General features: G+C 36.8%; 1 long non-coding RNA gene across 1 annotated transcript; it reads left to right on the top strand.

Moving 5' to 3' along the window:
• Positions 1 to 40,766: 40,766 nt before the first annotated feature.
• On the top strand, positions 40,767 to 67,306 carry LOC310883355. The gene is made up of 4 exons (XR_014573486.1): positions 40,767 to 40,887; positions 61,560 to 61,660; positions 63,639 to 63,803; positions 63,967 to 67,306. It is a non-coding gene; the product is annotated as an uncharacterized lncRNA (long non-coding RNA).
• The last annotated feature ends 4,783 nt before the right edge of the window (positions 67,307 to 72,089 follow it).

The following is a 72,089-nucleotide window of genomic DNA, read 5'->3' as shown; positions in this document are numbered from 1 at the left end:
TCGTATTCTGTTACCTTCTGAAAGGTCATCTCCTAACCACCGTATTTCTTCTTTCAGAAGAAAGTAACAGATTTTGATGTCTGTTTCAGAAAAGTCTGCTTGTCTGCTGCCTTTATTGGTCAATAGCTTTATACTGTCTGGGTGCAAAACACAAGTAAATTAAACATGATGTCAGTGAACAGATACACAGTCTGTCCTTTGAAGCAAAAAGAGAAAAATTCTCTCATTGAATGTTATTTATAAAAAAGGCTATATTAACAAAAGTCATGAAATTTCTTAATTTTTTACTAAGGCTCTCAATACTTTTAGCTGAATCCAGTTAATTTTTTTTTTTCATTTGCCCTTTAACTTAATGTCACATAATTATGTGTAAAAGGCCTCAGTCTTGCACTGTCAGTTTGAATGAATATTCTCAAATTCTGCCTTTTTGACTTAGCTCCTCTTTGGAAAATCAAACTCAATGAAGATCGTGTTTCCCCCTCCCAAAGATGGAGCAAAGCCAATGAAGCAATTTCACTGTGACAAAAAGTATTAATTTGCTTCTTTTTTTAGATCCAAGATGTCAACTGGCATATGCTCAATAAACATTTTGTGAAATAAATTGACATTATTCTGAGAGGTCTAAAGTTTAGCTGTGCGATGTTGGCAGCATAACTTTTTTTTTTTTTGATCCGAATATACAATATTCATTTTTGAAAGGGATTTATTGTTTGTTTTCTTTTTAACGTTCCATTTTCTCTCTCTCTCTCTCTCTCTCTCTCTCTTTTTAATTACAGTTGGCCAAAAAATTCGGCCTTGATGATGTACCTTAAGATGTGTTGGAGAAGTGTTGATTTTAAACTGGAAAGGTGGCTCCAAGGAACACAGTAAGAGGGAGTTAAACAGGGATGGACTCTGTAGCTACTCAGTCAGGATACTAACCTGAGACACAAAAGAGCCCCATAACAGTTCTTGGTTTTCTGGATTTGGAGTGAACCAGGTGGAAAACATTACTCTCAGTTTGTCAGAGACTGATTGGCATTAAAAAGTTCAAAAGGTTTTCTTTTCATGCCAAGGTGGAACAAAAACAAAATTCTGGAACCATGCAGATGACTATGGAAGAGAACTGTCATCCCTAGGTCAGCTGTCCCTGATTAGGACTGCTTCCTGACAACTTGTAATGGAGGGTTTTAGCCAATAGCTGTATCTTCCCCACAGGCTGCCAAACATTTTCTCATGGAATAGTCTTCACAGTGGACTGATTTGCCCCACCGCTGTCAACTGAATATCAAATTCTAAATTCAGAGTGAAAAGAGTGACCCTACAACAGAAATATGATCCAAAGTGTCACATCCACAAGACATTAACATTGAAATAGTTCTAAAAAAAGGAGGAAAAAAAAATATTTGATCGAAAAATCTCTTGGTTACTTAATGATTACAAGTTGCTACTGCCAGAGAGAGAGAGAGAGAGAGAAAGTAAAGAAAGTAGAGAAAGGAAAGGAAAGGAAAGGAAAGGAAAGGAAAGGAAAGGAAAGGAAAGGAAAGGAAAGGAAAGGAAAGGAAAGGAAAGGAAAGGAAAGGAAAGGAAAGGAAAGGAAAGGAAAGGAAAGGAAAGGAAAGGAAAGGAAAGGAAAGGAAAGGAAAGGAAAGGAAAGGAAAGGAAAGGAAAGGAAAGGAAAGGAAAGGAAAGGAAAGGAAAGGAAAGGAAAGGAAAGGAAAGGAAAGGAAAGGAAAGGAAAGGAAAGGAAAGGAAAGGAAGGGAAGGGAAGGGAAGGGAAGGGAAGGGAAGGGAAGGAAGGAAGGAAGGAAGGAAGGAAGGAAGGAAGGAAGAGAAAGAAAGAAAGAAGAAAGAAAGACAGAAAGAGAAAGAGAGGGAAAGAAAGAAAGAGAGGGAGAGAAAGAAAGAGGGAGAGAAAGAAAGAGAGAAAGAGAGAGAGAAAGAGAGACAGAGAGAGAAAGAGAGAAAGGGAGAAAGACAGAAAGAGGAAGAAAGAGAAAAAGGAGAGAGAAAGAGAGAAAGAGAAAAAGAAAGAAAGAGAGGAAGAAAGAAAGGAGGGAAGGAGGGAAGGAAGGAGGGAAGGAAGGAAAGAAGGAAGGAAGGAAGGGAGAAAGAAAGAGAGAGAGAAAGAGAGAGAGAAAGAAAGAGATAGAGAGAAAGAGAGAGAAAGAGAGAAGGAAGGAAGGAAGGAAGGAAGGGAGGGAGAAAGAGAAAGAAAGAGAAAGAAAAAGAAAGAGAGAGAGAGAAGGAAGGAAGGAAGGAAGAAAAAGAAAAAGAAAAAGAAAAAGAAAAAGAAAAAGAAAAAGAAAAAGAAAAAGAAAAAGAAAAAGAAAAAGAAAAAGAAAAAGAAAAAGAAAAAGAAAAAGAAAAAGAAAAGAAAAAGAAAAAGAAAAAGGGAAAGAAAAAGGGAAAGAAAAAGAAAAAGAAAAAGAAAAAGAAAAAGAAAAAGAAAAAGAAAAAGAAAAAGAAAAAGAAAAAGAAAAAGAAAAAGAAAAAGAAAAAGAAAAAGAAAAAGAAAGAAAAAGAAAAAGAAAAAGAAAAAGAAAAAGAAAAAGAAAAAGGGAAAGAAAAAGGGAAAGAAAAAGAAAAAGAAAAAGAAAAAGAAAAAGAAAAAGAAAAAGAAAAAGGGAAAGAAAAAGAAAAAGGAAAAGAAAAAGAAAAAGAAAAAGGGAAAGAAAAAGAAAAAGGGAAAGAAAAAGGGAAAGAAAAAGAAAAAGAAAAAGAAAAAGAAAAAGAAAAAGAAAAAGAAAAAGAAAAAGAAAAAGAAAAAGAAAAAGAAAAAGAAAAAGAAAAAGAAAAAGGAAGGAAGGAAGGAAGGAAGGAAGAAAGAAAGAAAGAAAGAAAGAAAGAAAGAAAGAAAGAAAGAAAAAGAAAAAGAAAGAAGGAAGAAAAAGTATTTGGATTCATCAGCTATTAATATGAGGTTCTGAGGGGTATAAAAGGATGGAAAGTAAATCAAAATAGGTCAAGGTAGCCAAATGGCCTAGTTTCAAATGAATACAGGCTCATGCTATTCTGATTACTCTCAGACAGTTACTGCTGCATAGAACTCTATATGAATGCCAGAAAATGGCATTTTTACTGTCTGGATTTATAAATGCAAAGATCTATTCACTTATTGCAGAGCTAAACTGTACTACACCTGAAAAACAGTTACATTTCTTCTATACACTGCCTCTCAGTAACTGTAAGACAAAGAGTTATTTCACAGATATTTCCCATACTGAGCAATCACACCCCAAAATACTGTATTGTACAGTTGCTTAATGGTATTTTCACAATTAATATCCTTTACAGTAGTTAAGAAGAACTCATGGATGTAGATATCTGAGCTGCATTTGTCAGCTTGTACTATGTTTGCTGTGTTTCCAGTGCTCAGAAAACTCAAAATCTCAGCTTGATCTGTGTCTGAAACACAGGCTCTTAATTCTATCTGTCCTTAGCATGTATTTGTTACATTAGACAAACTGTGGTGGTCAGGCTGGGAACCATCACAGAAACATCTTGCTATAGAAGCTGGGCAAATACCCTCATATTTTATGTATTTGCCATGTTCATCAGTACAAATCTAGCTACTGAAAAAGCTAACACAGTGTAGCACAGGAAGAATGGTTCTGACTGCACACTGTTTTAATCTGCATTGTTCCTTACAAGCTTTTGAGACATTTAGCTTATATTTTTATTATGCACCCACACCATTTACAAAATACAAAAAGAACTTTTTGCACTGTACTTTTTGGCCTTGTTCATTGCACATACTCAGACTTCTGTTCAAGAGTGTATTAGAAAGACATCATACACACTTAAAGTACATATGCAGATGGTACAGAGTACTAACAATGTTCTAGCTTGCTGTGCTGTCCCAGGAAGTTTAGACATTTCTCTGTGTCAGACTATGTATGACACTACAGTCAGTATACTGACTGTGCATCCACCTAGGTCTAAGCAACACCAATTACATATTGCTTTCAGTCCTGAGTTAGAGTGACACTGAAGTATTTCTACCCACTTGGAATCCCAGGTCTCAAAATACTTCTTATAGGAAAATATTTCAAAATTTTATTATTATTATTATCTAGGGACTGCATGAATGATCTTCATTCAATACTTTTCCCTACTAAAGGGATTTAGATCCTGTATTTTGTTGAAGAGTGTCCTAATCTGATGGTACTACTTCCTTGGAGGAAAGAGAAAGAAAAAGTAGGAGACAAAAGGCTTTCACAGAGCATTGCAGGATCTCAAATTGAAGCTCCATTCGATTCCCATTGCAGATATCTATTCCACCCCATCTATTCTGGCTTACTAGTTTGACAATGAATCTCAGTCACGCAGTGCTATAAATTCTGAAACAAAAACTGGAATATGTCTATGTTGTACAGTGCAGGGTTTCCGAGTGGCACTAGCTTATATCCCAAGAGTGGTATATCACACCAGTGTCACTGTGCAGCCTCAGTGATATGTCCTGTTTCTCAACACACCTAGTCGTTGCAGGGTGTGTGCAAGACTTGACACAGCTGCTCTGCTTCATGGGCAAAGGAATCCTGCACAAGTTCAGCGTTTGCTGTGCAATGTAGAGATGCACTAAGAGTCTCAATAACAAGTAGGATTGCTCAAATTAAATACCTTTGTGTTGATGCATTTGATGAATGAGGCCTTCAACAAAAGGCTTTGTCTGTGTATTGAAGACTGCAATCTCAGGTACGGATTTCCATGTAGTAGGATCACAGCAAAAATAAAATTATGAGAGAAGAAAGAGTCATTGCTCATTTATAACAAAATTTCCTAACAAATCTGGGTGAATATCTTCCAGTAGGAAAATCTGTTCCATGATAGGTCCCAAGATTCTTGTTGGCTTTGTAAACTAGATTTAGTCATAGTTTTCTAACTTGTGATGAAAATCTGAAGCCTCTACTGCATTAAATATCCTGTAGGAAATAAAAATTAGCAGCAGGTAGAATGGGTACATATGCATTTCAAAGCCTCTGATATTAGCTATTAAGCTCTCCCTTATTGTTTCAGTCAGCTCTCCTCTCTATCTTCTGTTTGCTGTAGCTTGCAGGAAGGAGGCACATAGAGCAAGAGGGATTACTACATACACCCCATCTGAGCTCTTTTTTCAAGTTTACCTCAGCTACAGTCTCCCTGTTGGGCTATACTCTCTCCTGATTAATTATTTCAATTTTTCTTCTTCCTTCCTTCCTTCCTTCCTTCCTTCCTTCCTTCCTTCCTTCCTTCCTTCCTTCCTTCCTTCCTTCCTTCCTTCCTTCCTTCCTTCCTTCCTTCCTTCCTTCCTTCCTTCCTTCCTTCCTTCCTTCCTTCCTTCCTCCCTTCCTCCCTTCCCTTCCCTTCCCTTCCTTTCTTATTTCAAACAAATAAACAGACAGTACCAAAAGAAAAGAAATCCCAGTCACCTGAAACAAGATAGGGTCTTTTATGCATCCGGTTTTGCTTGGCAGAGGGCCTTTTAAATATTTAAACAACTTTAAACAATCATAAACCACAGTAATCTCAGGTTTAACATATACATTTAGAGTCATAATTTTCTGGAGCCAATCTGAGAACAAAGGTTTACCTTTCCTCAGCCTACATCATTACCACTGACAGCATCAGTCCTCTTCTCCTTTACAAGTGTAAATCTTCAGCTTTGCTGAAATTAATCTCTCACCCCAGCACATTGTTAACCTGCAGGGAAAATCAGATTCTGGATACATACAGTAACAAATCTTGCACAGCTATGTTGAGTTTAATTACCACTTCAGATTCCTGCCTTCTAGAATGCAAATCAAAGAATTCACTGACACATGGTATGTCAGCTAAGGTAGTCTGTAAGAGAGCAGATAGTAACAGCAGATTCTGGTCAGCCTTGTAACTTGCAACTTGGCCACATTTTAGTTCATATCATTTAAGGGAATTCAGATGTTACAGGTCTATTTTTTTTTATTATTAAAGACAAAAAGGACATAAACGACGGGCAGTAAGAAGTGTATGTTTTCTTAGTTATACTGTGAGTTTTCTTTCTAATGGTATCCTGCCAGTAAATGCCATGCAAAGCTGATGACATGTGATCCAAGATGATGTACAGATGCACTTTTATAGAACAGTGGTACATGTGTAGCTTTACATATATAGAACACATGCATTTGATTTTGTAAGTGCTGTACTGCCAGAGGCAATCACTATTTAAAATAAAAAATAAAAATAAAAAATTACAGAATCATAGAAGTACTATCTATACTATTCTGGCATTCCTGTTCAGAGCTAACCTACAATTAATGTGCTAGATGCTACATGCAAGTTTGCAGCCAGTGTTGTTTAGGCTTTCATACTACCTCTGAAACTGTCTTTGCACTCAGCAAGGCTAACCACTACATTCTCTGCTATCCATAAATCTACTTCTCTTCAGTGCAAGTCTAGACAGCAAACAAGGGCTTAGAACTGGATTTATTCACAAGATTGTCCTCTTGATCTCCCAGCAGATATTCTGCTTTAAGGACATGAGTTAGTCTACTTCAAATTGTTCAAACATTGTCCCAGAAGAAAACAGGAATATAGACAGGAATATACTAAGAAAGTCTGCTTCCTTCCGTTTCCCTTCTCCTCAACAATAAACAAGAGGCATCAAAGGACCCCTCCTGACCAACTTCAAAAGACCGACCTTTTACTGTAGAGAACCCAAAATTAAAACAGTTTCCATTTGTGGTCAGTGGGAAAAGCCTTTTTTTAAAGCATTTAATGTTTTCTTTACTTTCAAAAAAAAAAATATTTTACACAATAGCAAGGGTTTTAATTTAGTGTTGCAGCCATCTCTATTCATCTTTAAAAAGGGGAAAATAACATAGAGTTATAATAACCACAGTAAAGAAAAAGAAAGAGAAAACTATTCTCAGGCCTGACACTGGCTCCAGCCCCTGGTCTCTGCTTTTTGTAGGTCTTTAGTTGCAGATAAGACATAGAATTATTTCTTGGCTACCAGCTACTAAGAATAAAAGATTTTTAGAAATCAGGTATAGAGCATGTTAAGCATGTTTTTTTATCATAATCTACATGCCAGGAAGGAGCAAGCCAGTAGAAAGAAAAAAAGGAAATGAAAACAAACAAACAAAAAGACAGAAAAGACTGATCTTTAAAGACAAAGCACAGAAGAACTCTAAGAATTAGATCCCAGTCCTGCAAGTTTCAGTGAGTGCAGTAATTGTCCATTCTTCAGCTGGTAAACACCCAATAACTCGTGCTTACAGGGCTACTTTTAGTGGAAAAAGACTCTGCTAGGAACCAAGCAAGAGGACTTTAGCCCTGGAAGATTCTCTGTTCACCATAAGAGAGACCTGTTTGCTACGATATTAAAGTCAAAAGAGATTTAAAAAGGTGGGGAGGTATCCCCTCTTTCCAGGCAGCATTTATTGAAACAATACATTGTTCATGGCATTACTTTTCAGGTGCCTAAGCTCCCTAGGGACCCTTTAGCTCTCCAAGCCATGATATTGCAGGCACTGTTGATCTTTCCCTTGCCCCCAGGTGCATGTTACCATCCACAGGTCACCAGAGCCAACAAAGTAGGTGCAAGGGGGTGCCCAGATCCTACTGCCAAGAACTCCTGCAGGCCCACCCTCAGGTCTCACCCTGCCCTGAGGTCTGTCCCTGAATCCTAAAGGGTTACTAAACAGCAGCCCACTAACATTTTTTATTAGTAAAAACCTTGAAACACAATAGTCAAAGAAATATGAAAGGAAAAACTTTGCATGAGAAAGTTTTGGAGGAGCCACATTTTTTTTCTCCACATTGACACCTGGGCATGCCCAAGATCATCCCAGTGCCCCACAAGCTCCTAGAGGGAAGAATACTGCCTGGAGCCTGTCCCTCCATTGTAGGCCAGCAACAGTGCAGTGCAAAAGGCTTTTTCCCTAAAATACAGGCTCAGACCCTTGGCAACACTCCCCAGGGTCTGGTAGGGGAGAGGGATGGGATTACAGGCAAAATAAACAAAGGGGCATTAAATAACAGAAACAATAAGAGTTTGAAATTATTAAATCTGAAGGTGAGAGTGGGTGGAAGAGGAAAGTCAGTGAAACTGCCAAGAAAGCCGGCATGATTGCATGGAGCTTCAAGGGTCTCCTGGATCCAAACGAGCAACACGTACTGGCCCCAGAACCAGCTGCAAGGTGTCTGTGAGTCCACATCCCAGTTGGCAAGCTTGCTGGTAGCAGAGGGCAAGCTAGCACAAAGCAAGTTGGCAGGGGAAAAAAAAATAAAACCACCTTTGCATCTTTTGTAAGATCTTGCTGCAATACTGTGTGCCAAAAAAGTGCAGCACTGCTCTGTTTTGCAGTCATCTCTTGGAAGGAATATCGTAAGAATCTTTACACAAAGACTAGTGTCTTCTAGATGGAAATGAAACTTCTTAGGACGTCATAGGCACATTTTTAAGTAGCTTGTTGTGAGCTTTCAAGGCAGCTAATCTGAAATCAGAAATTACTGTGTCTTCCTTGTTTCACCAGGTTTCTGTCTGGATGTCAAAGTCAACTCACATAGTTCTACATCTTGGACTCTTAAGGAGGTAGTAGCTATATGGTGAGGATGTCACCTATGAAACAGCAGCTGGTTTTGTGTCGCCAGTGCTTTCAGAGTTAGAATTGCTGTTGTTGGTATTGAAGCAGAAAGCTGTTCTCTGCAGCTGAATTTAAACTGCCTTCAAATACTTCACTGAACTGTGTTTTCTTATAGATTTGCAAGTAATTCCATACAGTAACTGACCTGGGTGGGTGGGGAGTGGAGGGGGAGTGGGGGGGGGGGGGGGCTGAGGAGTAGCTGCTTTTTCTGTGACATGGACTATGAAAAACAAAAACAAAAAGCTATATTTGCAATGTATTGCAGTTGCTGTGCCAAAGTGTTATTAAACACAGAAATGCTGCACTTGCAAACAAGGTAACTTGTAGCTATGCAGTCCTGTGCACGCGTACACCCCCAGTTGTGTAAATAAAGCCAGAAGTTTTCTTACATGCAAGTAGCTATCTGCTACTGCCACCTCAGCTCTTGAGCAACAACTGCTATTTTAACATCTTCCTACAACATTCAAATCCCAGTTTTCTAACATAAAACATTCCAAGTGTTTCTTTAAGTGATGGTTGCGTGAGGCAAGAAAGGAAGGTGTGCAAACTGAGGTAAAAAGGAAAGCAATAGGTGAATAGGTAAAAAGAAGCAACAGACCCCCAATCTACCACCATGCACCTGGCAAAGCTAGAAATAGAATAAATAGTTCTGGAGTGACAATATAGCACTCTGTTCATTAAAGAGTCAGTCTACTTTGCCAGCAGGCATCTCATGATTACCCTCCAACTACTGCTTGGTTTTCACTCCTCCTTTGGATAGGTCACGAGGACAAGTGACTTTGGTTGTGCCAAGACCTGAAATGGGAGACTGGTGTAAATGGCAGATAGCCAGCAGTGAGGAGACATCTGGGATAAGACAAGGCACTAAGGTGTGTTGTACATAGTTATGAAACTATTCTACCTTTGTTTTCTGTGTAACGTTATATTTTTAAGAACTGTGCCTGCCTGAGGAGACAGTAGTTGTTTTGTTCTCTGAATTGCTGTAGCCTCAGGGTGTCAAAGTCATTTAGTACAGAGGGTTGAATTCCATGTTAAATTATGGTTCATGGGTCACAGTATAAATATACGAATTGCATACTTTCCAGCACAACCGTATCCCAGTGATGTCAGTGGAAGTTCACAGAGAGATCAGCATCACTCAGCTGAACAATTTGCTCCCTTTCAAGATCACAGCTGTCCCATCTCTGTATTTCCTTTCTGCCAACTGCCAATTCCTGTTCCTTGAGGAACATTGAAGAGACATTTCTGTCTCTTCCCCATTTCTTGCTGAAAACAACCAGTAGTGCCACAGAAATGTGTTCAGGGATTAGTCTCTGAGCAGTTCAGGTTGTTAGTGAATGTGGGTATGTATCCCTTATGAGCTATGTAGAGTCATGTCTGGAAGCTTCTCTTTGTAACGAGGAAGTCTAAAAAATGAAAGCAGGATTTCATATTCTTTTTCTCTGGATAAGGCTTACAGGTTATGTTTTCATCTCAGTCAGCATGAGCAGAAACAAACTTAATGCTCTTAGTAACTGGATTTTTTTTGTCCTCTAGCGCTAGGTCTATTTGAACGAAACATACATACATGACAGAAAAGTACTTCCGTAAACACCAAAATCTACTTCCCTGCAGATTTGTGTTTTTGGATGGTCTCACTGTTATATAAGAAAATTCAGTCTTTGCCTTCTCCTTTCTGACTGAAACTTTCCTCAGTCCCTCCCATGTGGATTCCCTGGTGTCTAATAGTGTGATCATACTCAGAATTATCCTTTATCTCTCTGGCTGTGTATTTCCACAAAACTGGACATAATTATTTTGAGTCCTTTGCCCCACTTTGTTTGAAGTCATTCAACACATGTAATGGAAGACAGCTAGTTTGTTCAGAGGGGAAATAGGAATGAGAGGAGGGAGGGAGGAAACAAAAATGAGGATGTAACTTTGTGATATGACTGTTTAATGTTCTTGCTGCTTTTAAGACATTTTAAACATTAACATTAAAGTTGGGCTGCTGCTCCCCAGCACAGAGCATAAGTTGCCTTGCATACAGAAGAATGGCTAACTCCACATGGCAATGTGTACTTGCATCAATCTCCGTATATTTATGTTCTTAAATCTCAGCTTCAGCCTTCTTGTCTTGTCTGCTCATCCCATCACCTCCTCCCTTTCTTCATGTGGATGTTGTGAGCAGATGTTGAGATTGGAACATCGATTTTCCATTCTCCCTCACAAATGAACAGGAGATTGCTTTTAAAGGTATTAAATGGACACAGGTGGGACTGTAAACTTAAGTGCCTCCACATGCAACATCTGCTGCATGTTCTCCAGTTCCTGTTATCTTTATAGCAGAACTTGATCTTTTAACCCCTTCACAACTGCCCCCTCAGTATTTGTGCAAAGAAGATGTGCAATGGCTTTTCTTTGATGTTCGGAGAAGTCACAATGGATCTCTGTGATGTGACTGGCATAGTGCTTTGAGAAGCAACGCGCTTAGCAATTTGCACAGGTGGGTGGGGGAAATAAACAAGTGTCGTCCAGGTGTTCCCAGTCTTGCTGCAGATAAGAGGATTCCAGACGTACCACAATACATTGAATATCCTTATTCTCCCTCCTTCTCCCCTCCCTTCTGCACTCCCCCTGTCCAGGAAATGTCTGTCTTGAGGGAAGAGCATATTTGTGAGGCTATTCCATTTGGAATTTAAAATTAATGATTTTTAAATATTTGCTCTGGATACAAAGCAAGTGACTTTTCCTTTCACCTTCCAAATCCATCCTTCCTCTTCTTCCTCTTTCTTCCAAGATTTCTTGCTTTCAAGTTTAAGAAAGAAATAGAAACTTGGCCCATGTTAACATATATTTAACCTCTTCACTGCTGCCTCTCATCACTCCCCAGCATTTGTTCAACAGAGCAGTGTGGCGTTTTCCTTTGAAGTCCTAATGAAGTCACAGTGGATCCTTGTGCTTGGGCTGCAAGCTGGCTACCAGGTGAAGCATTCACATAACTTTTCCACATGCTCAGATTGAAAATAAAAGGAAAAGTTGGCTGAAGGCACACAAAACATGTAGGTCCAAGCTGATTTCAATGTAGAATGAAGTTGGAAGCTGTATACTCAAGATGAGTTTTAAAACTAATTTCTGAGTGTACCTGAAAGTTAAAGCTGTTGATGTTCTGTGTGTGAGTTCATTCACAGCTGGGGTGGTTAAGAGAGACAACATGACACAGCCATATCCATGGAAATCACAATTCCTTTTAAAACTTGTAGTCATACTGTATGGGAGGAAGCCCAACAAGACAACCTCATGCAGAGCCCAGCATCCAGCCATGGGAGCAATGGAAAGTGGACCTAATTCTCAGCTATCTACATGTATGTTAAGTGCATGTAAAATACTACTGTGCTCATGAGCAGTCTTACACCCAGTTGTGCAGTCTTCCATGCTGCAGCATCTGGACAAGGAAGTGAACAAATATGACCCAATAAGTATTCCCAAGTGAAAAAAAGAAAGACCTCAATTGTCTTTTGTAATTTGAAAACCCTTGCCAGTGCCCCCCATTCTGCTCTTTCTTTGCCTGGAATTAATATCATATGTTGCACTGTTTCGGTACATACAATACTGTGGCAAGCACCTGTCCTATTCTTGCAGTTTTTAGGAAGGGATTGATTTTCTGGGATACTGATTGGAAAAGTAATACGTTCATACATTTCCCCAAAAATGTCTCTTGGCGTATATGTTCCTTCTGCATGTGATTTGAACAAGGATCAGTGAAACTCTCCCAGAAAGTGGTGGCAGTTTCGGTACATTAGCCATGCAAATTCTACCTGATCTGCCAGTTTCCCTCAACATCTGATGGTGATCTTTTTGAGACGAGTTGTTCCAACAAAAGCCATGAAATAAAAAATCTGTATGTGCAAGTTTTAAGACATTATTGCCATTTAAAAAAAAAAAAAAATCATTGGGATGGGTTCAGGGTCTGACATCAAAACTGCCCGCTCCATCTTCTCACAGCTCTTGGACTGCTACTAGATCTTTTTAACCACACCTTAAACTTCTTGACTTACTTTGCAATGCTGTTCAGGATGTGCAGGAGCCTTCTACAGTCTCTTCCTGTGCACTTTCTTTGCTTTGGATTTATTCCACTTCTGTTCCAGTATTCTTCCTCTTGTGCCATTTCCCTTCTATACTTTGTCTTTCATTATAGTAAAACACCATCTAATAAACCCCTCTCCAGTAGTTTAAGAAAGTACTGCTTCCTCTTAGAGAAAAATGAACAAACAAAAAAACAAATACCCTTAAACGAAGAAGACTGCAGTTTAAGAAGATGCAAGTCATCACTGCTCAGTATGTATTCCATCGTTTCTCTCCAGCCCATTGTCCAACTTGTTTACTTAGATCACAGTTCTCTTTTGGATAATAAATCTTTTACTATGGCTGTGCTTACCAGTAAGCATACATTGTGGCACTCTTAGGGTCGCTGCAAAAACCATGCCTGATGCCTTTTATAGTAGTCCCAGATTTCACCTGGATCTTCCTGGGACGGGGTCCACTGGGGAGTGAGGACACAGATAGTGCCTGCTTCCAGCGATGGGATTTGGAGGAGCTCCTGAGTTTTGCAGACTTGATGTTTCCTCTGCTACTCTTTGTGTGTGGTGCCCAGAACAATGACATTTTTCTTAATTGTTCTCACTCGGCCCCTTGGCAATCTTCTAATTTAAATAAATAATTCTCTAACAACATATTCCTGGCTATCATTCACAGGATAAACACTGTTCATGAACACGTTTGATTTTTAACATGTATGTCTGTGTTTTTGGTTTGGTATTAGGAAAAAAAATGTAATCGTTGCTTATGGGACGGTTACATCTGAAAACAATTGCTGTTTCTGGGTTAATAAATTGGACAGTATTTTCAGAATTATATTTCAGTCATCAAGAAATGACTGTGGCTATTGTGAGAGAGAGCATTTTCAGAGAGATTTAATTCAGCGTAATTTTAAGTGATATCTTGTAATGAAACAAGTCTTAGTGGGAAGTAGAAAAGTACCTCTCTTACTGTAAACCCTGTGAGAGATGGCAAAGCCTCCTGTGCTTTGTAGTAAATGCCTTAGGTCAAAAAAGGCTTAGTATGTACAGAGAGGCATAATTTCTGTTATCCTCCTGTCCTGAATCTGGCCCTTTTAGCTGTAACAAAAATTCTAAGCCAACCCATACTTTTTGGATTACTTTAAACCCCATCACAGTGCTTTTCTTAAAGCACTTTATTTTGAATAGGAATAGCTCCATGAAAGGACTCTGATATGGGCTGAAACTAAATCAGTTTCAAGGAAATGCAGCTGGAAGCACACTAATCTAAAAGCTTCCCAAGAAAAGCAGCACAGGCGTCTATTCTGCAGGGTGTCTCCGCCCCTAGCTAAAGTGCACCAGGACTTTCTGAGCTCCTTTAACCCTTGCACTACAGCATTGCTTCACATGCAATATTCAGGAGGAAAAAAAATGTTAATACTGTGTTTTCTTTCAACAGTTTCTCTGTATAGCACACAGTTTCCATCAGTTTTCATTTGGTCAGCTGGGTAGAGGATGCATAGTTTTGTTTCAGCTTTCCCAGACCTTATGACTTGAACTTTAATACTGGTTCAGTCCCTGGGATGCAAGTTAGGGCTCTTTCTGTCATAAGAAATCCCTTTCATTCCCAGTAAACATGGCAAAGTTCACAAGACATATTGCAACACTTCTCATTCCCATGTCTTCTGTACGTGGGATCCTTGTTCCTGTAAGTATGCAGCCTGCACTCATAAGTGTCAGGTCAAAGAGTGGCTAAAGGAGTTGGACTTGATGATCCTTATGGGTCCCTTCTAACTCGGGATATTCTATGATTCTATGATTCTAAATTTTTAAGAAATATTTCAGGTGTTTACTGAAACATTAGAAAAACTGTAATTGACACCGTGAAAGTCTAAATGGGAAACAAAGCCAGTTCATGGTGTGGGGCCTGGGAGATGGGAAAACATCGGTAAGCCTGTAGAGTAGATTTCATCCTTCCTTTTACATAGAAATTCATTTTTTATAACAAAGGAGGCAAGCAAGGTGATTTTGTAGACCGCTCTGGGCCTATCCAGGGTGTTGGGTAGCAGGGTTTTGTTTTGCTTTTCCCATTTTATTATCACATGTGCTCTGTATACATCAAATATTTCACTCTCTCTTTTCATCACCTTCAAGCAAGTTATAACCTACATAGCTATCAAGACTACTGCTCCCCTTGGACTGTTTCAGGATCCAAGCTATTGGCATGTCTGTGTGGAAGATCACAGTTTCTTTTTGGTCTCTTGAGTCTAAGGTTTTAAAATTGCAGGCGCGTTTAGCTGCCGCAGCCAAGGCACTTCCCACATCCCACATCCAGCCAGCCAGAATATCTTTTAACCACAGTGCACTGAAAGTGCATCACTTTTGCCCCTGAAAGTCACAGTTTACACTAATGAGTTCACTGAATCATTGGTATGATTCAAAGCTCTTTTAAAAGGCACTAAAGTCTGTTTTGCCCTGAAGACAGCAAAAGTACAATAGCTGTTCAGGTGATTTGATTATATTTACTTCCAGAAGTATTTGTATGTTTGACTTTTAGCTAGCAAAGTAGAGATAAGTCCACCTTGACAGTAAGGTGCTAATGAACTTTTTCACAGTGTTGTAATTAATAGCTACACCAAAGACAGCAGTGATGAGAACGAGGTGGACTTCAAAAACTACCACTGTTACATGATCTGTTTTGGATCTGCTTTTATACTTACATATTTTCATTTATATTTCTACATCTATATAGATGTAGAAAATATAGAAAGGGATTCACTGATATGAAGTACGTACACATGAATAAACAGCAGACTACTGCCTCAAACGCAGCTTGTCTGATTTTCTCTATTATAGCACTTTTTAGGTTTTCTTTACATTCTGAAACAAGAACAAGACTATAGGTCTCTATAATCTGCAAATGCTTTTCACAAGCTTAGACAGAAGCATGTGGAGATTAAAGTCAATGTGTGCATAATTAGTGTATTATGAATAGCATAGTAAATAAGAGTCATGTTAGGCCTGAAAAAAAACAAAAGAGAAAAAATAAATTTTGTTACTGATACCCATCAGGACTTCTTGCTGTTTAGTCAGAGGCAGAAAATGGATTTATTTGGTGGTGTGAATGGGTTTCTTGCACTCTTACAGTGAGGTCACATACTCTTATTATCGAAAAAATTTGTAGGCTGAGTCAAGCCTACAAATGTCACTACAGGTACACTACCATCAGAAGAATAATCTTGCTGTCCTTCCCCAAGGATCCTTGCGTTGCCATAGGTGGTCGGGCAGATGTGGGATCATGTCTCTTGAGAAGCAGCTGCTAGGAAGCGGGTGGGAGCTCATGGCCTGGGCCCTCCAGCAGCATCCTGTGCTTCCATCAGTGCTAACCTGGTTGTGAAACTGCACCTTAACTCCCAGTGTAGCCTGGGGTATGTTGCAACTCTTTCTGCTTCAGTTCCACTTCTTTTAGCTTCATTTCTCCTGTCTTAGTTGCTAGCCCTTTTGCATAACTTTTGGAAAGAAAGCCTTTTCCTGCTAATGAATGGTGCTATATTTGTGCTCTGCTTGTTTAGATGTTGTGAAAAGGAAAAGCAGTATCTGAGTATCTTCCACGAAGAAGCTGCCCTTAGAAACATATTTTGCTGGGCTTGCCTCAGCCCAGATGCTCCCTAAAGAGTGAGCACTGCAGCTTTAAGGCTATCGTTCCAGATCCACATCACACCCACATATTTGTCCTCTCTTTACACAGCAAGTGCCAAGCGGTGACATCTACTATAGTCTCTAGGACACGCTGGTCTCCTCTGTGGAGGAAAAAAGGGTGAGAGGGGGAGGGGGACGAGCCAGAGAAAGCACAAATCCTGCTGTGTTCCAGAAGGATGAGTCACTTCCTCACAGTAACTCTGAGATGCCTTATTTATGGCTGCTCTGCTGATATGAAGCCCAGCTCGGTTCCTCGGCGGCGTCCCCGGGCTCGGCCTCCCTCCTGGCTGTCCATTAATCATGCGGGACTATTACGAAGTGCACACAGAGTGGGAGTTCTGCCCGCCAGTGGCCTTTAGCTGTCTCCAGTTCAATGAAATTACCTTGTGTGAAGACTTGTTTTATGAGAGATTGGTTTATTTGTAACTAAACTACTTCCTCCGTTATTTGATAAGCTCAAATATTTGCTACTGATAGTCAGAGAGTGTCACATTTATTATCCCGTTTCAGGCATTGCCTAACTCCTTTGTATTAGACCTCTTTAACCCCTTTGAGGACTGCAGGAAAAAAATAATAAAAAAGACTGGAAAAGTCTTATTCCTGTTCCTCATGCTTTGAAAAGAATCAGGTTATATCCTATAAGGGAAGTGGCTTGATGAAAGTAAACTACTCTACAGTGATTTTTTTAATATACATTCAGCATAACATTCAGAATGATTCACTCATGGTGTTTATTAAAAATCAAAATAAAAGGAAAATTGAGCTATACATTTTTCTTCTTTCATTTACTGCAAGACTTCATGGTTTAATCAAATGGCCACATACAAACATGAGGTACCACAGTATCAAGGATGGGGCATATATATCATCTTTGACATTCCTAAGTCCTGATTTCTGTCTTGCCCCTGGTGGTTATATCACCTGTGACCTATTTGTGCCTCAGTTTGTGTGTTATTAACCCTTGCTGAAAAAAATACTTGCTTAGCTTTTTAAGGACATCTGATATCTCTGGAAAACTAAAAACTCTGCAACATTAGAGCTAAGTAATATGTTTATAATAAGCTACTTCCAGACACTCCCAAATTTTCCCTAGAACTTTTTTTTTTTTTTGTGGAAGTCAAGGGATTATTATTAACTATATGCTTCTAAGGGCTCCAGCAATAAATCACCGTCCAAATATAAAAGCTACTTGTGTACGTTAGGAAGAAGAAAAATGCCTAACTGTATCAGAGCAATCTTTAGGAACCTTGTCTACCTACTCTGGCTCCAAGTACTTATTACAAAACTTTCTTGGGCACTTGATGTTCCAGGAACGTACATGCAGTAAGCAGTGCATTTCAGCTCCTATCTGCCAACACCACAGGTTTCTAAATCATTACACCCCAGAAAGAATGATCAAATTAGGATGGGGCAGGGACATTAAGAAAACAATCTTTGTCTAATTAACAGGAGCAGGAGTTCGGGGTCTGGGGCTGTAAGATAGAAAGTGTTTCCAGTTCTGTTTTGTGTTCTCCTAAGCACCAAGACTGTGAGATACCTGAAGCCAGAAAGAAAATCTATAGGACAAAACCTCTGTCTGCCATAACTGGGGTGCATGGGCATATTTCTCTAATGAAGGTTAGGGAATGGTCATTATTCACTATTAGCATATGATCATTATTCTGTAATGAGGATGGTGTCCTGGACTGCTCACATATTTTACGCAGAGACTTTGAGGCATGCAGGCATTTTGTGTTACGGTCAACAGGATCTGGGGAAGGGCTTTGGAACAGTTGTGCCCAGAACTTGCGGTGTGTTTGAACACAGGAACAGCTTGCTGTATAAATGCTTGTCAGAGGCTGCAGTGAGCCAGTCCTGCTGCTCACAATGCAGTACACTAAATCCTGTCTGAAATTAACGGGGCTGCTTTTATTTTTAAAAAGGAAAAGGGATGATCTACTGAGAACAGAATGAGACTGGTTAGAAATCTCCCTCATGTGGAGGAGATATGAGTTTTCTGTAGGAAAATGTAGAAAAAGAAGCTGGATAAAAATTGACCAGTTTCTCATCACAGCTATTATTTTCCTCAATATGTGTATATTATACATACACATATATGTATACATACACATATATATATATTTTGTTTTCTGAAATTATTCTTGAGTACTACCATGAGTGAATTTATAAAAATTTTTAGACATGAATATTCAAGTGGAGCTTTTAATCTTGCTGAAACATTATAGTCCCTCAAAGTTCAGGGAAATTATTTTTTGTTCCTCTCTTAATTAAAAGTGATTCAGGGGAAATACATGTTCACAGTGTTAGGGAGGAAGGAAGTAATGTTTCATTTTTTCTCTCACAGATGTATGTATATATGCAATCATCTGCATGTTTACAATCAGATTATAGCAAGATTGATGCACATGACCAGGTGTCTGGTGTGAAAGGAAATATTAGGCCTGAAACTATAAGGATACTGACACTAACTTATAACTGTTGCCTTCCCTGGGGAAGACTAGGCCTTACGCAGGTGGCTAAGTTGATTTCCAACCAAGATCCTGCTGGGGAGAGTCCAAATTGGCTGTTTCAGCCGAGGTCTGCTCTGGAAGACAGAGACTGCAAACTGAGCATGGGGAGACTGAAGGTTCATTAAGTGTGTGTTTGTCTTGGACTCTGACATGAAGATGCTGCTATTCCAGATGGGGATGAACTCTTAAGTCTGTGGACTTCTTTGGAAATACAGGAGGAGCAAAGCTTCTACTGTGAATTCTGTACAACAACAGGAGCTCACAAGAAGGCAGCATTCTTGTTTGACATGCAAATTTTTAAAAATGAATTGTAAAATCATAATTTTTGTTTGTTTTTTGTTTGTTTTGTTTTATTTTACAAGAGTGTATTGTTTAGCTAAATGCAATTATAAAAACAGGCATGTATTCTGGATTTTACCATGTGTTCACTGAGAGCACAGGCCAACATCACTGAATTTCTTTTTTAATACTGAATTTCTAATTTAATTTAATTTTTAATACTGAATTTCTTTTTAATACAAGTTTGAAGTTACAAACATATAACAGTGTGAATGCACAAGCACTCTATCAGCAATTTCAATCCAAAACTGATATGCACATAGAAGTTCAAAACCTTGTGCAAGAAGTTCATAGAAGTTCAAAACCTTTTGCTATGGATCACAGAAAAGTTGTTACTCTCTTAAAACATCTAGATTCCTTAGGCAGCATCTGCAGTCTGTTCAGATGTTTAATTCAGTTAGAACAGTCACTTGGGAGAGTGTCTGCAAACTGGGTGTCTGAAAATAATTAGTTCTTTACTCATTATTCTCTCAAATAAATTAAACTTTCTTTGACAGCAGCGACAAACTCCATGAAATACTTGATTTTTTTTCATAAGTGTGAACTAGGTATGTTGCTGCAATTATCAAAATAATTCTCTGCAACCTTCTTCCAAATATCTTATATATTCAGAATTTATTGAATGGGAATTGATTTATACCTTCCTTCTATTTCTTGTTGAGTAAAAAGTAGTCAAAACATGAAAATACGTTTTGTTGGGCAGAAGACTTCCATGTTCAGGCCTATGTCCATATGATTAAATCCATTCTCCTCTAAAAAACAAGGTTTCTTATTCTTTATTCGGTACAGCCTTGAGCATATGCTGCTTCTTCATTTTTCTTACGTACTTGGATTTTTTCCTGACATATTAACTATTACTGAAAAGTTATTCAACACCTTACACCTCTGACGATTACAAATCTGATTTCTCTTCTAGCTCAGAAATAGTTTATACCTATTTTTGTTTGTGCCATCATTATCTGTTAGCTTTTAAAAAGCAGTTAACCATCTATAGGATTTATCTGCTTTCCTATTTCTAAATAATGTCTGTATCTACATAGGCTTAACTTTTGTTATGGTAATGCATACAGAGCAAGTTCTCATAGCTGTATCTGATTCTCAGGGAGAAATATATTTCAATGCTTCACTCTGTTCAGCAGACCTGTATCCTTGTAGACATAAATACCTGTTTTCATCTGTGCAGAAGCAAGTATTTTGTTCCCCTGCAGGATGCAACCAGTCAAACTCATTTTGTTGTCTTAGACTCAAGTGCCTTTACTTCCTGCTATTGTACTGCAGTTTTGAATTATGAACTAAACCAATATTTTATGCTGTTGTCAGTTCCTAGCACCCAGGTGCTGCCGCTATTACAGGTTTTCTCTCTTTTATGAAACACAGTGTTTGAGAGGACTTTATTCCTCAGAAAGGTATTATACATTCTGCTTCCTCTTACCCTGATGAGGGTAACTGCTGGAGGGTCATTCATTGTTCCTTACCTCTGTCTAGATCTAAAACTCCTCTGTTTTTAGGATCAAGCAGCATACTAGAGCTTGTTTACAACAGCTCTGTGTCCTATATTTTTAAAATACTATTGTACTATGCTTTTATATTATCAAAATAACTATTCTGGTCACTAAACAGCACAGGTATATATAGTTGATTGCTTAGTCTAGCTACTATCTGAGATTATCTGGATAAAGAACGGACTTGAGAGTCCACACAGTGCCATGTGTTCTGCTGTCATTTATTTTGGTTAAAAATACCTTATATATTATTAAGAGAAATTTTCATCAATCTGATACTGACAGAATCCTACCGAAAGAAGAAGTCACAATCTACAAGCCCTGTGTGACACCAAGTGCACTGGTAGCTCAAGGTAAATGTCATAAACCAAATAGAAAGAAAGAGTATGATGGTCTTGTGATCTGTACCAGGAATCATGAAAGAAAGGATGATAAAAATAGGGTGAAAAAGATGTGACTTGACTTGGGAGCTAAAATAAGTGATATCTAGGTAATTTCTGAATGTAGCTTCATAACCAGAACATCTTTAAAGACTAATTGGATTCACTTGCCTTAGATAAAGTAGTAAAATGAAAGCAGTAGTGAGGTCCAAATTTTTTTGTTAGGATGCAAGGGTAGAGTACTCTAATGTCAATAGAAATCTCATTTACATGTGTTTGTATATATACTAGTGTATATATATATATATTCAAAAGACAACATTTTATCCATGATCTATCCATGCTTTATTTCAGTGGTTTGTTTTTTTTTGCGTGTGAACAGTGTTAAATTCTAAAGAACTTAAACCCTCATACTGAAATTTATTACACATATCATGAGATATTAGAATATGTTTTACTGTCCACTTTCCATAGTGGAAATCCTTCTTGCTCCTTTTAGCACTGCCTAGGGAAAATCTGTTTACACCTTTTAATATGACATTTATCACAGTGAATGTCTTTGTACAATGTCAGTACAATAATGAAATTGATTCTATCTTCATTATTTTAAAATTATGTATGAATATGTGGTTTCTCAACGATTACCTTTGTTGTAAATCACACATGAACTAATCTGCCAGGAATTTAAGGAAAAGAAAAATCACCAGTCCTGTTAGGGCTGGCTTCTTTTTCCATTGGAGTCAATGGGAATTTTGCCATTGACTTAAGTGGGAGTAGGATCAGGCCCTTAAAGCTGTGTATTTATTTTATTTTGGCCAAAAGACACACAGACACAGAGAGGAGACTGTTCAATGGTTGCAGTTTTATTCAGTAAGCTTGCTGCTTGCTGGCAGTATGGCACCTCTAATGGAGCAAAATATTACAGCGTTAGGGATTGCTTTTGGCAGTATGCATATTATAGCATGATTCAAAACAGTTACAGTTATGTTTTCAAAGATGTAATGAAATTTTAGCTGCTAGACTAAGAAGCCAATTGGAAATGTTAGACTGAAAGTTTGCATGAGCCTTGTTGGGAAGTGGCTGTTTCTTAATTATTATTATTTTTTTTTTAATCTTTATAAATTAAAACTGTCTGAGCAACAGACAGGACAGTACACCTTGAGATCTGGATTCAGTTCCAGGGCTCTGCCCTGGATATCCTGTGTAACCTTGAGCCAATCATTTTAGCTCTCTGTATTGCTGTTCTCTGTTTGTAAAATCTGGATAACAATTCTTCCTTTCTTCTGTCCTCAGTCCTGTCTGCTCAGCCTGTAAGCCCTTCAGGGAACAGACTGTCACTTACTGCGTGTGCCCATCCTCCAAGAACAGGGCCTTGGCTTTGGCTATGACCAGAATATTTACAACAACAAAATAATATATAATGAGACTTTCAAGGAAAGATTTCCTTTTACTTGCATATGTTGACCTTTAATACAGTTTAATATAAGCTGATATTTTTTTTTCCTTTAGGTGAAGCTGTTGATGTTTTTTTGACTGACTCATCTACGTACCATGAGAGTCTGCAAGGCTACAAAGCTGTCTCTCACAACTTGTGCGTTCTGCTCTAGACTCCTCTACTTGGGCAGGGTTGCTATCAACCTCGATTACCCTCATATAACAATTTCGTGGTGTGTATAAATAAACTGAGTATATGAAATAGCTCTAGTATGTCTAGAACCCTTGACACCTGCTGTGCATGTGTTAACTGATTTATGAATGTCCATGTTTGTGCTGGATGTTGATGGCACCATATGTGAATATCACAACTGCAAGGTGCATACCTCTGACACTGTCTGCACAGGACTTGCTACTCAGGCACCATTAATTTGTAGAGAAAGGTGACTCCAGTGTATCCAGGATACACTGAATTTCCTGTATCTGCATAATTCAACTGTGAACAGTAAGGCAGACGCTGGTAACTGACAAGTCTATAAAACCGACAACTCTAAATCTGATCTCTGATATATCCTCGTACTTCATATAGGTATATGAAACACCTTATTAAAATCAGTGAGACATATTCATGCATAAAGTTTAGCTTGTAGCTGGGGGTCAGTAGGAGCCTATGGGTATGTTAGTTTTGCTCTGAAAATGCTTCCTGAATAAAGTCTCTAAGGGTTTTTAGGAAGACAAGATGCCTTTTTTTTCTGGATCCTGACCTAGGTTCCTGAGAAGCTGGGTGCTAAGCTCCATTGCCATGCCAAGAATGGTGCTGTTCTGGGCTTGTGCTAAGGCACAGCTCTGCATGCCAAGGGAAGGAATATACAAATTTAAAGTGCTCTTGTTGAATGGTAGTGTTTTAATGACTTAGAGAATTTGGTTTCATTTTACCCTTTTAGGAATCTGAGTTGCTTTTTTGGATCTGGCCTTAAATGGTTTTCTCAGATATACATATAGGAAAAGAAATTGACCTAATGTTACTGAAATAAAAATCTAGTCACTATTAGAGCCTTTTGGGAATATTGAGGTCATACTCAATATCGTACAAGATATGCTTTCACTCATAAAAGAATGTAACAGTCATTTTTACGAACCTCTCCATATCTTTTCCTTCACATCTGTCTACAGAACTGGAAGGTTCCGTTTAATTTCAGGTCACCCATGAACACAGAGAATGAGAACGGGTGTTTTTAGGATTCCATCTGCCAGTGAGCCAGGCATCACAGTCCTTAGGTCAGATGCCAGCTGGGCATAATGGAGAGAGCTCATACAGGTTCCAATTCAACCCAGGAGGTTGGTACCAGAAAGAGAGATAGCACAATAACCACAGGCCGCAACACAATGATTTTATTGATGTCTTTGAGCACTGTTCCTTCCATGGATTACTGACTTGATCTGGTGTAAAAGCCAATTTGCCTAATGTATTTTATAGGAAGAACAGAACCAGTCTTTCTTAAGGAGAAATAAAATGAATTCTTTCTATGTTTGATGGTGTCCTTGCCTCTGCATGCATGCCAAGTGGGGACAAGATGAACACCATTGATTTACATGTCATAGGTAACATTAAACAGAATGGATCCTGTGTTCAGAGATATTTCTACTTGCTGTAAATTAATTCAGAGGGTTGAGAACAGCTTTGTTAGTGCAAACTTATGTTCTGTGATGTCATTTTACGTTGAGGCCATGGATATGGATACATCCAGCAGGGCCCTGCAACTTACATGCTAGATGCCTTAACAACCTTTCTGGTGTCCTCAGATCTATAGAAAAGATAGAAATAGAGAGTACTGATGCTGCTGTATTTTTTTGGCTGAGAAAATAATTGTTCTTCAATCTTAATGCATATGTTAAGTCTTCCTATTTCTCTGTCTCAGAAAGGTGGTTTACTGTAAAAATCGAGGACATGTAGATTCAAAAATGGATGTTTAGGTGAGGTGGTTTTTATTTGCGTAGGTCAAAACAATAAATTGGTTTATTGATGTGTTTTGTACATAAAATTATTTTATACTGATATGATTTGTATTTTTACTTGTGATAAGTACTGAGCTCACAGATTCACTTGCAAAATATATGAGAAATATTATTCTCTCAGTAAATACAAGAAATTGAGCTGCCACTAACACTACAAAGAGAAATTATGTTTCAGATGCTGAGACCTGCTATGTGACTGACTATGTGATCACTAGTACAGAAATTCACTGAAGTCATCAAATAGGCCAAGTCATCACTACCAACAGTTGGCAGGAGTCTTGTGAGCAGTCTTCACTTATTCTAGTCAACCTCACTGAAAATGCAGGCATTGTGCATCACCAAAATTTTACAAGTAATAAAAATACTACCCTTTTGGTGGCTGTTGTAGAGAAAGCATGTTGATGTAAAGTACAGGATGCTAAGCCCATATTCCTTGTCTTTATTTTAATCATCAATATTCAAAGATGCATCTGTATTCCTAAATAATTCTTTTCACTCTACAGTGTTTGCACCTTTCAGACATTTGTATACTTAAGTCTCCATGTTTAAGAGTCCTGGCCCTATAGGCAAGATTTTCTGGTTTTGCTACAGAAATTCAGTGAAGCAAAACCTGGCAGCTTTGCACAGATCTATACATGTACAGTACTGTAGGTCTTCTGTAGTGTAACTGTAGATTATACCTTGTACAATATCATAACTTTCACTGTAACATTCATTGCTTTTGGCATATTCATGTTCAATATTCTTCACAAACTATTTATCTAGCCTACCAAGGAATACTTTGTGTGACAAACTACATTTTAGACTACATTTCTTCCTATAAACATGTCAAATATTTATTTATTTTTTAATACTGGCCCTTTATATAATCATATAATAAATTACAGTTATCAGTTTTCCTGGATTGTTTTTATTCTCTTTAGAGATAAAATTAAGAGTAGAAAAAGCCTACTTTTCTTCCAGTAAAACAAAAATATTCCCCCAAAATTTTATTTACACACTCACTTGCAAAAAAAAATAAAGACATAAAAAATTGTGCTTCTGCAATGGATCTTACAGAGTTTTAGAGCCTTATAGTCCACCCACCTGAGCATGCCTGGATTTGAGTATACAAACCTGGTCTGTATTTCCATTTTTTTATAGCATACTGTGTTTCTGGACTAAGATGAAACACTTAAATGTTCATCAGTGTCATAGTGTTAAAGTGGGCATGTTTCAGCTGTGACAGGTTAATTTTGTACCTACCTAAGTGTTTGTAGAGACTAATGAAAAAAAAAGTACCAAGATCTAATTCTGAAACTATATGCAAAACAAGCTTTACCCAGCCACCATGTGGAATTCTCTTTCCTTATATTTTATTTGTATGAGACTGTTCTTCTCTATGAAAAGCCAGAAAATTAAAACTACTCGCGAAGTTGTATCACATAGAACAAGTCCTTCTCTGATGCCATCTGTGTCTTTCTCACAGAAGAAATATTACCTGGAGTACTGCCTGGAGTCTAGAGCATGGTTCTGAGTATTATCGTTTTCTGAGAGCCTGGGAATTACCTCATCTACTCTCTGAGATGGTGGTAAGACTCCCAAACCAGTAGATACTGCAGCAGAAGTGATGTGAGTTTTCCTAGCTTGGGTGCTGCTCTAGATAAGCACCGTGAGACTGATTCCATTAGTACAAGTTGCTCAGAGACCACCAAACTGCATTTCCAGCAGTCTGAAATTAATTTCCAGGTCTGGAATTAATCCAAGTTAATCCAGAGCTGCACCTCTCTGTTTGTGGTGAATCTCGGTTCCATAGAACATCTCCTCTATTCTTCTTGGGAATTTCCTTAGGAAGGGAACGTAAGAAGGCTTAAGTTCATATTTTGCTATCTTTCAGGTGGTGCTCAGAACTTCTAAGACACAGAGAGAGTTTCACAGGAGGTGGTAATTACTGGTGTATGTTCATGAAAATAAAAGCACGCAACACATTTCCATTCTGTCAGTTCCCACTACACTGTTCCCATTATGCTTAGCCCAACTTTGGTTTAGTAGGGTGCATGTGAAAGATTATTGCTGTTCAGTGAAGGGCTACAGACAGCTGGGCATAGATATGAATTTTGTTTTAAATTGGGTATAAATGCTGGAATCGGTAAGGAACTGTGAGAGATAGGGTTCATTCCCCCTGTTCAGACAATAAGTCCCAAGTCTATCCCTTCTATCCCTACCAAACATAAGGAGTGCACTTGCTGTACGCTTCCTCCATAAGTAGAAATCAAGTCTCCAAGACAGTGATTTAAGTTTCGTATTAATTGAATTACACTCTGAAAAAATAATTTCCCCCCGCTGACTATTTATGTTACCTATGACAAGTGTAATCCTAACTAATGTACTTGAATTATATTGGGTAGGATGAACTGGGATCACAATAAATGATAAAGATATTTCAAGATTTTTCAGGGCAAGGAATGCCAGAATGTCAGCTCAGTAATGTTCTATTTAAAAGCAGAAAGAAAGATATGAAGGAAACACATTATCTATAATGTGAATGCTTTGGGGTCTTTCTCTCTCTCTCTCTCTCTCTCTTTTTTTTTTCTTTGTTTGTTTTTGTTTGTTTGCTTGTGGGTTTTTTTGTTTTGTTTTGTTTTTATATCCAAATCACATCAAGCTTACTGTTTCCTTAAAACACATTGTCTTGTAAATATTGTGATCAATGTGCTTCTTGTTCTCTCATTGTATAAAATAGTTCCATCAGTTGACTTCCTGCAATTGTGAAAATCTTTCTTATTTCTCAGCATAACAAAGAAATAATTCTCCTAACATGACTCATCTCAGCTGTAACTCAGATGGTACGCAGATTACCTTAGGCATCTCTCTGAAGTCCATAAACTTGCTTGCCATGTGTCCATTAAACAGAAGACTATAATTAGAAGAAAAAAAAAAAGTAAAAAAAAAAAAAAGTTTGACGATTTTGATCTTAAGGAAGGCTCTAAAGAAAAAATAAAAAAAAAAATTCTACTTCAGCAGATATTGAAATGTTGTCTTTTAAGAATATACTCCATTTAGATTTAGTAAAAACACTCCAGAATTAATACTTCTGACATACTAAGCCAGTTTGTAACCTTTGCAATCTAATGTTTTATCAGGTTAACATTAAATGTAAATCAATTTAGCATTTGATTTCTTAGAAATTGTCAGGATTACTTAAGGTTATCAGTCTAGTCCAGTATCCTGTTTTAAATTGTACTGTTACCATCCTCAGATGAATATAAGAAACTCCGTAACAGATAGTTATCGAATAACTCTCCTGGAGAAAGATGACACTCCTAAGCCTCCAGTATAGTAGGGGTGTCTTATGTTTTTTAACAAAACAGCTTATATCCCATTCAGACTGGATAATAGGTGCTCTGCTCCCCAGTCCTTTTATGAGCTATGAGAACTTGCTCTTCAGAGTATCTTGTGCCAATAAAGTCAACAGCTTAATTAAGAATTATTTGAAAAAGAATTTTCTTTTCTTAATTTTGTTTTCCATATAATGGCCACTTGCTTTTTTGTTATTAAAAAGAATGAAAATAAGTGGTTTATTATAATTTCACTGTACTGCTTATTTATATGTCTTCATCACGTCACTTCTGCAGACAGCTGGAGGTCAAAATAATTTCTGTGCTTCTCCCCCAGAGTTCTTTAAGCTTTTGAGGTGCTTCATTTTTGAGTGCCTAAGCATGTATAAATCAAGTGTGTATTCATTCTCATTGTGATTATCACATTTAATTATTTATTCATGTAGTCTAAGACACTGGTAAAGAATTCCAAGTTTTACCAGTGTGTGAAACTCATTCATGGTATGGGTAGTGTGTACACAACCACATGTGCACACTTGGATGCAGTTTTAAGGCATAGGAATACTACTGGGTGATACAAAATCAATATTGCTGTAAAACGTTGGAGTTAAAACCACAGCACATTGTCTCTGTGTACCCTCCTTTGGAATATGCTCTATTAGTTGTGATGAGTATTTACACCTAAACTCAAACATTTTTATTTCCTCCAGGCCTAACAGAACTAGTTGCTAATGAGGTCTGTGGCTGTTCTTGACAACTTTTTGTCTATTGTAAAATTTCCTTTTTCCACATTGCTGTAGCTCTCATGTTCAACTTAAATCAAACTTTCTATTTGGTAAATAGCAAGAAGAAAAAGATGTTCAAAATGAACATGGGAAAGAATCATCACTCATCCTGCCATTTTCTATGCTGCAGAAGCAGTCTTTAGTTGGTATGTTTCGTGACTGCACAGGACTTCCTGACCTTTGTTGGGCTGCATGGGGCTGCAGCAGTCCAGTCAAGGAGATGAGGACCTGGAGTCCTCACAGCTTTACAGAGGGCATCCTTACCTAGTCAAAACCAGTTACGGCCTTCCTTACAGCATACATCAGGAGAGAGGGTAAGAGCAAGATCTAAATTTCTTATTAGAAATGGTCTGACTTACAGCATGTTCGTACGTAGGTTACAGCAAAACCTGTACTACCACTTGCATGTGTTTAGCTAAGACAGCTCCAGTCCTTAGTGCTTTACTGGTGCTCTGATTCATCAACCTGAAGCATGAGCATGGGATTTTTCTCCTCTAGTATGGGAAACTGTCAGCTTTGGATCAGACTATTACTCATACACTCTACTTCCTTACTTATCAGGGGATTTTTCTTGGGAAGAGATGTACCATAGATCTGCAAAAGAGTATAGCACGTTCTTCCTGGGATCTTAATATGTGGAAGAAAAAAGTGTGGAAAAGCTTAAGAGAATGTCTATCACTATACTATGATTAGGCTGTCCATAATGTGCAGGGGCACACCATAATTACCCTGGCAAGAGTTTAAATTGCTTCATCCAGACTCCTGTTTATATCTATTTTCTTTGCCTCCACCTGCTTTTTTTGTGGGGTTTGTTTTTCTTGTTTCTTATAGCTAAATTTCCCACTCTGTGTTGGATTTCAGCCAAAGCATGTTTTTATAAGCTGGGAAGAACTTTTCCCATATTACAGACTGGCATCTAGTGGGTACACATTTTTTACCATCCTAGGAGCACAAAGAAAGCATGTCTAAAGAAGGAATGCTACATTATTGGAAATTCTTCATTGCATTCATATAGCTGGTGTTCATAAGACGTTAATTGAGGTAGTTCTAACTAATGCTTCCCCTCCCTCACAAGCATTTTGCCTCTATGTACAATGACTGGTTTTGTTTGTTTGTTTGGTTGGTTTTTAATTGCTTTCTGACAGCTCATGGCTATCAACTTTTATTTCATCTAGGTATTTCAGAATTACAGCTATCCATTTCTTTCATCACCTTATAGTTTTTGTTGCTGAAGCCAGTTTTATGCTGCTCCAAAAACCTCCTGTTATGGTTTATATCACCTTCTATAAAGATGCTCTTAAATTCTTGGCTTTCTGATTGCTCTTTGAAAAGCTTTTTCTAAGGAGTCTCTTATTTCTACCAAAACTGAATCTGCCACCTTGGCCTACTAGGTTCCTCTTGACTTTTAATGAGCCTGAGCTTTTGTTCTATTGCTAAAACCCCAAAGTGAAGTGCAAGTGGACTGCTTTGTATTCGGTCACCATCCTTTGACCCTTTTGGTCTAAGCAGCTCTACCATGAGTTAAAATTTCCCAACAGCACAGTTTCTGAGGTCATTAGTATACAAAAAACTGTCTACTGTTCTCAAAGCATTCTCCTTATATAGGAATATAAATAAAAGCATTCTCTCTTATGCTGCTCCTCTACAGTGGAGGGTTACCCTCTCAGGATATATTTCAAAAAGTTTTTAAAATATTTAGACATTTTTAGTTGTTTTTGTTTTCGTCAAGGTTCTTTCTGTGTCATATAAAAAGAACATGTGAAAAAAGCAATAAAATCAGATGCACATGTTGGACACATGAAAGCCATAGAATGGACTCTCTTTTACCAAAGATGATAGCAAGATAATGGTCAAAACTTCCAATGTTTACACAACAGCTTTGTATATATAAATATATATATACTGATGATTTGAGTGGGACATTTTTTACATTGTTATATAAGATTGGGATAAAGAATCTTCCCAGTGGCATCTTTTTTAGTGAGGAACTATATTGCGTGAGCAATAAGCTGCAATGATTACAAATCAGATTTGCACAATTTAATGTACCTCTATAACTAGCAGGTTCTGTAAGAATTCTACTTTTGTTTTCCATAATCCTTAGTTTTATGTCACTAAGATCATTAACTTTATAACATGAATTCCATATGTTGAAAATGTTGGCAGAAAATATACTACATTAAATCTGATAGAAAAAATGTGATACAGTTAACCCATAGACCTCTTTTACTTTCATCTTCCATAAAGAGGAAAAGTCCAATAGCACTCAAAAGTGATTTTGCCAGCCCCTATTTTTATTGCTGTTCATACTTCTGTTCCAGGGAACCAGTACATATTTCTAGGAAGTACTCATTACTAGTTTCAAAGAAACTTTTTTTTTTATTATTTTTTTAATACCTCTGAGGATTTGGGTATTGAATCTATAAAGAAAGGGGAAAAAAAAAAAAAAACACCAGGATATCCAATCCAATTAATGCACTGTTTCTGAAAGATAATAAATTGTATATCAGCAAACAGTTTTAAACGATAACAGCATCCTTCCTTATGCAAATGACTTTATTCTTCTAAGTAGTGCTTTGTTTAAAGAATATTTTTAGACTGTTTCTCAGGTGTACATTTTAATGACGGAAGGTCATTACCATTCATACCTCTAACATTTATGTGGAAGAGCTTGAAAAAGTTTGGTCTTCTTTGTATCTTAGATATTTCTTGTGACTTTATCTGTATGTGTATGAATTTATGTGCTGTTAGTATTATTTGTTTGTCAAATAAAAGGAAAGGGATGCCGTGGGTTTTAATGCCTTCTCCTGGCAAAGTCAGCATCTGGAAGGTTATACTGAGGAAAATACATACTACAATGTCCAAACAGTATAGTTTGACTTAATGATGAATCTGTCGCTTGCTTTTTCTAGCCATATCCTCAGTCTGAGAAGTAGAAAGTTAGCTTTCACAAACCTTCCACTGGAGAAGAGCCTATTTAACACTCTCCCCAAATAATGCCTGGTCTGTTTTGAGCAATGGAGATTTGTCTCCATTCACCATGGCTGCTTTCCTCCTTTTCTTCTTAGACTATACACAGAAAACTGCACATGATTCTTGCTTGTGTTCTGGACTGAAGAGGTCAGATGACAGCATTTTTCCTCAAAAATTTTAAAAATTATATTTTTCTTTTGTATTCATTTCTAGATAGTGACCTTATGCAGCAACAATTCAGACTGCACTAATTTTCAAAAACTGGAAAGTATTTGCATGATATTAGGGCCATCTGTGTATGGAAAATACATTGGTTTTTACCTTTTCAATGAATCAATTTTCTTAGGTTAAAAAAAAAATAGTGCAAAGCACAGATTTTGAGGGTTTTGAAATTCACCGTAAAAGTTTTGCACAGTCCTGTGTAATAGTAACTTTAACTTGACACAGTCCAGTTGTTCTGGTTCTTTATTTCAGGCTCTTTTATTACATGCACCTGTTTCAACTAACTTGTAGCTGTTTCTGAAACTCCTGATTGGCCTGCAGCCAGGAAGAATTGTGTGTTCCCACAGTTAATATGATCTAGGTCTTTAGAGGGTTCATGGGGATGTGTGTAATATGAAAGTCCAGACAGATAAAAGCTTTCCTCTTACTTCTGTTCAACAATAGCCTTGCCTGTTTACTTCTTCTGGTCTCACAACCATCTGGGAGAAGACGTCGTTCTTTTAAAACATCTCCTGCATACACTGCACTTCAAGTTCACAACAAGTTCAGGGGAGTTTTGAACGGTTTTGGATTTCATTGCGACCAGTTTCTACAACTCCGGCCTAATCCTGTCTGTCCAGTTCCATAGTAAAATGGGTCTCTAATGACATCAACAAGTAAAAATAACCAGCTAATTTAACAATAAGTACATTATACAGTTGAATGTAAGCGTAGAGATGCATTTTCTATTTGTACATTCATGTTGGTTCTGGGTAAGACTAGGTAAAGTAAAGCTTTTAGTAGGTGAAGTTAAATATGTTAGTCAGCTTATTTCTGGAAAAATGAGTCTTTGTTTGAGTGTTCTGTGGGTCTAAAGCAAGGAATATGATAATAAGGTCTCAGGCAAAAGGTTTGCCTTTTGAGTTCCAAGGTACTCACTACCCACAGCTGATTACCATATTTTTGTTTGTAATAGCCACATGCAAAAACGTGCCTCTTTCACTAACAGCAACCCAAGATTTCTGCATCTCCTCAAAATCTGAAAAACGGGACAAAACTGTGGTAAATTCATTAAACTTTCTTCACACAATTTCATTTTTGACAGAAAAAGACATTAAGAGTCTGTTTCACCACTTCCTAGAACTTTTTTCAAAGGGTCATGAAGGACATATTTTCATGTGGCTCAGGAATATTTGTCAGAAAACCCTCCTCATGAAAAATTAGCTGCTCACAATTGATAGTTTTTTGTTTGTTTGTTTGTTTGCTTTTAAAGGATTTTGATATCTGTGGAGATATTAGTCAAGAGGAGGGGACAGACTTTAACTATATGCATGAAAGGAAGCAATTAACAGGGTATTTTTCCATTCTGCAGCACTGTGGTTGCATGAAAGCAAAATGTGATACTTGATGAGATCAGAAAATCAGAACCTGAATCAATAATGCTGCAATTCTTTTGGGGAGGGTCAGTTTAAAGAAACAGCAGAAAATTGTAATTTAATGAAGTTAAAGGGGAAACACTGCACCGTATTTATGAGAAGAGTATATTTTTATGTTTCTAAACATACTTAACCATTCATTTTGGGGAAAAAAAAAGTCTAAGCTTAAATGCTTAAATATTTCTACATGTTATAAAACATTTACTAAGAAAGGATAGAATACCCTAAAGTCTGTAGAGTAAATACGCTTACTAAATTCTACAAGTAATTGGGAATGAATACAGTCAAAAATGAGGGTATGGATGGAGAGAGGAAGAAAAAAAAATTACAGAGGTGAAATTCAATTTTATTTTTGCATTAAAAGCCTCATTACCTAATCCTTTGTCCAACTCTACAGAGATCAAGCTAGTGAAAAAGAGCTGTATTTTGAACTGTACAAGCAATCAGCCTCGAGGTACGTGTGCCCAGACTGCTGGAATCATCTCATTCTTTCAAGCTTTTTGACAGAATAAGCCCATTGCCTCCTTCAGCAGTTTGTCCCACTCCTTACTATAGGTTAGCCTGTCCTAGCAGAGCTATTGGAACAGAGTTTTCTTTGCTTCCTGTTCTTGTCAAAGTTTACAATGTTTTAAATTGGAAGGTGAGTTTTATATTAAGATACTCAAAAATGTAGTGGCTGTGGTGTTCCATTTTGACAGCTCTGGCTGCAATAGACCAATAACAAGCAGCTTCAGGGCAGAGCATCATTTCAGTGAGTTACTGCAGTTAGAGGATTGGTAAGACCAGCCAACCAGTCAGAGGACTGCTACTGGTGGTCAGTGGTTTCTGCCCAAGATTTTCTGAAATTCTGGGACCTTAACCTCTGTGTCATTCTGTGGGTAGGAATGTGTGCAGAGGAAAGATTTTTCTGCCCCATCCCTCCCAGTTTGTCTCTCTCTTAGTGATCATTCTGCACTTAAAGTCATTTCTCCTTCCTTTACCTTCTGCCTTACCTAGATGGATATCTCTCCTCCCACAGTCTCCATGTCCATTTAGCTGTAGTCTATGTGATCCCCTCACGCACCCATTAGTTTTTTTTGTTTGTTTGTTTTGTTTTTTTTCCTAAGCCATTCCCATTTTTCTCCAACCAGAGCTTTTGTCAACCCATTCTGATTATCATATGTATCTGAGGATCTCGTGGTATTTCTGACTCACATCTTCACTTTCCTTCTGAGTCCCCCTGTCCCCATGGACCTTTATATTCATCTTTGAGGCTGTCATCCCCCCTTTATCTTTGTCACACCTTTCATTAAGTTATTCCCAGAACTTCTTAAAACCATATCCCACATTTAGATCTCTTTTTGCAGTTTTCCATCACTGAGTAACTACATTTCTATTCCCAGAATCAAAATCAAATCTCTATTCAACCAGCCTATTTTTGCCACCAGCTATACCTCTTGCCATCTGTTTCTCCATCTTCTTTTGCAAGATACTTTAGCCTATCTGCATTTTGATTATTCTTCTACATCTTATTGTTTGGGCTTCAGCAAAGGAGAGATTTTTCTTTTGTTCTTAATGTCCCAGCATGGCTATTTCAGGGAAATCCAGATTAATCTTAGAAGCCCTAAACTGAGGACTGGATATTCTAGTAGCCTTCTAGGATCTTTCAGGCACTGAAACTGTGAGGGAATAAGGTTATTTTGCTGTTTCATCCATGGGAATGAAACATACCCAGTCCAGTCATGATTATTTTATCTACTGAATCCTGGTAATATGTATAAGGCAAATGTAAACTAACTTTTTTTTTTTCTTTCCTCTTCTAGTTTTTTAATCTGATTGTATTTTGCATGGATCCAGCTTAAATTATATATTTCAATCTACAACTATTTCAAATCTCCCTAAAATAACAAGAATGATTTTGACCGTGACAAACAATACCTTTCTATATTTTTAGTAGTTGATTATATCGATGAAATTTAAAAAAAAAAAATAACAAAACAAATTAAAAACAAGCAAAATATCAAATAAATCTTTTAGAATAATCTAAAATAAGCATTTATCATACTTATCACACATAACCTTTTTGTTTGTTTTGCTTTGTTTTTTTGTTGTTGTTGATTTTTGTTGTTGTTTGTTTGCTTTGTTTTTCACTTTGAAGAAAGTAAAGCACTGAAGGACAATCATGAAGAATCTCTAATATGAATCTCTACTATGTAATATTACAAATTAACCGTAGGATGACTAAATTACTGTGGTGGTTAGACACTTGCTCGACAGCTAAACTCCACCACAGCTACTCTCTCACTTCTCCTCAAAGGAAGAGGGGGAGCAAGAAAGTATGGTGGGAAAGAAAAAGGCTCATAAATTGAGATAAGGATAATTTAATTAAAAGGAAAAGAGGAGAAACAAACAAACAAAAAACAGGCAAAGGCTGCACAGAAGCAGAGAAAGAAAACAGTCTCTACTTCCCATCAATGAACACTGTTTAGCCACATCTTGGGAAGCAGGGCCTCCATATGCGTTGTGGTTGTTTGGAAGGACTGGAGTTTTCATGAGAGCTCCCTTCTCCTTCCCCTTTCCCACCTTTTATTGCTGAGTATGACATCATATAGTATGGAATATCCCTTTAGTCAGTTTAGGTCGCTTCCCTGTCAATGTCCCCTTCCTACAGACTACTTGCCTACCCACAGTCTACTGGCTTTTGAGAGGGGATTGGAGAGTCTCGGTGCCGTGCCAGCATCACTCATCAATAGCTAAAACATTGGTGTGATATCAGGGCTGTTCTAGCTACAAATGCAGAGCACAACACTATATGGGCCACTGTGGGGAAAGTCAACTCCATCCCAGACATATCTACAAGTTCTGATACTTCAGGCATGAAAGGTATGTATGCTTTATTTTTCCCCAGGGCTTAGGAATATTTGGAAAGTAGACTTTAATTTTATATAATTCTGACTCAGTTTTCTGTACGTTTAATTCTCCATGTTGGGTTTTACCACTGGTGCTCGTTCTTTCAGTACATTTTGTGGGTCAGAATCTCAGGGTAGGTCAATTCTGTTCAGAGATGAATATTTGACCCATTCCAAGTCCTGCCATTGGCAGATATAAACAGGGCAGAGATAACACTATTTGTAAAGCTTTTTTTTTTTCCTATAAACTAAATGGAATTTCCTCATGCCTAACATAAGTTAACCTCCCACTGGTTCACCACAAATGTAAATTTCAATATCCATGAAAATAAAAATAAAAATAAAAAATCTGGAAGCTTTTGGAAGAAATTATCTTATTCTTTACTTTTTAACCAACCTCAATAACTAAAGTTTTGATAGCAGTTACTGTTCCTGCCTTAGTTTTGCTGCTTGTAAGTGCCTAAGATTTTCTGTTTTTCTTTCTTTCCTGAAATGAATAGACTCAGGCCTAAATATTGAAGTCTAGTTTGTATTTCAAAGGCTACTTTAGAGTCTAATACCAAATTAGCAGGTGTACTGTCTTCTGATCTGGAAGCCTAGGCCCATTTTTGCACCGGGGGATGTTTAGGTTGGATGTTAGGAAGAACTTCTTTACTGAAAGGGTTGTTAGGCATTGGAATGGGCTGCCCAGGGAAGTGGTTGAGTCACCGTTCTTGGAGGTCTTTAAAAGACGTTTAGATGTAGAGCTTAGTGATATGGTTTAGTGGAGGACTTGTTAGTGTTAGGTCAGAGGTTGGACTAGGTGATCTTGGAAGTCTCTTCCAACCTAGATGATTCCACGATTCTGTGATTAGGAAGAGTTAGTTTGTGAAGAACTATTTGTTCTCACTTTTTCATATTGTTGTAGGGCTTCTATTCTACTTTTATGCAAAATGGTTTAGTAATAATGGAAGGTGAAACATTAAAGGTCTGCTCATCACTGCCACAACTATAAAGTGTTTAAGATCACCCTGAAAAATCTATTGGTCTTTTTATCTGCACTTTTGAAACAAGTATTTTTCATGGGATAGTGAAGAGGTGCAACAGCGGTAGATTTTTTTTCCTTTTTTTTTTTTGTTGTTATTTAGTTGGTTGTTTGGTTGGTTGGTTGGTTTTTTGATTGGTTGGTTGGTTTTGTTTGTTTCTTTGTTTCTATTTTTCTTGCTATTTGCCATCCTCTATTGGATTGTTCTTTAGAAAAAAAAGAAAAAAAGAAAAAAAAAATGAGAAATTCAGTATTAGAAAGCTTCATAAGGAAAAGAAATGTGGATGTTTCTCACTTGTGTTTATGCATAACTGTTTATGATTACTTCAGTGCATCCTTTCAACTGCATGTCTCCAATGAGTGACAGAGCTGGATTTGGTGCCTAAATATTTCTCCCTATTATCACATTAGTGATATATCCTAACCTGAAAGAATTAAGGATTTAGAAATAAATAAAGGATTGAGAATTAGTATATGTATTAAGAGGTATACATTATTGTTATTTCCTTTTCTTTCAGGTGAATTTTAGCCTTTGTTATTTGAGATCAAAGTGTTGCATACATTCAATAACTGTAAAGAGTAACATAAGATGGTTAGATTAAAAACTATGGAAAATAATATGTACATGAAATGAAAAGTGTTTCTGATAATAATATGAAACCAGAATTAGAGAAACACATTTAGAATTACACTTTTACCTTTTTGTTGAATTTTGGGGTGATTGTTTTGTTTTAATGTTCAGCCTTATGATAGTGATGAGATACTGTCTATTTTTTTAAGTGCAAAGAAAAGGAGGTATTGATTTAGCAATGAATAAATCGCTAAACCATATTACAAAGGACTATGAAATAGTTGGTCAGCTGGCATTTATAGCAATTTATATTTAAAAACTGCTGTTCCAGAAAATCAGGCAAATGTTTCACATACCGAATCTCTAGTGATGTAAAAGCACAGTCTTTGATGCAATTAAGTATTAGGCTTTTAGCTTTACTATATCCCCTTAATTATCTCTGTCCCCTCCAGTTTTCTATAGTCATTTCTCTCTCTCCTTCCCATTTCCATTAAACCTAAGAAAGCAGCAAATTTTGCTAGTTAATTTTACTGTACAGAACTATAGTGAGCTCTAATCTATCTAGTATGAGCAATATGGCAGCCAATTAAAATTCATATTTAAAAAAATAAATCCAACAATGCACTTACTGGAGAAGAATTAAACTATTCTTAAGACCTCCAAGTTTGTATGTGTACAGAAGAGTTGATGTCCTAGTATGTAACACATAAGCACAGTATGAAATGTCTCTTTGCCTTTTTTAAACAAAGAAGAAAAAAAAAAAAGTTGAGTTGATAGGATGTAAAATTGAAGAGGAGAGAACTTAAAAAATAGAATGTGCCAAACTGTTGATTACTAGTCTGTAAACTCACTTAAAGTCAGTTGACAAAAAGTGATGTTATTGTAAAGTATTTCTGTTTTTTCAGTCACTGCTTCAATGTGGTGAGTTGGGATAGTGGTCTGAGGTGGGTTTTGGTTATTTTATTTTATTTTATTTTATTTTATTTTATTTTATTTATTTTACTTTATTTATTTATTTATTTGTTATTTGATTTTTTTTATCCAGTAGCAGCTTAAAATAAAATAAAGTGCTAACAGTTCTCCTAAAAAGAACTAGATAGCTCAGGACATCCCCTAAACTTTTTTTTCTCCCAGAAAATTTTGTTCCAGAGTCAAGCTCTTTCCTGCCTGATCCATTTCTGGCCCCATGACTTGTACATTCCTGGGAATAGAGAACAGCTTTAGGAGGAAAGGATGCTACCACATAAAATCCTGTTAGTCTGGATTATCAGGGGACCTGGGGTACAGCTCTGTTCAAACATCCATGTGTCCAGATTTCTCCTTCTCTTGGACAGTTATTTGAACCATTTCGATATTATATATATTCATCCTTCTATCTATGTTTAAGACTGTCTTTCTGCGTCCCAGTTAGAAAAAGTTGCCCCACTGTAGCCTCAGAATAAAATCCTGTCTTCCAGGTGAGGCATGCTTTTCTATTGCTTTACTCAGTCCTTAGTTCTTGTTGAGTACCTTGTCCATCTGTGGTCAATAGTCCAGAGACAATTCGCTGATACGATTTCCATTATGGTGACTAAGTTTTAGTCTCACATTATACAGGATCACTTACCAGATCACAGCTTCATTTCCATACTGTGAAAAATGTAAAACAGCTTCTACAGATTCTTAGTCTATAGATCTTTTCCTTGTACTTGTAACAGCTCACAAATAATGTGCAACTAAGCCCTCATCTTTCCTACTTCTAAACTATGCATTCATATATGCTTATATATATATATATTATTCTTTTTTTTAGCTAGAAAAATACTGTGTACAAGTTTTGTTATAAACAACAAGGTGCACAGACCCTTCTTCTGTTTGAGCAAACTTAAAAGGTTATGTGGCATAGAAAATCTGAAACAATATGCCTTCTTCTGTCTTCAACCCTCTAACGTGCTCAGAGATCTCGGTGACATGGAGTATGCATAATTAATCAACAACAACTCTGTGAGTACACTTTCAGCATGTTTGCCAATGGAAGTCTGCAATCTCCTACTAAGCAATTTCTCATGACAAGGTCAAGGATCAAATAACAGGCTGCTTAAATGATACAACAGGCAGATTAGATAAAAACTGGAAGGCTTGCCCCAAAAGGACGTTCGTTACCTCTTCTCCTTCCATCTCTAGTTTTATTGATAAAACAGTTTCTTATTTCATGAAGAAAGTCTAAAAAGGACAGTAGAGTGAACACTTTTATTAGATCATCATCTTTAGGATTAGAGCTCTACATGAAAAAAAAATCCTATCAATTTAATTTAAAGGTACAAGTATTAGCTTTTTATATATATGATGACTTGGTGACAAGTCATGACTTCTTTCTTTCCAGACTGCTAGCAAAACACAACCATAGAAAATGAAAGTTTTGTATTTAAGCGGTAAAAAATGAAGGTTATTTATTGAGACAAAAAGTACATTTAATCCAATGTCATGCCTTCAATAGTTGCCAGTAGGTGGGACTTTTAGTGACCTTCTAGGGGTTCCTTCACCAGGCAAGCCACATACGCAATTATCTCAGCTCAAAGTTGGTAGAAAGAGGAACTTCGTGTCAGAGCAGATATTCACTGAGAGCCCATTCTGGAGAAAGGGAAAAACGTAAGAGGGAAGGAACTGCAAAGAGAAACTTCTACATACAATGCTGTTTGGCATAGGCAGAATAGTCTCAAGTGAAGGACTGAAGGAGAGCATGGAAGGTGGGGGAGGAAAAGCGTAGTTTTAATATTTGTCTTTGTTTCTCACTACCCACATTCACTTTAATTGGTAATAAATTAAATTAATTTTCTCAACTCAAATCTATTTTTCCAACAGTAACTGGTAAGCAATCTCCCTTTCTTTACCTCAGTCCATAAGCGATCTCTTTCCATTTCTTCCCCAAGTCCTGTTGAGGAAGGGGAGTGTCTGGGCGGGAATTTGTCTGTTAACCAGCGAAAACCCATAGGCCACCATAACCAGCTTTCTGCGTAGCCTTCTAACAGAACTCAGGGCTGCCCATGGTGTTTTCTCACATGCTTTGCAACCCTGTCACTTCCTGTTTGAGTCTGTGGACAGCTGCAATAGCTGTCTCAGAAAACAAAACTAAAGATAGCCCTTTTCTCCCTGGAGAGGTGATACCCAGGATCTGCTCAGCTGAGAAGAACTTTGGAAAGGCAGTCTTGTGGTAAGTGAATTCATGCTGGAGGACAGGCAGACTATGCGATCCTGAGCCAGAACTTTTGATAATTTCTGTGAGGTCTATGATATTCTACACTTGGCTCACAACAGTCAGGCACTAGCCTGAAACAATGAAAGTCCTGAGTACAACTGGAGATTCAATAGGAGCAACAGCTAGTAAAGGTTGTCCAGGGGAGTCCACATAAGGTAACAGGGCAAGTACACAATAGTGGTATTCCCTTCCTACAGCTAAGGAATTTCCTGAATCAGAGGACAAGCCAGTAAAGCATCTGTCCTTCACAACCTTGTCCCTGGAATCCAATTGAATATTTGCCTCCTTGGTTTCCTGTGGCAACGAATTCCAGTAATGTGATATCCTATACAACAACAACAACAAAAACCACTTGAATTAATTTTCATTTTCTGTCTGCTAGTTCTATTGTGTCTCTTAGTTCTCTTATAGAAAACAGTAAATGTTTGATATCTGTATTTTTTCTTTATAACATTTTTTGATTATAGAAACCTCCGTCAGTCATCTCACTTCTACACTAAGGAATGTACTCCATTTAATCTCTCCTTACATAAAAGCTATTTCATTGCTTTGATTATCCTTGCCATTCTTTTATATGTTTTTGGTGGGGTTTTTTTTGTTTGTTTGTTTTTAGTTTCACTATGGCTTTTTTTTAAGACTGCAGACCAGAATCAGACAGAATGTCCAGATCATGATATGATGTAGATTTATACCGTAGCATAAGGAGTTTGTTTGTAGTAGCAGTAGTAGTAGCAGTAGTAGTATACTGAGATTTGCTAAAATTTGATTTGCACTTCTATAGCTTCTTTGCATTTAACAGTTTTCCAAAAATTATCTGTGCTGATTTCAGTATCTCTTTTTTCTGGGTCATAGTTTAAGCTGTATGTCTAGTTAGGTTTATTTTTTTCCTTCTGTTTCTGATTGTTCAGTTTGAATTTCATCTGCTGTTTTATTATTCAGTCACGGAGTTATCATGTGATCCTTCTATATTTCTACACTGTCAGCTTTGACTGTCCTCAACAGTTATGTGTCATTGGCAGGCTCTGTTATCCAACTTTTTCAGTTGATTCTGAAAATATTCAACACAACATATCAATGAGGACACAACTAGCAGCCTTCCTTTGCTATGAAAGCTGATTCTGTATTCATACTAGGTATTTCCAAGTTCCCAAGTGGTTAGATATCCATTAGAGGCCCTTCTTTGATGTAGAGACAGAAAATGTATGCATTCAGATGGACACAATTTCTTAGTCATGTGAACAGTCTTCCAACTTTCTGATCATCGGTTCCCTAAAAACTCTGGAGGCTTCTCACATCTTGCCTGGCAACAGTGATAGTCTTAGGAGCATTTCTGTGTCCTCAATCATGTAAATACTATTTTTACGATGAGCACTGTCTTTTCTGACAGCTCTCAAGCAGGAAATCCCAGGATGTATTCTGGTAACATGAGAAACAGTCCCCTTGTGTAACTTACCAAAAGTCTAAAGAGAAAAAAGTAAGAATTTTAATGTACATATATGTACGTATGTTTCTTTTCAGCTCTTTTTCTTCTTTCTTTTTCTTTTTCTTTTTCTTTTTCTTTTTCTTTTTCTTTTTCTTTTTCTTTTTCTTTTTCTTTTTCTTTTTCTTTTTCTTTTTCTTTTTTCTTTTTCTTTTTCTTTTTCTTTTTCTTTCTTTTTCTTTTTCTTTTTCTTTTTCTTTTTCTTTTTCTTTTTCTTTTTCTTTTTCTTTTTCTTTTTCTTTTTCTTTTTCTTTTTCTTTTTCTTTTTCTTTTTCTTTTTCTTTTTCTTTTTCTTTTTCTTTTTCTTTTCTTTTTCTTTTTCTTTTTCTTTTTCTTTTTCTTTTTCTTTTTCTTTTTCTTTTTCTTTTTCTTTTTCTTTTTCTTTTTCTTTTTCTTTTTCTTTTTCTTTTTCTTTTGCTTTTGCTTTTGCTTTTGCTTTTGCTTTTGCTTTTGCTTTTGCTTTTGCTTTTTCTTTTTCTTTCTTTCTTTCTTTCTTTCTTTCTTTCTTTCTTTCTTTCTTTCTTTCTTTCTTTTTTCTTCTTTCTTTTCTTTTCTTTCTCTTCCTTCCTTCCTTCCTTCCTTCCTTCCTTCCTTCCTTCCTTCCTTCCTTCCTTCCTTCCTTCCTTCCTTCCTTCCTCCCCTCCCCTCCTCTCCCCCCCTCCCCCCCTCCCCTCCCCTCCCCCCCTCCCCTCCCCTCCCCTCCCCTCCCCTCCCCTCCCCTCCCCCCCTCCCCTCCCCTCCCCCCCCTCCCCTCCCCTCCCCTCCCCTCCCCTCCCCTCCCCTCCCCTCCCCTCCCCTCCCCTCCCCTCCCCTTCCCTTCCCTTCCCTTCCCTTCCCTTCCCTTCCCTTCCCTTCCCTTCCCTTCCCTTCCCTTCCCTTCCCTTCCCTTCCCTTCCCTTCCCTTCCCTTCCCTTCCCTTCCCTTCCCTTCCCTTCCCTTCCCTTCCCTTCCCTTCCCTTCCCTTCCCTTCCCTTCCCTTCCCTTCCCTTCCCTTCCCTTCCCTTCCCTTCCCTTCCCTTCCCTTCCCTTCCCTTCCCTTCCCTTCCCTTCTTCAGAACATATGGCTGTCCCTTTCCAGGGACAATATTAGTTGACCGGGGTGACTATGTCCCCAAGTCCCTAAGGGACAGAGTCCACAGTCTTTTCTCTTTAAATATCTCAAAACAAGGAAACAGCAATGTACCTTAAGTCCTTTACTGGGGACAGCTTTATTCCTTACTGTAGCCAATATATTAGAAACTGGAGCAAAGAGCATTCAGTGATGGCTGGGCTACCTTTTAGGACATTATAGTCACTTTTTTCAAAATATGAACGCAAAGTAAGAGTTTCTGACTTGTAGAAGCTGACATAAGCAAGAGTCTAGCCCAGAACTTGTGGCATTCACCCCTCACAGAACAAGGACTGTAAGAATTAGTGAAAGATTTATTCTTGAACATGCAAAATTAAAGCCATTGTCTTCCCAGAAAATTATCAGTGAGCTATATTCCTTCCAAAAAATACACATTGAAGATACATTTTTTTTCTGAAAGGATATATTCAACAGTAATTACAAAAAGCATAATTCTGTGCATTCTTGGAACAAGACAGCAGTGGAGAGAAACCAATTCATGTATTTAGATATTTTACATGCACAACAAGTCTGTTTTTTTGTTTGTTTGTTTAATTTGAATACATATATTTTTAATGTTGGTCACCGACTTGTGAGAAGGCAAGAAGCTTCCCCACGTTTTATAAATTAACAAAAGTTGGGACTGCTCAGCAATTTGCAGATTTGGATTCTAGTTATATAGGGTATTACATAGCCAGCTACGATGCTGAAAAGATTTGTTTAGCTGAAAGACTAAGCTGAAAGAAAAGGCTTGTTTAGAGTATGCCAAAGAGGTAAAATGAGGAGAGGCTTTTGGGAATAGATTACAGATGGGTATAATTAGGTGAAATATCAGGAAAACACTTTCTAATCGTGAGGATTATTAACCTACAGAGAAGTGTCTCAAGGGAACCATTTCAGAGGCAAAGGAATCTACTAGCTGAAATAAAAGCCTTGGTCTTTGCCTTCACTACGATTCATATTCCTTACCCTTTCATAATGTATTCTTTGCAGAAGCTGTATTTTCAATTTCAAATATATATATATATATATATATATATATATGTACTCTCCCTCATACCCTACCCCACTGTAGAAACACAGTAACTACAATGTTTAATTTTTGCCCACTGCACCTGGGGTAAATTCATTGATCATGCAAATATTTACTCATGTAATTTATCTGACTCTTGGACCCAGTGCTATTATTTTGTGTTGAAATCAGCGATATGTATGGAAGTAAAGACATCTATGGTAGTGATTATTAAGAAGATCGGGCTCTAATATTGTATTCATACTAATAAATTAAGGAACTTGGAGTCTCTGAAATACAGAAAGCCATACTGTTACATTGGTAGAACAGTTCCAATCATAGTTTTGTCCTGTGTCAGATAGCATCCTTCAGCACAACTTCTGTTGTAGGATAAGATACTAGGTAAGATACTGATTTTTAAAGAGTGAGAGAATGATTTTTAAAGGGTAAGATAATAACATATCTGTGTGCTGTTCCATGCCAAAGGGCCTCACAGTCACAATGGCATGTACATCCTGGTACACACAGAGTCATGGTACACACAGAGTCACATGGCATGTACATCCTGGTACATGCCATTTATTGAGTTAGTTCTTAATTTTGAAAATTTATATCATGTTAGATTTTGCAGCTTCTTAGTATACAGAAAAGTTTACTGAGACTGTCAGTAAAAGAAGTCAAGCACTTCTTTCGATTCTTTTTGTTCTAGAGAAGATATCCAAAGAAGGTCAATTGAATCGAGTCCAAAAAGTGCTTATTTCTCTCCTCGTTATTGATGTCAGCAGCTGGAATTAGGTAATGTGATTCTTGCTCCTCATTTACACAACTCATTTAAATTTCTGTTCTCTGTGGTAAGAGAAAAGCTGAGTGAAGCATTCTTGTCTAGCTTCAACATTTATCACGATGGGATAAGCTACCCTGGTGAGGTTCTTCTCTCCATTGACTCTCAATCTAGACCAATAAATTAATCGAGATGGTTAAAGTTAATGGAGATCCTGATCAATATGCCTGAGGCTCTCATCCTGTGCTCAGGATGTGGTGTTAACTTTTTCCATGGGAAGAGATGAGACTCCACAGAGGAGTCTTAGTACTCCAGGTTTTGCACAAATTATTACTTTGAGCACATCCACTTAATTAAGATAGACAGAATTTGCTAACAGCCTGTTGTGATAATCTGATCTGACCTGTTTAACAGAAGACATGAGGTTCTTCTGAATTCCTACCTGCTTCAAGCCTGATAGCTGCATTAAGAAAACCAGTACATTTGGAGTTACCTATGTTGTATATTACAGGCATATTAGTGAGCTTTGTCTCAATGGTTAATTACCACTGCTGTTAAAAAGTGTGTTTTATTTCAAGACTATCTCTTGTCAGCCTTTCACTTTCGTACAGTATTTGAACACTAGACTGAAAATCCCTCTGCTATCCATGTCCTCATTAAATCTTTAACAATAACAAAAATTTTCCAGTCTTAATTTTGCTAGTGTTTGTTTCATCTCTGGTGCATATTCTATCTAATGCAATAACACATTCCTCAGGTGTAGGAATCTGAATTCAGCATTGTAGTAATAGTTGTATGTGACGTAATATGATCCCCTTACACCTATTTCATATTTCTCTGCTCGTAAATCCAAGAATAACTTAAGGTCTTGTTAGTCATAGAATAATAGCACAAGCTTAATGGGAGATTTATTTTTTTTCCTATGATAGTCCTTTTCTAGGTAGCAGTGGCTGAAGTAGACCCTCATCTTTAAAATGTGGCCTGAGCTTTTTCATTTCAAAATACATTTTTATGCTTCTCAAACAATGCAGATGCCTTTTTCGATTAATTGTATTGACATTTACCATTCTGCTATTTTTGCTTTTGTCACCTACAAATTTCATTAGTAATTTTTTAACACTTTCTTGCAAATTGTTAAAATGTTTAGTGCTATAGTGTAGAGAGCCAATTTCTGTGCAATCTAATTTAAAAACTTCTTAATGATGAATGGCCATTAAACCTGCATTTAACTGTGGAAGATCCTTTTCCTTTTTTCACAAAACTTGCAACTTTTTGAAACACTGCAACTTCAAAAACCTTCACCCTATATAGAATAGGAAATAAGAAATTAATGCTAACAAAACAGTGCTAGCATAGGAATCTTTCGTTTCTTCATTTGATATGCTAATTTTATCTGTAATTTCACGTATGAAAGATAGATACGAGTAACAAAAGTGTAAGGTATACTTACTTTCAAAACATTTGTTGGTTAAGTCATCTCATATTGTGTGAATGGTTTAGGCTGCTTGGATCTCAGAGTAGCTTCTCTACAGTATCTTCCACAGTAAATATAGAGTAAAATTATGTGGAAGTTGAAGAACAACCACTTCAACATATATATGTTCCTAATGGGGGCAAGAGTCATGACAACCATGCAAACACATCTTAAGTAGAAATAGTCCAAAAATATTTTTCAACATATATAAAGGCACTGTCACTAAATATATTGTTTTGGTAAAAATACCAGCACTTGCTTTACTTTGCTGCATTTTCCACACAATTAAGCTGAATTTTATGCATACAGTAGTATAGGAAAGCTAAAATTTATTATTATTATTATTGTCATTATTATTGTTGTTGTTCTTATCGAGCAGGTAGATACAACTCTGAATGTATACGTAGAAAATTGATGTACAGAGGGTTTTCTCTTTTTTTCTTTTTTTTTTGTTTGTTTGTTCGCCTGCTTTTGTTTTTACAGAATTATAGTTAACAGAGTGAAGATGCACTTCAAACTTTAGAGATAGTCCTAACCATAAAACTTGGTAGAATAGCTATAGTGTTATTGATCCATTTACTTACTGCTGCCGATAGAAACTTGTGTGTGTTTTGAATTCAAAATCTGACCCCTTGCCTCATTCCTCAGATGATTTCTCACTGCTCTCATCCTCTCTAAATATCCAGACATAGTATACAGTGTATATCAGTTCTTGTACAATATGCACATTCCACTTAAATGGACTTTGCATTTCTGTAACTGTATTCAGAAACAAATTTATCTTTTGGGGAGTTTTATTTGATGCCCAGTTTGATCTAGCTATTCTGTATGAACCATTAAAAAAAAAAAAAAGAATAATTTTAGTGTTTATAACATAATTCTCCAAGAATGCAAACAAAACAACACAGACAACAGGTCCCATATACAGAACATTAAAAAACATAACAACTTACTAGAAGCTCACATAAATCATTCATTTGGAACCTCCTAGCAATTTTCACAGTATAAATACCAAAGTTTTAGTCTAAACTTAAAGTAACTAAGCAATGTCAGTGATGTCAGACTTGACTACAAAAGATTGCTTTCTCATGGAAAAAATAATTATTCACATTTACTATCTCCCTTCTCAAAAGAGGAAGGAAAAAAAAAATAAAAACACCTCAAAACAAAAATCTTGTGAGAAGTCTGAGGCAGAAAGCCAAAGACAGGATTCAAAATTAGAATTAGTTAAAATGAGAGAGACTGGATTTTTGCAAGTAGAGACTTAGCAGTATGTTAAGTCACCCTACAGGCAAGTGTCTTTTTTTTTTTTTTCCCCTAGATATAGAAAAGAAATAAGGAAAGAAATTATGGTTTTGTGGGTTGAATATTGACCTGGTTTTGGTTCCTGTTCTGCTTCCAGTCACACTTTGAAGAAATCAATAAGGGTCAAACCACATTTGATGTTAATGCAGCACGGCCAATAAAATCACGCTGCTTTAATCCTTCTGAAAATCCAGTTGGTAATATTTCTATGCCTCAGTTCCTTACTTGTGACATTACAGCTAATAATATTTCCTTTCTCCTGCCCTTTTTCGGTTTTGCCTATTTACACAAAAAAAAACGTTTATACTTCATTGTCTTAACGTATGCCTGTTAACACAGAATGAGTGCTGGGCACACTTGTGTCCACACAGTAAAGTGAATGAATGCACTTAAGGACACCGGAGAGGTTATAATCCAGTTTCTAGTGTGCACAAAAGCTTTTGCTTCTGTACTTTTGCTGTTGTTGGCAGTACTTAGGTAGCACATATCTAGGAGTACATTACAACCTCAACATCAACTGTGCAGATATAGCCTGAATCTGGAAAGGCATAGAATTTTTATAGATTTTGTAGTTATTTTCTTTCCATGATCTGGGTTGGGCAGCCAGCTGAGCCATACAGTCATGATTTGCAATTCTAGGGGTGGTCTGAGGTACCTTCCTCCCCCCTAGCTTCTGCAGAGGTTTTTGGATAACCATTGTGCAGTTCTGAACCTATGTTTCTCCATTTATATCATAATTCAGGATCCAAAGATTTCATTGTTGCTTTTCTTTACATAAGTAAGGACTGGCAATAACAACAACAACAACAAAATGATACAGATACATTTCCAACTGTTGTAAGTGTATTAATGGTAGAAACAAGCCCTGAAATTGTTAGACCTTGCCTTAATGTAATAGACTAACATCTGCAAAGCATCCCATAGAAGGGAATGGGATGTTCACTCCTGCTACTGGTTTTAAGATGTCAGTTTTAAGATTATTGCCTATAAAATCCCACTGGATTTACATCTGTAAGGACTGTTGCTGTACACTTTATATATAAGGTTAATAGTGTGAAATTTTGACCCTCTCTTTATATTTCTAGTTTCTCGAATTCTGGATGGATACACCAAGAGAATAGTCTCCACACAATATATATGTTTTGTTTGTGTGTTTGTTTGTTTTGCCTGTGGCTAGAGAGTGGATATACAAAGCCAATGGAAATGAGACGGAGAGTGTTATTAGGAGAGGTTAAATAATGTATCCCACTTCCAGAAGAAAAAATATCTCTCACTAGGCAGAAATGATGAAGAATAAAGATATACTAAGGTATTGAAAGAGTTTATATAGGATCTAAGTAATTTTTCTTAGCTAAAATTCCTTACAGTTCTTGTAAATTTTTAAAAACTTCTTTCTACGAATCAAATTACATTGGATTACACCTAGAAAATTCTCTTTTCTGAAAACTAAAATTTTCATAGTATGTGGTCTGTGACCTCTTAGTTGGCTGTGGGTTTTTGTTTGTTTGTTGGTTGGTTGGTTGGTTGTGTGTTGTGGTTTTTTTTTTTCCCTAATTTTAATTTTTACTTTTAATACAATATTTTAATGCTTAAGAAGTTCTTCACCTAGAGAAGGAGAAGTGATACTTAAACTTAGCCTTCTAAACCAGTGACAAATGAACATGTGGAGAAAAGCAGATCACTGTTCAACAGAAAAACTGTAGAGTGCACCACAACACACCAGTCAGCTGTGCCATTAATTTTGACATTCCTTTGCAAATTAGCCGGGCTTTGTGAGTACAGGTCTACTTTTACAGCACAGGGGGTTTTCAGCTCTTGGAATCTGACAGGGGTTCAAGATCAAAGTGTTGCTTTGAACCCACTTGTTAGACATGTGAAATAAACACAATTCACCTTGCAATAAAAAATAAAAATCAACGGGGGGGGGGGGGGCGGGGAGGGGGAAGAACATTTAAAAAAAAAAAAACACAATACTTACACATTGGTTACAAAATGTGCAAGCAATACTTACTATTGCCACAAAATTTGTGAAAGAAGAAACATAATTAAAATGTTATAAACATGATCTACAAATAAAATTCTTCTACAAACAGGGAGAAGTTTTGTTTTTGCTGCTGTTGTTGTTTTCATGATCACAATTGTAGACAATGCTTTAAAGCACTGAGAGCATCCTGATGTTGCCATAAAAAGTTCCCTGGCTAATTATTTGCCAGTACAACTGTTCACTTCCTGTGGTGGATTTATGCTAAATCCTGTTATTAGTCTTGCTCTGCAATTGCCATTGTTTGTGACTGGAAGCAAGGCTCAAAGGCTACAGTCAGCCTTTTATTACAAAACATGTGAATGGAGGTTTGACCCAATGTTCGACCACTTCCCCTTTTGGTTTTATGTAAGCTGCTGAGCCTTTCCCTATAAATCACTATGTTGAAATGAACTTTTACTCTTTTTCTTCCCCTCTTGCAATCCTCTAGGGACTGTTTTTTTTTTTTTTCAATGAGACATCTACTTTAAAAACAAAACAAAACAAAAAAACTTTTCAGAACCCTTTAATTGCAAACTATCACCAAGTCCTCCTATGTTATGGAAAAAAATAAACTACATGCCTAACATCTTGAGAAAAGTACAATTGGTGCAATTGTTGAATTTTTGTGTTTTACGAATAAACAAATATCATCCCCTCCTCTCATTACAATTATACTTTGTTTTAAGCATAATTAAAAATAAATACAGTTTCCTAACAGGCAGAACTTTAAACCAGTTATTGTATGAATGAAAAACGTCTCTCATATATAAACTGACCATGCGTTCCACTGAAGTATTTTATACTTTATGTACTCAGCCAAAATTTGGGATGCTTTTTTTTTTTTTTGCTTTTTTTTATTGGACAATAAAAACTAGCTAATGCAAACATATAGAGACACAGGGATTAAAGCTATCTGTAATGCTGAAATATTTCTGACAGCCTTAGTCACTCCAGATGGAGGACTGAGTCCTGCAGTCGTTGAGCAGACTAAAATTCTCGGTAAAATGGTACAGCTCAATACTCAGGAAAGGCGAAAGAAAATTTTGCTTAGATAATTTTGTCCAATCTAGATAACTGTTTTTGTTGGCACTTGCATCATATACATGCTATTCTTTTTGGTTTAAATTTAATTTAAATTATTTAAATGAAATAAACCCTTGAAATGAAAGCTTATTCTTAAGTAATTCTTCACAATCTTTTTTCTCTTCATACCAATATAAATTGGAATACTTGAACTTAAACTGGTGTGGCTGGGATTTCTTTTTCTCCAGATAAATTTGCTGAGATTTGACACTAACAGCCGTAAAAGTAAAACCAAATAACAAGTGAAGAGGTATCCTTAGACCATTTTTTTTTCACATTTCCAAAGGAGAAAAAGAAATCATCCAGTGATACCTAAAATGTTTTTGTACTGGTCTGCTAACCAGTTGCTAACAAGTACCAGTGTAACAGTTTTGGTTTTGTTGTTTTGTTGTTGTTTTGTTTGTTTTGTGTTTCTGCATGTGTTTTTGCTTGTTTGTTTATTTTGTTTGCTGTTTTTTAGTAAAAAGAGATGGATTTCAGTTATGACTTCCCAATGGAATACCATTAATAGCTGCCAGATACATGTCAAAACAGAAAAAGTGGTAGGCTGCAAGTGCCTCCCTCTACCTCATTCCCACCATCATGTCTAGAGAAAGACTCTTATGCTTTTTAGAGAAAATGAAATTGAAGAGTAGCCAAAATAGCTTCTTTCTTTCAGATCCAAAGTCTGAAGTGACTTCTCCCTAATCATACTAAAACCATTTTGAAGATCACAGGATGGATTCATCTGCATTTGTTCACCCACATGATCTTTACATCTACCCCTAGATAGAAGTCTAGTTTGTACTCACCCTCCAAGCTCAAAATGCAGTGGGAGAAAAGGGTTCAAACCACTAACTTCATGAACATTGTTTATTAATAGTTGGCTACTACCTGGATTAACAGTTTATTTGTCATGTTAATCCACTCATGAATCCTGTTGAGGTAAATCCTGTCTTCCCTGACCCAGCTTTGAAGAGTTGGGATTTGCTCAGGAGCATGCCTTGGGGAGCTAGACAGTTTATTTTATTTTATTTTATTTTATTTTATTTTATTTTATTTTATTTTATTTTATTTATTTTATTTTATTTTATTTTATTTTATTTATTTATTTTATTTTATTTTATTCTATTCTATTCTATTCTATTCTATTCTATTCTATTCTATTCTATTCTATTCTATTCTATTCTATTCTATTCTATTCTATTCTATTTATTTTATTTTATTTTAATTTTATTTATCTTGAGTACCAGAAGGAAGTAGTGAAAATACTGTGGCTATTGCAACTGAAATAACATCCCCAATTGTTTTGCTGTGTGCAGAAACCTGCCTCCCAGCAGAAGGAGGAGGAAGACTTTTACCTTCATAGTTTGTGATTTTTGAGCTGTTCATGTGTTAAGATCTTTATTAAAACAAATAAATACATAAAGTATTGATTGTGTTCTTTCTAAAGTATCTTCTACAGGTAACTTTTAAGTTATTTGCAAAAGAACAATGCCTAAAATAATAAATTATGTTGTGTAAACTGCCAATCTGATTTGAGGAGAATGTATCTAAGGAGAATGTATCTGAGGAGAATGACCTTTTAGAGAAAGTCACAATTTTTTCATGTAATCTGAAGAGCCCATCATAATTTCTATAGACTGTGTTGACATCTCCTGCTAAGTGTAGAGCTGATCAGCTTTTGACTTACTGGAAACAAGCTCCACTAACGGCTGCCCCTATTCCATCATGTTAGCAAATGTTTCTGTTTTCTGGGATTGATCCTCTACACACCAAAGGCAGTGGCAACATACTCTGTTACTGCCATTGGGATTGGCATGCTTTTGTCTGTGAGAAGTTCAGAAAGAGTATGTATCTCTTAATTACAAAATTAGAGTCATTGCAATCTGACAGTTTGGTAAATCTGACAAATTTGCTTTGCTTTACTACTGAGTCTGCAAAATTCAACATTTATTTGCATCAAGATCAGTTTGCATATTTTAGATGAAAAGGAGATGTCAATTCTTTGTGTAAAATGAAGTTTAGTTCCTAATTAACAATGTATGTTCTGTAATTGTTTCAGAATTATTAAATGCAGAATGTGCTGAATTTTAGAGTGTGCAGACAGTAAAGAAAAAAAAAAAACACTTGCAAGTCAATTAACCCTACACAATTTGTAGGATTTAATTTTGTTTTGCAAGTTTAATGTGACTATTTACAATGTTATTAAAAATAAAATGAGGCATGATTTAGTATAATATTATTCTGAAAGTTCTTCATGTTTTCACCAGTGACAATCTCACATATATATATAATAAATGTATTAAAAATCAACATTTGCCCATAGTTACTACACAGTAGGTATCCCCAAATATTTTGAAAGAAGTGTTGTATAGCACCAAGTGGTAATTGTTGGCAAATGGTTGTTATTTATTGAAAATTTGGAAGATGGAATTTCCAATGGGGGTATGGAATATATATTCTTATATTTCGTATTTTCTTATGAAAGTAATGTAGACAGATATATTTTTTTCTTCTCCTCTCTCTTTTTTTTTTATTTTTAATTTCTTTGAGGGGAAAAAAAGGTGCTAATGATTGTAGTTCATTTGGCAGGAGACTGATTTGGGAGGCTTGGTAATAAAAACTAACAGAAATTTCTAGTCTCTAATTTTAATCTGGCAGTTGCGAAAGATGAAAAATGATATGCATTTTCCTGTTGTAACTTGTGAGAGAAAAGGAAAAGGAATCTGCCAATAGCTACTACCATTCTAGTGATGTTGTGAAAAAGAGTGTCTATTTGAAAGATAAAGATATTTGTCATGTTGCTGATGCATCCAGCTATGAAAAAGAAAGATAAAATTTGATGGGATATCCCACACTGTGCAGTCCTCTACATCATGTATGAGCTACTTGTTTCCTTTAGAGGAGAGGACTATCAAGTCCTCTACAAATTACTACAAATCCAACAATCAATTTGTAAAGTGAAAAAGGCAATATCTGGGCACTGCTTAGGCAAGGTTTCATGCAATGCCATTGGGAACTGTTCTTGAACACAGTGGCATGCCCCTGTGCTTTGGGGGACCTACATGAAAACTAAAGCCAAAATATCTAAGTTAGCACTGGAGATGGAACTGATTTGCTGCTGAAATTAATCAGTAAAGTTTTTTTCCTCAGAACAAACCAGATGCCAGAGATAGCAAAGCAAAACATACTCTACAAGATACATCTTTCCTTTCAGAAAGAGATGTGTGACTTACATTCTTACTAAGGAAAAGCAAGACAAAATTAGTGAGCAAGGAAATTAATGAAGTATTTTGCATCAGTAAGGAAGAATCAAGTCAGGTCCAGCTGATTTAAATGTGACACTTCAGAATGGCTAAAGCTGTTTCATGGACTGGACAAAATTAGTATGAGTGGGAACAGAATATCACAGTAAAAAGACTAAGAACTGAAAAAAAAAAACGGATTAAAGCATTTATACTTTTTTATGGGAATCCTGTGAAAACAAAATAAAATATAAAAACCATACTGTTAATATATTAGCAGTATTTGGAAATAATATATTTCCCTACAAGTTACGTGCTGTTATTGGTAGTAGTATTTCCATTCATGAGATGACTTGCATTATATTTGCATTATATCCATGTGATAGGCTGCATCCCAAAAATCCTTGCAACCAACTTCTTGGCATAGTTTCTTGTCTTCTGTGATGTCACAGGTGCAAATAATCACAGGCCTGCATCTCTTCATTCTTTTCTTTTGAGTTTTCACATTCATGTTATGTGTATTCCAGGTTGATGGTTTTAGGCTGAATTTAGATTAGTGAAGTGTAGACATCTTCATCTTGACAGCTAGAAGGCTTGGACTCCCTGTCAGGTCAACAAAGAAATAGACAATTCTAGGATGTGATTCATCTCATCCCAGAGCAGATATCTAAAATAAGTCGTATGAATCAAGTCTTAAGACTTCTTGTTTCCTTCTTCTTGCTATAATGGGAGCCTGGAGCAGCTAGTTCAGGTATACACATCCCAATATTTGCTTCAGTGAATGCCACTTTTAAAAAAGTGAGTTTGATATCAATATGGACAATATTTTCAAAAATGTAGAGGGTTCAATAGCCTCCACTGTTTACTGTATTCCACTGAGAACAATGGGAAGTATTAAAAACTTCTTTGCATCATAAGATATGTTAACAGTATATATTATGAATACGCATAAGTAAAGTCTACTTGTGTTCCAAGATGTAAAATGCCATATGACAAAGGCAGAACATTGCCAAACCCCAGCTAATATACCCTGGAAAGTCTTCCTAATTTGATTCCCAAACAGTATAATTTCTGCTAAAGAATAAAATAAATAGATTTTATATACTTGACAGTCAGGATAGGGTTCTGTAGTTTCCTTCCATTTCTATTTTGCAACAATGCTCTAATTCTCAGTAGCTCAATTAGTATACTTACATTGTCTCATAATTGATTTAATGAGGAGGATGGTTTAAATGCAATATGTTGAGACAAATAATTAACTACTGTGTTTTTTTTGGAACGATGATTAATGATGCTGTCCTAGATCCAAATGCATGTTCACAATGATGCATTCATAAGGATGTGACAGGTGATAATAAATGTGTTAACATTCAGCTATTGTACTCTAGTATGATCCAAGCAGGATTTCCTCTTATTACCTAGTTTACAATAAACTTTACTACAAAGCTGAAATAAGAGAGACTGCTCCAGTGATTTGTAGGCTACTGTAATTACTGCTGTCTTGAAACCCATAATTTTATAAATTCCATTTTCCACCAAAATGTGCTTTGAGCTAGTGTACTTTCAGAGAATTAAGATTTGCCCTGAAGGTTTTTAGCTGCAAGAATGGCACAATATGCATTTGTTAGGCTGAATTTAGGTGTATTTAGTGATCCTTGTCACACAACATAGATAATTACTAATACTGTACTCAGTGGAGTCTCTTCCTGTCTTCTGTCTAAAGTCACTGTTTTCAGGCTTTATATGTGAGAATTTGAATTACAAGGGAGCTAGTGTTATCCTGGTTGAATCAGTGGCTCCCACTAGTCTTGTCTTGAGAAAAAAAAAAAAAAAAACTCTTAGATTAATTTAGGAATGACACTATGAGCCAACAAAAGTAAAATCTTCTAAGAAGTCGTTGGGAGTTTTCTTGTTTCAGAGCTTCATCAGTAGATCCAGGCCAGAGTTTTAAGCATATGTGTTCATTTGTATGGAAGGAGTTGGGATATGAGGATGGTTGTGCCTGCAAAGGAAACAGAAAGTATGGAGAGGAAATATATAGAAACATCTATGTAATGTTCAGTTGTTGTGGACACAAGGATGACTCAATTATTTGGTAATGACATTCATTAATAAAATGTGAGGTTTGTGGATCTGCAAACTGTTGATAATTTTTCTTTGAATACAAAAAAGATAAGCGCAAAAATATTTTATTGAATTAGTATGTAACGCTTTTTCAGGCTCTGTATAGGTTTGATTTTCACAATAAAATTCACTCTTCTTTTCCATATATAAACACATCTACACACTGTTGAATTATATATACACACACAGATTTTGCGCATATCTGGGGGGCAGATGCAGGGCCCAGCTTTTTAAAAGACACAGAATATCCATGTGACTGCAGTTGAATTGTACAATAATGCCTATATACTTTTAAGACTTGCACCATAGCCAAAACATGTCTGCTTGCATTCCTCATTTCACTTAAGTGGCTTTTCTTATGAAAAGGTTTTGTTTGTATTCATGCAGTTCGTAAAAAAAATGAGCTGCATACCAAAAAAAAAAAAGAGCGTCTAAAAAGCAGGGGAAAAGGTCCTGAAATGACCACTGCCACCTGTTTTAGTTCAGATATTAAACTAATGTTTAAAATACTTAACAAGCCTCTAGAATTTAACACTGCCAGTTCACAGCTCAGAAGCTCATGATCGTGAGGGGTAACTCCCTTTGTGCAAGCAAGGGAACTCCAGGAAAGTAACTGCATAGAGTAACCATTTAAAAAACAAACATGCAAAAGTGACATTTTGTGTTTTCATTTGTGAATTACGTAGAGTGAAACTGAAGCAATGTCATCTGCTAGAAGTTACTGAGCTTATTTACTTGTTACTGTAAAATTTGTTGTAGTTCTTGCTGGATTTCCTCAGGAATGTCAAATTCAAATATACTGGAGAAGTGCAAATGCAGTCATAAGTAATTTTAGCTTGCTAAAGATATTTTAAAGAAACTTTAGTCAGTTGATATTATTTTTTCCATAACACTAAACGTGCTGCTTTCAGTTTAGCTATGTTAACTTCTTGCATTCCTCCTCTGAAATCTCACATACACATCACAATCACTGTAAATGTTTTCACATTGAAATTGAAGATGTAAATGAAGTGCTGCAGTTGCTGTCTGGTTTTAGTTACAATGTCTGTTTGTTGACATCTCACATGAAGGCCTGCTGTGTCTCTGGCTCTGTCTACTTCATTTCCCCTCTAATTAGGCTTTGCCCTCAATTAAGTTAATGATGCAACTTTTCCTATAGATCATTTGCCCCTTCAGTCAATTAGTAGAATATGAAGGGTGCATCCCTCTTTGGCGTTGGATTTGCTTGCCTCAGGGCAGACTGTTCAGTTCACAGAAGTACTTAGGCAAAGCAAGCTGTTTACTCTGAAATATATAACCTGACTAAATTAGCACTCAAAGAAGTCTGATCTTGAAAACAACAACAACAGCAACAAAAAACAATTATTCATATGGCAGTATAGAAATAGCTACAGCAATCTGTAACACTAGCAAAAGTATGGAAACACAGTGAATATTACATGGTAAACATTTTGCTGAGTACATGCAATTATGGCCAAGGACAGAGCAAGGCTAAGTGGTGGCTCCACACATGTTCTTTCTTCCAGATGTCATCCCTGTGTCCCGTTGCAGATTCTTGTTATCTTCCCTTTCTTGATTTCTTTTTGACCTCCTCCCTACATGAAACATCCCAATCAGCCTATCTTACATTTTTAGAAAGCAGTCCATAATGTCGTGCACTACCACTCGTCGTTCCACTATATGCTGGGTTCCTGACTGCTTAAACAGCCTGTCAGATTTCCCACAGTTGGCCTCAGATCATCTCTGGTGTTGTTACTGTCATAAAACAGTTACAGGCTTCTTGCTCACGCTCACTCTTTTTGGCTCACCATCCAGTGCACCCCCAAATGCATCGTATCTCATGCTTTTCTGCTCCAGATTCTCATTGCTCTAGTTGCCAGAACTAAAATGTTTGTCTCTGTCTTGATTGTCTCCCCATCTGTGCTCCACCCTTTATTTCCTTGCTTTCCTACATTTCTCCTCTTTTCTTCTCCCTGCCTTATTTGCCTAAAACAGTACTGTGAAGTAATTGTATGTAGCATGCGATCATACTATATAACCATTAATACCATTTCTACCATGCCTACCGCCTCACATCTTATTTTTAAATTTCATTTTTCTTCTTGAAGGAGCAAATCAAGCCCTTTGATGTCTATATGCCATATATCAACTATCATTTCTTCCTATTCCCAGTCTGTTTGCTTCATGGGCTTAGCTTGCTGATAAAAGAAGCTGTGAATTTTACCTTCAGGTAACTAACAAGCATGAGCTCTCCTGAGGTGAAGACAAAGTAAAGATCAAAGCCTGTTACTATTACCACAAGGTAAACTTGCTGAGGTCAGTCCTACACCCTGGCCAGGGGCTAAACCCAGCAAGTTTACCTCATGGTAAAATGACAGAGCTTGCTCTTCACTGTGTTTTTATACAGGAATACACTGTGCCTTTGAGTTATTTGAGGTAACAAAACAAAACAAAACAACACAACACAAAACAAAACAAAACACTTTTTAATAGGGAAGAAAATCACTACTTCTCACTTTCACCTTTTCTTAGCCATAGCTCTTACATTGTATATGACAGCAACCTCTTTACTCATAAAGAACTTTTTTATTTATAAATAGCACTTTTTCTAAAAAGGAGTGAGTGACTCTTTTTTTTCCTAACTATTCTTACCTTCTTTTCTCAGCTGCTGACCTCCAATTTATTTAGATTCATTGTTCAGTTTAGAAGACGTAGGCTTTGGATGAAGTGATCTGTCTTGTTCTGTGCTTGTTCCTACATATTGTCTGAGAGAGTTGAGACTGTTCAGCCTGAAGTGGGGTTCAGAGGGGTCCTTATGAGTGTGTATAAATACCAGAAGCGAGGGTGCAAAGAGAGCAGAGCCAGGCTCTTTTCAGTGGTGCCCAGTGCCAGGACCAGAGGCAACAGGCAAAAACTGGAACACAGGAGGCTCCCTCTGAACACCCAGAAACTCTCCTTTATTGTGCAGGTTGTGACTAAGCACTGGAACAGCTTGCCCAGAGAGGCTGTGGAGGCAAGAGGTTCTGGGCATGTGACTCTGCCTGAGCAGGAGGTTGGACCAGATGACCTCCAGAGGTCCCTTCCAACCTCAACTACTTTGTGATTCTGTGATTCTGTAATATTCATGCTTTTATTCATATTTACAAGTGGTCCTTAGAACAATACAGAAAAGTGGCCCTTCCTTGACAGCCTCCCTTACTTTTAGCACTAGCTGAAAATAGAATTTAAGATTGTGTTTTAGATAGAATTAATTTAAATAGAATTTAAGATAGCAACTGTAAAGTATTTTTCTTTAAAAAGAACACACAGTTTTCTACTTACAGTGGAAACATGGTGTGCAGGCATTCCCTGGCAGAAACAGGGAACACTTTAACCTTAGGGGTGCTGAGGTCCATCTCAACCATGTATTTATAACCCTGAGGAAAATCTTCCTGAGTCTTATTTCACCCTTATGCTAGGTGTCAGCAATGCATATGCAAGAGTGAAGTCCAGCAATGAAGCAGCAGAGCTGGAAGCATCCTCCACCTGCCTAACCGGCCTTAGCAGGAAACACTACCAGCTCAAAAGCATTAGGATTGCTACTGGATAGGAATATTTTTGTACTGACATACATGGTAGTCATGTTATATGCTTGATTGTATAGCCTTAACATGAAGAAAGGACCTTAGGCTGTATTACATACCAATAAATCGAAGAAGAATTATCATAGAATCCACGTTATCCAACTTCCTTCGCATGTTCATACTCTCCCTGGACATACATGTGTCTGTCTTCTAAGTACAAGCATAGTCCAAGCATTGTGTAAATGTGCTCAAATGACATTCTTACTTGCAAATTGTGCATATAGGTAAGTCTAAATTATTCCCATTTTACTAATGAGAGAATAGAGAACACAAAATGTAGTTTGCTTGTGGACACAGAACACGTTGTTTGCAAAACAAGAATGAGCCCAGAGATCATTGTTGTATGTCTGTATGCATTCTCCATCCCCATCCAAGTGAGCAGATTTTAAAATACATTCTGTTCTACATATTAACTGACTTCAGTTTAGAAATATGAAATTGTTTTGTGTGTATGTTGTTTTTTTTTTTCCTGTGAAAAGCATTTGAAGCATACTTGAGTACCTGTACATACTCTTTTGAGTAAAATCACATGAATGCTGATTTCTCTGAACTGTTTAGTTGTATTATCTTGCCATTTGTTTCAGTGCATATTTCAGTATACTCCTAAACATATAATGTGTGTGCAAAGTTCAGTTTGATATAGCAAAACATTCTTCTAGTGGTAAGAGTGTTATCACTTTGTTGTTTTGAATCTAATTTGCACATCATGAGACAAGAAAAGATAGACAATGTTTTACCATATTTTGAATAAACATATAGCAAAAGGCTTTTTTCTGGATGAATAAGAAAGTGGTCATTTGCTTCTTTAATATGAATATTCAAACAAGGTCCTTTTTGTAAAGCAAAGTTATCTTAAAATGATACCAAAAATGCATGATTTGTTCCTACCATATTTCATACTATAGCCTTACAAAGAATGACAAAGACATGTCATTCCTGCCTATGGAGGGTGGTTGGAACTAGATGATCTTTAAGGTCCCTTCGAACCTGAGCCATTCTATGATTCTATGATACTGTCATTAGCACTTATATACTGCCCTTTCTTAGTCTCAGATTTCTTAAGGGAAACTGTATAAAATGCAGGACTGTGTAAAACTGGATGTCTTGAATCAGTTGTTCAAAGGGAACTAGAGAAAACACAACCGAAAATGAGATTGGAATTATCATGCAACACGTTTGATTACCATGTCCTTAGAAACACAACATTTTAATGAATATGTATTTACCAGTTCTCCCACCAGTTGCATTAATGTGTTTTGTAAACAAGAAAGGTAAGACAATCACAGAAACCTGTAAACATTTTAACACAATGAAGTAAGAATGACAAAGGATAGGATTCATGTCAGCCAAAATAATCTATCGTCTGAATTGCTGTGGTCTTTTTTAGGTTCCGTATGTCTACAAAGAAGACTGAGACATCTCCAAAGGACAGCTTATCCCTTTTTAAGACCAGTGACTAAGACTGCTGGGAAGAATTACCCACTGGAGGTATCTATTTTTCTCACTTGACTATTGAGAGCACCTATGCGACTAGATCTAGATCCTCTAGATTCTTTTTACACGACTTTCAGCAGCAGAAATTCAACTCTGATCCTGCAAACAATAAGCACACACATAACTTTAAGCACCTGGCTACCCCTAGAAATATGAAAGACCCTCTCAGAGCTTTTACAGGCAAATATGCATGACTGATTGCAAGTGTAGAGACTAAATATCCCTTCTTCAGCATGTTATGAATGACTAGGCTTCCATACCTGTCTAGAAACTCAAACATTGCTGGGGCTTTCCACAATTACAATGTAATGTCTATCTGAAAAAAAAGAAAAGCATATGATCCTCAGTTGCATAAACATGATCTTTTTAATTTCTAGTAGCATTTAAACCTTTGGAGTGATTGAGAATTTATGTGTGAAATAATTTGACAATTGGATTTTTTTTTTTAATTTTTTTTTTTAATCTTACTTGTTCTGGAAGAACTTTGATAAAGTTGAATTTTCATATGTAGGCATTTGCATCTCTTAAAATAAATTTTGCGTATGGTATGAGACAGCTCTCATCAGAAAGGTTATATATGGTCATAGTGGAAACTATCAACAATAAACCTTTGCATCAGGTATATTGTATCAAAAGACAAAACTGATCAGGAAGACCGTGAATGTTCTACCAGGTAGACTATGGTTAAATCAGATTCACTTTTATCTTATCTCATGACCTTAAGAAATATGTGCTAGTGACACAGCACATACTTCCTAATGGAGAACATGTTAGTGATTTTACTTGATGACATTTAAACCATTTCATTTTACTGGTTTTAGCTTACATCCAGAAACAAAAAATGTATGTTTTATTACAGCTATCAAATTTAGATGGTAACAAGTCTCTAATTACTGAAATTAGATGAGGAAGAATCCTGAAGTCATTAAAAAAAAATCCTATTTCAGCCAATTTCTCAAGAACTTAATCTTCTGAGTGTGTCTTTCCTTTTCCATAAAGGAAAGAGAAAGAGTAGCAATGGGGTATTAATTAAGAAAATAAATTGGATTAAGACTGAGAACGATGTCCAGCATGCATCTATGCCTGTATAAAAGTTTTCATATTTGGGAGGAGAAAATAAAGTGCCTTTCTTCCCTCTAAAGAACAAAATTATCAGTTATTAATACTAAATTTGAAAAAAAAAAAAGGCAGGGGGGAGGGGGAATGTGATCAGAATTTGGAAGTTTTATTGAGTCAAATCAATTCTACATTTGTGACAGGTAAGGATTGTGACAGCTGATTTTTTGTCCCAGTACAAAGGTCCTATGGTTGAAATAGCTTTCCTCTTCCTAATCTGTTCTCTCATCTGTGTGATGAGTGTAGTTTCCCATACAGATCTCTATTCTTTCTCTCAAAAGTCGTAAGAATCTTTGATTTTCCCCTTACCCCTTTGATTTTCCTCTTACCTTCTTATGCAAGAGGAAAGACATGTTTTCCCTGTCACCTAGAAAAGCCAAAGTTCACTACCTGTTTTACTTCTTTCCTAACATTTACAAAATGCTCATGAAAATAATGAGTAAACACTTTCATGTGGGACAGGGTGTTGGAAGAAAACAAGTTAGGAGTTTTTGAAAACTGAGCTATAATATATTTAAGATGAGCGTGGACTGGACAATTTTGCTTTTTTCATACTCTGTTTCTTGAAGTACAGAGATGTAAACATGCACCTATACCACAGTAAATGTAACATCCTTGCATGAGGTCAGTGGTCAGGAGAGTACTCCACTGCTGTAGACTGTAAATGGGTATGTGTGGAATTTTCCTTACTCCAGAGCCAGAGATATCTTCTGTGGTGTGTCTGGAGAGAGGGCACTGAATACCGAACACCAGGATCATTGGTGAAGAGGTCTGTTATTGTGCTTTCTATGGTCTAATGCTGTGCCATCTATCAGAAAGCCTAAAACTTCTCAGTAATATCCTCTGTCTTCCCCAGGTAGACTGTACTGAGGAAAGTGTATTAATAGGTGACAGAACGTATGTCACACAATATCTAAGAAAGCCTCTGTCTAGAAGACTACAACCTAATAAAGAGTGTCTGGAAGCAATAATAAGTACAAAAGGAGACAAAATTTGAGAACCACTTTGATGTTACTACGAGGTAATGTTTATGGCTTTTTTTATATTATTAAACATTTTCCTTTCCCAACGCATCCACATGTGTCTTGTCTGGATTTCGTTTCAGCCAGCTGTGCTGCATCTATGTGCTCTTTTTAACAATGCACTAGAGCAACCATCTTACATCACAACTGTTTTTCTTTCAGCAACCTTCCTTTGTGGGGCTGATGTCCAAGTCCTGAACTGTCCGTGGACTCTGTGTCAGTGATTGTATACTGTCATTTGGGATGAAGGGAGCATGCTGGGAGCTAGAGCAATCTAAGATCTAATAGCTCTTCGGCTGATAATCAGCCCCTAAAACTGTCAACAAACGGAGTCAAAGAGGAATTTTAATTAAACATAATTAAAAACTCAAAACTAAAAAAAAAAAAAAAAAGATTTATAACATCAAAAATTCATAGTGGCACAATTTTAAATTGATATGAATGATAGATACATCCTTCTCAACAGTTGCAAGTAGATACTAGAAAGCCATTCTCTTCCATAGGTGTGAACATTAGGAAAAGATTGATTGCAACAGCGTCAAAGTCAGGAACAACTGGAACAGTATCAGTGTCCTAGGCCTCAGTGGGGTGCTTTTCCATGGCAGCACTGCGTTCTAAGATCTATGTCCCACATGACATAATCTTTAGCCTCCACACCCTTCTAAAAAGAATGTAAGATTGTAGGTCTGCATAAGAATAATTCACATTTTTGAAGCTGTATGGCTAGCAAGCAAGAGCCAGATATAACAATTTGTTTGCAGTGTGGTCTTTGAGTTTATGAACTATATATGGGGAGATTTGAAAGAATAATTTCTATAGCTGTATCAGATAGCAAAGGCCACTTACAATGGCAAATTAGTATTTATTCACTTAGAATTAATCTATTGCCAAGTTCATTATATGCATTTTATTTAATGTTGACTGCATATATGTATATTAATTCTGACTTTTGCACAAGTATATTTTCTCATGAATCAGAAGTTTTTTTTTTTTTTTTAAGAAATTGCCCAGATTCCTGTTCCACTCACAGAACTTTTGGTTGCATGTTAGAAAGACATACAGATGTTTCAATGTAATAAAAAGAGGGAGAGAGGGAGAGAGAACTTTTAGTCCTTCTTGCTCTTACAAAAATAACACCAGGAAAAATGAAAAACACAGCCTTTGAGGAAATTCTATGCCAGCTTGATATCTGTATTGTCAAATAAAATAATCAGCTAAAGACTATATGGAGAATGTAATACTCTGAATATTTCATGCAGAAATTATTTAAGCATTTGCTGAAGGAAATTATTTTATTTAAGTTTATACAAAAATACTAAAGAGAAACCAATGCCAATATAAATATGGCCTTAAGTATTGTTCATTACATTTTCAGGACAGTTGAGGTATCACTTTGAGGCAAAGCATAGTTTTAGTTCAGGAAGAGTCATGATCGTAACCTTTGATCTTTATTTCCTACAGTTAATACGATAATAATTCTTTTTATCTCATCATGTACATACACATTCCTAAGACTTAAAGCCAGTGGTTGTGCAAGAAGTTATTTGTAGTTTAAATTAAGTACTTGGATGATAAATCAAGAGGTTTTATACAATAGTTACTTATGATAAATCATTTTTATGCTGTTTTGCTCTCTTCAGTATAGCACCACCTCCAGCTCATACTAGCCTGTCATAGACTACATATGAAATTTTGTCTGCTCTTTGAATAGATTGCAACTTTTTTGGGGGAAAGAAAATTTCTTGTGTGTTTGTGTGACACTAAGAACCATCAGAGTCCACCAAATAAAAATAAACAAAAAAGAAAGTAATTAATTAATTTTAAAAAACAGACTGTTCTTGTTAAAATAAACAATTTTCACTAAGCTGGAAAACTGCAGGTAGGATCAACCTCATTTAATTTTCATTTTACCTTAAAATAAATTATATCTAAAATAGGTCACCAGAATCACCAGCTAGAAACATTTGTGTGTTGACAATGAAAGGAGCCTGAAATGACTAGGTCAGATGTAGATATCTACCCTGTAGATAGAGAGAGGTTTCCTAATCTAAACTATTACTGGCAAAGAACATAAGAGTTTTATTTTTACACTGATAAAATGAAAATAATTTCTTCATGGTACTTGGGCAGCAAGCATGACTACTAGAAATGCCAAATGTTCACAGTTCCTTTGTATTTCAAATTTTAACTGCATGCATCTAGTCTCTTACAAGGATCCTGTTTAAATCAGACATATCCATGTACTCAGGGGTAGTCTGAAGCCTTATGTAAGGACTTCAAGTTATAATCAGGAGTGATCCCAATACATAACAGCAGCTTGTGGCAATCCTGATCAGGAAGAGGAAAGGGATATGAAAAAAGGCTGTTCAGCTGCTGGCCACAACTCTGTCATGAGATATGGACAATGCTTCAACATTATAATAGCACAGTGTCTTTATAATGGGGTGTTTCCAGCCCCCTGCACTTCCCCCTTCCCTCCTAACTGGTGAATTCCCCCTTGCATAGGTCAGTATCAGTCATTCCATTAATGGTAGTGGCCTTTAGATAATTTCCATCATTATTCATTCAAATAGGTCATAAGCTACAGAGGAAAGTAAAATTAAGCACATGTATAGATGGGGTTGTCTCAAGAACACATTTACCCTTATGAAAAACACACAGAAATAGCCCTTGGAACATGAGAAACATAATCACAGTTCATGCACATAATTTGTCTTCTCTGTTGTACTTTGATAACTTATTATAGTCAATAAAGCCATTATGCCTTTCTGTGAACACAAGACTTGTTGTTTAAAAATGTCTGATGTATAACAGCGAATTATCCTTTCAGAATAAAAATGCAATCAAAATCAATGTAATGCCTGATTAATACTACCAAATGCTGTCCAGGAGCCAAAAAAAGTCTCACTGAATCCATATTGCTTGTATATAAAGACATACGTATATACACATACTTGCCTATTACTCTTATCATATTTGTTCCTGTTAAAAATTTTATGAGTCAGTACAGGAACAAATAGACAAGCGGAAGAGATAATTCAAATAAAAACATGAAATGTGTTTTTGTAGAGCTAACACAGTTAAGAATTACACATATTTCTCAGAGGGTGTCACACACAACTGATATTCCTCATAGCATTGATTTCTATGTGAGTTTTGAATAAAAACTAGGAGTAACTGCCAACCAGTGTGAACCACATTTGTTCTTGGTTAAATTTGCAGTGCCATTTTGATTCAAGCCTGAACATAAACTGTGTGTAAAGGATTGTTTTAAATAACTATGTACTAAAGGTCGAATCTTGAAAACTTTCACACACTAGAATAGTGCTACTGATGAGCATCTGATCCTGGTTAACTCAAAGTGCAAGAGAAGTCCCATGTCCACAGAAGTTTCTTTAGAACAGTAGATTTAGGCATCTTAAATTTAAATCAAGTGTGAAGAAGTGCTTTGGAAAATTTCTTCCCCCTATGTGTTTTTCTTTCCTGTCAAAGAAACGTTAAATGCAAGGCTAATTCGTTGTGATGTTATGCTGCAATATTTCCCTTGGCTTATGTTCCTTATTATTTAATTAAATGTCATCAAACATTTCATTGTCAGACTAAAACATTTGTGTTCTATTTTTATATCTCCATTCTATATGCACATATCCATAGTGGATATGCATATATCAGAGACAGTGGAAAAATAAGAGGTAGAAATACTATAAGGATTACTTTCTTCAGAACATTCTATGACTGTGGACTCTCTATAGGTAATTTAATGTACTCTGCCTTTCTTGGTATATCACCAAGAGATCACCAAGATTAATTTAGATTAAAATGAAACAGTGGAAAACCATATGTTGTTGGGTTTTTTTCTTGTTTTTTTTTTTTTTCCATACCTTGTGTTATATTATTACTTTGTGTGTTACTGATTTGCATGTAAGACATTGTATTTCAAATGAATTTCACTGTCTTAACAGAGATGCAAAGGGAAGAAGATTTCACTCAGTGGCACAGTCTAGTTTTCTTATATTCCCTTCAGGATTCATAGGAGGCATAGGATTGCAGCTACAGCAATCTTTGCAGAGATACAGCATAAAGGAAAATAGTGCATGGTTCCTCTCATCACCCTTCTGTCATTCTTTAACTCTGGGGGTAACACTCCTACTATTGAGATCGTTGCTTTATTATTGGGCCTGTCTGCTAAGACCACCACAAACTGTGCCAAGTAACATCAGTGGTCCCATCATAGACGTCTGTCCACTGAGAATCAGTGTGACACTGCCTCCTTTCATCACTTTATAAAGCCTGCTAAACAGCTGTCTTATAACATTCAGGTTCAATTCAGGCTGGATTTGAACTGGTTAACTATGACTAAAATGTTCATTGTGTAACATTACTGATCTTACAGGCACCATTGCATATTAGAAAATGAATTTAAATTAGCCATTTGAGTACCACAGGAAGAAGGTTTTTAACTCTTTTCTCAAGTGACAAATGATAGGACATGAGGAATCAGTCTCAAGTTGCTCCATGGGAGGTTTAGATTGTACATTGGGAAAAATTTCTGCACAGAAAGGAAGGTTAAGCATTGGAATGGGCTGCCCAGGGAAGTGGTGGAGTCCCCATCCCTGGAGGTTTTTAAGAGATGTGTGGATGTGGCACTGAAGGATATGGTTTAGTGATAGCACTCTGTAGGTCGGACTTGAGGACCTTGAAGGTCTTTTCCAACTTAAATGATTCCATGATTCTGATTGCAACTGTTGCACCCAGATGAGACGACAATATTCTAAAGCATCAGATGGGGTGACTGTGCTCTTGTGATATAAGGGCTTGCAAGTATTAAGGAAAGCGGGGAAAGCTTGGCTTTAAGAGTCTAGCACAGCTCTCAGCACATGTTCATGATGAGATTGGATGCCCCCCCCCCCCCCCCCCCCCCCACATACACACACTCTGCCCTGGTCAGGCCTCACCTGGAGCACTGTGTCCAGTTCTGGGCTCCCCAGTACAAAAAAGACAGGGATCTCCTGGAAAGAGTCCAGCAGAGGGCAACAAAGATGACACGGGGCCTGGAGCATCTTCCCTATGAGGAAAGGCTGAAAGACCTGGGTCTGTTCAGCCTTGAGAAGAGAAGACTGAGAGGGAATCTTATTACTGTTTACAAATATCTTAAGTGTGGGAGACAGAGAACCTCTGAAGATCATCTGGTCCAACCCCTCTACCAAGCAGGATCACCTACAGCATATTGCACAGGATGGCATCCAGGTGGGTTTTGAGTATCTCCAGAGAAGGAGAATCCACAATCTCTCTGGGCAACCTGTACCCGTGCTCTGTCACCCTCACAATAAAGAAGTGCCCCCTCATATTCAGCCGGAACCTCCTGTGCTTCGGTTTGTGCCCGTTGCCTCTCGTTCTGTCACTGAGCAAAACTGAAAAGAGACTGGCTCCATCCTCTCGACACCCTCCCCTCAGATATTTGTACACATTGATGAGGTCTCCCCTCTGTTTTCTCTTTTCCAGGCTAAACAGGCCCAGTTCTTTCAGTCTGTCTTCGTACGACAGGTGCTCCAGTTCTCTAATCTTAGTAGCCCTCCTCTGGACTTGATCCAGTAGTTCTATGTCCCTCTTGTACAGGGGAGGCCAGAACTAGACACAAGGCACATTTGGGTGCTTTATTGTCTTTAAGGAAAAAAAAATGAAAAGAATGAGAAGTTAAAATATTTAAACTGCATCAGCTAGATTAGATGTCAGTGGAACAAGTGAATACTGGCTTTGTATTTGTTTTGCGTGTCTGCTGATTCAGCTTAGCTGAATTTTTGTTAAAAAAAATAAAAATAAATCATACGCACTATGAAAAAAAATATCCAGATGAATATTTTTTAAAGGCTCAACACATTCATTAAATATGAAAATGTACAATGCCACAGACTGTGCTGCTTTATTTTGCAAGAAAGGCCAAATGTCCTGAACAATGACACCACATAGAGTGAAGTAGTTAACATTAGATTTAATGTGAGAAATATCTGAATTTGTCTACTTTTTAACCAACACGTTACAGGACATTAAGGTTTTTGTCAACATTAAAGGAGTCAGCCTGGCCTATACTTTTCTATATCTGTCACATTATTCATAGGCATGGTCTCATAGACTGTTTACTTGAATAAATGTACATATGTGCATAAGCATTTAGAGAACAGGAGCCATTAGCATCTACCATCAAAGTTCCCAGCAAGAAGATTTTTATACTTCTGGAGAAACTAACTCAAACACAACAGCATGCTTTGATGGTTTGGTTCAGACAGACCAGTGATTCAGAGCATCTTTATTTATTTATTTTCTTCTTTCAGGTATTCAGTAGATATAGCTAGGCAATTTGCAAGAGTTAAATAACTGCAACATTACCAGCATTTGAATAATTTACTGATTGGCAGAACAATTCCCATCTCCTCCATTTGACCGGATATTTGTTTTATGTGTGTGCTTGATATGCAATATTTACTCCTGATAAATTTGGGGAGGCAAGTGTATTTGCTTTTGCTAAATCAGGACTAGAAGAACTTGTGGTTGAAGCTATGATTATTATGAATATGACATTGAAAATGGGACTAGAAAAACACTTTCATACTTTTTTTTTTCCCCAGGGTAAGACATCATTAGTACTCTACTTTTTAATCATGTCTATTAGCATTTCAATGAAAGAAGATATCATAGGTCTCAAAAAGTTCTTCAAAGCCCTTTTATCCGTTAGCTTCTTCTGTAACTTTTCTACTAAACAAATTTAAAATATTTTAGAGGATTTCCCCCCTCCTTTTTTATTTTTTTAAACAGGGATAAAAATTTAAAAGTCAAATTATGAAAATGTGGTGAAATTATGAGCTTTTTGTTAAGATACTATTATAATGCAACTGCTGTTGTTATAATATGGGCAACCTATATTCTGTGTATGTGGTTTTCAGAAAGGAAACTTAGTTTCCTCATTTGGTATGAAAACAGTATCAAAGTGTATATGGTTCGTTCTCAATTTCTTTGCACTATCTAATCTTTTTAAGTAATCTGTAAAGATTTAAACCATAGGACATGCAGGATACTCAAGTTACAAGTGCCCCAAGGTCTTAAGAGATCTTGTCTGTGTTGCACTTTAGGGTTAGAAGAAGTTATTTCCCTAAAACAGAGAACAAGGGAAGCTTAGTGATTTAAAACTTTAAATACTGGCATTTTAAAAGCAGCAGTGTCACTATAGGCAGGACCAATATTTCATAAGCCTTCCTGCATTCACATTTATTTGTCATCACTATCTATCTCATCCTTTGCTGGTCACACTCAAAATTCCTGAAATAGATAGAATTCCATGTAATTCAATGCCTGATGTAGTTCTATCCAAATAAATGCACCTCTGCTTTTTTTTCTGTAGCAACATTGAATGTGAACAATCAGGAACAAGTTTAAATTAATAATACTAATAATAAAGTATAAATGAAATAAAATAAATCAGCAGTGATGGAATGCTGTTCTGAGAGTAGCAGCAAGCAAAGCTTTATTTTAAACAATACTTTGGAAATACTTTTATTTTTATCAGTGGAAGAAAATCAGAATCTTAATCTTCTTCTGCAGTTGTAGATGTTTATAGCTGAGAGGCTTGAAAATGTAAGTAGAAGAGCAAAAATTCAGATGGTACAAATCAGCATGGTTATTGAAGTCACTGGAATGATAGCGGGGTTTCACCTCAGCATCTGGCCTTCACACAATGTGAGCAGCTGATGTTTCAAAAGGTAAAGTATGTATGTACAAGCAAGAAAGACATGCTGAATCTTCCATGTAAGCCTTGTTAAAAGGTTGTGGCTTTGATTAAAGTGAATTCAGTGTCTGCTTGACAGGCAAGATTGACAGAACAGGAAACCGGTGTCTTCCATTAGCCCCAGAGTAGATAAAAGCAAAGGCAGACAGATGCAGCTCCCCCCACTAAGGAAAGGTTTCCTTTAGGACTGAACAAACCATTAGTTTTCAAAGGCTTCCACTCCTTGAGAAGAGAATGCTGTACATCAGACCATACATGAATGTCTTTTTTTTTTTCTTCCCCTCTGGTAGGAGATATTAAAAACAACAACAACAAAAAAAAGGATGTAAGGAATGCGGAGAGAAAGCCTTCCCCTTGTGCCCTCCTGGCTTCTGGCAATCAACAAACACAACCAGACCAACCACTGATTTATAGAATACTCTATACAGCTTTTTAGAAGAATTTTATTTCCTGATCACTGTTACTCAATTTTGAACATATCAGAAGTGCCTCTTGCAAACTATATACT

The sequence above is a fragment of the Anser anser genome (assembly GCF_964211835.1).
Source record: "Anser anser genome assembly, chromosome: 1".
Taxonomy (NCBI): domain Eukaryota; kingdom Metazoa; phylum Chordata; class Aves; order Anseriformes; family Anatidae; genus Anser; species Anser anser.
This window is presented reverse-complemented; position numbering and strand designations above follow the sequence as displayed.